The 72089-nt window shown below is 38.1% G+C and overlaps 2 protein-coding genes across 2 annotated transcripts; one reads left to right on the plus strand and one right to left on the minus strand.

Annotated features, from left to right (window-relative positions):
* Window positions 1-2163: 2163 nt before the first annotated feature.
* LOC139731994 (bridging integrator 3-like) lies at window positions 2164-13270 on the minus strand. Its single transcript, XM_071642867.1, has 7 exons — window positions 13151-13270; window positions 9951-10008; window positions 9561-9601; window positions 8544-8739; window positions 5427-5609; window positions 3882-4016; window positions 2164-3144 (listed from the first exon to the last, which is right to left on the minus strand). Exons 1-7 carry the CDS (start codon window positions 13156-13158, stop codon window positions 2992-2994), a joined length of 774 nt encoding a protein of 257 aa, XP_071498968.1. The 5' UTR covers window positions 13159-13270; the 3' UTR covers window positions 2164-2991.
* A 275-nt stretch (window positions 13271-13545) lies between these two features.
* LOC139731981 (2-aminoethanethiol dioxygenase-like) lies at window positions 13546-14367 on the plus strand. The gene has a single exon (XM_071642853.1). It carries the CDS (start codon window positions 13546-13548, stop codon window positions 14365-14367), a length of 822 nt encoding a protein of 273 aa, XP_071498954.1.
* The last annotated feature ends 57722 nt before the right edge of the window (window positions 14368-72089 follow it).

The following is a 72089-nucleotide window of genomic DNA, read 5'->3' on the forward strand; positions in this document are numbered from 1 at the left end:
AGTTGGCATCTCTGAATGCATGATATCTGACCATTTTGACACACACACACACACACACACACACACCCAAATCACATAACAAACACATCCAAACATGTGCACACACACACATACACTCTCTCTCGCTTTCCTTACACACACATTCTCTGTATTTCTGTCCTACATATCATTTTTTTCTTCTATCTGGCAAACTCACATGGGCACGCACACATGTGTGCACAAGGGCAAATTGTTGAGGTGTAGCTCTGCCGATTATCTGATCAATCGTCGCCTCGCAAATGTTTAGGTCCCGGCTCGGCATTCCCCCATCCTCCCTTTACCCCTTCCCTGATCAGCATCCCAGGCGAAGCTCGTTACACGTCAATTTGGAGCCTGTGACAGTGCAGCCCTCATCAGCACTGCAAACTGGAGCAGGGAATCTTCACAAGGGGTGAAGAACACTGCACTTTTTGAGGTAGACATACAAAAAAAAAAAAAAGATACACCTATCCCCTTTTGAATGGCAATAGTCAGTACTTGTCAGTATTAAGAAGAGCAAAATGTATGTTCAGTTTTCACCCATTTTCTGTGTGGAGGAGGGATACAGAGAATCTAGTGTTGTCAAAGGACATTAGTGGGCACCGTTTAACACACACACACACACACACACACAAAAATTGGGTAACGGTTGCACTCGCAAAGATATTGTAAAAGTGGAAATTTTCGCAGTGTTGAAATTTTTGTGCATTTCGCACAACCAGAAACTAGCGCGAAAATAAAAGCACGCGAATATTTTTGCATGCCATAAGTTCCAGTGGTTGCCGTCTTTGATTCCGCGGAATTAAATACACGCGAAATTCTTCTCACCCGGCCAAGCGCGAAAAATTAGTCGCGCGAAGATATCCACGTTTACAGTAATCTCTAGGAATACCAAACAGGCAGGATGGGCCAACTCATTCAGGTTAGTCAAGATAAATCGTCAGACGTGATTTTTACGCCATAAAATTGACAAGAGCGCGAGATGCACGTGGACTACAAATACTTCCTCTCCCTGTTAGTGTGTCAGTGTGCGCTCCCACTCTGCATGTAAGTGAATCTATCGAATCTATCTGGTATTTCAATCTATAAATCTTTAGATGTGATTTTTAAATTATAATAGATTAGAGGGCCAAATGTATGGGGATCATTCTTTGGCTCTCCCTGTCTGCATACCCTTCCACTCTGCATGAAGTTGAATCGATTGATGACAAGCAGCTCCAAAAGCGCACATGTCATATCTTCAAACTGCCATCCCAATTGAAACTGAGAAATCATTCCTTGATTAACTTTTCTCAGAGCAACAACCTCCCGAATGCTAGACAGGCATCGTATCCACTAGACTACTGGGTTCCATCTGATAACCAGTGATAGCTCTGATCCCTTGTAGCAGTGGGTTTTGCCTATTCATTGAAATGAATGATTCTTGCACTGAGTTACTGAAACACTGAATAACCTGTGTTTACTTATGTCCATGAAGGGCAAATTTGTCAGTCAGTTGCAATAGATCATAATCTTATGTAACACACTCAAACACTGCACAGGTTTGGATCTAACCAAATCATGCATTCATTATTTCCTTTCTACTTCATCATTTTAACTAGACTTTACTAAAACTGCAGCTATTGAAAACTATATGTGCCTAACATACCATACATATATAGATAACAGATATATTTTTTTACTCTAGCAAAGGTGGCGCTTTTCCGTCTATACTCAATTGCATAACTTTTCACATGGGGAGATACAACATTTGTTGGTTTCGTTAAAAAATATTCATGTTAGTCCCAAAGGAAAATTTCCAATGCATATCATACAGATGCATCTTGGAATGGCAAAGCACAGACTCGTATATACACACGTACACACACTCACACACACACACACACACACACACATACGCAACCACAGATGTATATAACATGCATCGTCATACAAACATAAATCTACTACAAACACACATTCATATTATCCTGAGGCTAATCTGCGGAAGGAAGGGCTTGGAAAAAGGGCAAAAATTCATTTCATCACAAGAACCAAACAAAGCATAACAAAACAAATGGAGTGAAACCTGCCTTAGCGGCCACCTGTCTATAGCAGCCACCTGCCCTATACGGCCATTAAAAACAACTCCCCTCAAGAGAAAAGCCATGTTAAAGAACCCCTTTGATAGTGGCCACTTGTCTATAACAGCCACTTTTTTTGTCTCCCTTTGGTGGACGCTATAGGCAGGTTTGATTCATTTTAATCATACCTACTCCAAAACAACCAATCAGCTTCTATGATATTCAGTTGTTGCCGCAACAGTTTCTATTACTACAATACTGCCACATGCTGTAAGCAAGAGGGCCCTGGTTGCTTCCCTGGAAAGTGCATCTGTGAAGTAGGCCCTTGCCAAATCTCTGTGGCATGACTACAGTGGACTCCCATTATAACAAACTCCTTGGGACCGGCAGTTTTCTTTCGCTATATTGAAATTTTGTTATAACCGAAAAAATAAACAACACAAAAGCACAGAGTGGATAATGTTGCGGCCAGAAGTTTTACTTCGTTTTAACCGGAATTTTGTTATAACCGTGTTTTTTATAACGGGAGTACACGGTACCACTAATTTGCTGTAAAATAATATATGTTGTAATTGATGCAGTATCAAGTACCAAGCGCCAAGCCACAATTCTACCACGAGTAATCACTTGCAATGACTTCATGGCCAGTTGATCATTTCAATAAGTCTTGGTATTGTCTAAACAGAAACTATTCAACTAGGAATGTGAATATTTTGCAAGGATTCTTAGAGCAAAATTGGCAACTGTTAAAATATGGTGACATCCACACACTGACCTCTGCAGTTTATCGCAATGACCTCTGTGATTTTACATCACTATGGCAGAATTGACAAGCCTCACAAACTCACTGAATCCACAAATGCAATAAATACTCAGACACAGACAAGCACAACCGAGGACATGCCTGCTCCTAATCATCGACCACGATGGAGAGGGCCCTGATGTCGTTCAGCTTGGCGTGGAGTTCCTCTTCGAAATCCTCGTCACTCTGGACCGTCTCCTTGTGCTCCAAGGCGGCGGCGATCTCCACATAAATCTTGAAGCATTCTGTGTAGTACTGGACCTGTCAAACAATGTGGAGAGAAGTCTACGTATCAGAACAAGACTCCACCTGATAGAGGCGAACTATTGTAAAAATCTTGATATTCGGGGATTGGTGCAGGTTCCCAGGGCAAAGCCCTCATAATTCAGGGTGTATGGGCCCTCGCATTCCAAACACCAATTTCCAAGAAGAAGATGAAAATGTGAAAACTAACTACGCAAGATAAACACTGGATGCCAGATGCCAGACAATCGTAATGGCTGATCTGAGCCATTCAGCTCAGGTGAGCTTTAGGTGAAAGTATTTTCTTTTTGGTAATCAGTGAATCTCATCTGTACTGCAGAGGTACTACATTAACTCACAAGTATGCATGAATATCCAGCATTCAGGAGAAAAAGTCATGTATAGGTTTTTGAAGAAAATCGATTAACATTATTTGAATTACATGGAAGGTATTACAGTTACTCATGTACTCACTTTCCTATAGTCGAAACCACAAACAACTAAACAGAATGGATCTAGAACTTGATATTTAGATTTTTCAGTTTCATGCTCCTCTAAATACTCATTTGCTAACATTTTTATCCTCTCATTCCCTCTTCCTTACACTGCATACCTTGTGCCATTCTATATAGACAAAGTCATAAACACACTTTTCATGTACTTCCATGAGTTCAGGGTTCAGGAGTTCACGGGTCAGAGGTTGAGGAGGTCGGGGGGGATGACGGGGTTGGGGGGGGGGGGGTCAGAAAACTCGCCTGCGATTTGATGAGGGCCTCAAAGCAGGGCTGGAAGTACTCGATGCGAGCCTCAAAGAAGTTTGGCATACCCTCCATCAGCTCCTGATGAACCTTCTCATACTCCTCCTTGGCCGCCTCCAACGTCTTCTTGCTCTGTGGAGACAACAGAAACCCAGAAATCAATGATGATGATGATGAGGAGGAGGATCACAAGTAAGAGGAGATGACTGTAACCATGGCAACACATTTCTCTTATCTCACCAGGCAGAGCAAAGTGTAGAACATTTTTGTTATATCATATCCGTACAATGCAATGATGAAAAAGTACACCACCTACCATCATTACCACCATCACCTCTGCCACTACTGCCACCATCACTACTACCACCACTTCCCCCATCACTACTATCTCCACCACACAAGCAGCATCTAAAATGTACATCACCACACACACCTCCATTGCACCATCAATACCACAAACCCTATCAACACCACAAACCCTACCACAACTACCATCTCTAACATACCATGACTACTGTCACCTCTGCCATCACCACCACTACCACCACCATATAACCATCATCATTTCCCCCATCACTACTACCTCCACCACACCATGCCACAGCACCTAAAATGTACATCACCACTCACACCTCCACTGCACCATCAACACCACCAACCCTACCACAACCACCATCTCTACTGCAACTACTGCCACCTCTACATCACCACCACTACCACTACTACCATCATTAACACCATCACCACTACCATTACCATTACTACCACCACTTCCCCCATCAATACTACCTCCACCACACCACCAGCACCTACACCACCACTAACATCTCAACTTTACCAACACAACCAACCCACCACAACTACTGTACCATCTCTAGCATGCTATGACTATTGACACCTCTACTGTCGCCACCACTACCACCACCATCATCATATTACCACCACCATCACTACTACCATTACTGCCACCATCACTACTATCTCTACCACACAAGCAGCATCTAAAATGTACATCACCACACACACCTCCACTGCACCATCAACACCACCAACCCTACCACCACTACCATCTCTAATACACCATGACTACTGCTGACTCTGCCATCACCACCACTACCACCAGTACCATATTATCACCATCACTACCATCACTAACACCATCACCACTACTTTAGTACCATTACCATTACTACCACTCCCCCCATCATTACTACCTCCACCACACCACCAGCACCTACACCACCACTAACACCTCAACTTTACCACCAACACAAACCAACCCACCACAACTACCATCTCCAGCATGCTATGAATACTGACACCTCTACCATCACCACCACCACCACCATCATATTACCACCATCATCACCACTACCACTATATTACCACCACCATCATCACCACCACCACCATATTACCACCATCGCCACCACTACCACCATCACAACTATCATCACCATCATCACCACTACCACCATCACTACCACCATCACTACCACCACCACCACCACCACCACCACCATCATCATCTGATGCACTTACTGCCTCCAGCTTGACCAGGTTTGGTCCTGTCCGCTCCTTGTCCTGGTACTTCTCCAGCTTGCCCTGGCACCGGCCATACTCCTGCAGGAGCTGCTCCCGCTTCTTCAGGGCCACATAGATCCCTGGGAAGATGCCGCTGAACTTCTTCATCGGCTCCACCATGGTCCTAGTGGCACTGGTGTTCTGGGTGGGGGAAGCAAAGCAATGCACAATTTTATGGAGGTTACCCCAAAATTAAAGGGGCTGTAATGCACTGGATGTGGTGAGGATTCAGCTTGTTACATTTTGCAAGATACATGTATTTAGAACCCACTCTATGAAATGTTAAAGAGCATACAATTCTAAGGGGACTCAAAAGTTTATTTGACAAAAATCGGTTTTGAAATGACCAAGATATCCAAAAACAAGGTAAAACAAAGTGATCCTTGTAAAAGTCATGGCCTGTCAATTTTATTAGGATCACTTTTTGGACATCTCAGCCATTTCAAGACCAATTTTCATCAAATGAACATTGAATCCTTCTTGGAATTACATGCTCTTTCATATTTCATAAACGGTTTCTCATTATCTCACCAAATATGTTAGAAACCTGATGTTAGGTCTCAACCAAAACTGTACAATCCCTATTAAATGCCAGACAGCAAACACATGATAAAGTGATAGCAGACCATTTGTAATATTCACCTACAGACAGTCCTTTCCTGAGCCTCATGTTCTCCCACACGAGAACATTTTCATGTATATACAAATGACAAATGAAGTGTGTTATGTGGTAACATTAAGGCACACAATGTGGGTACACACTAGCCACGGTCACACTCGCAAAACTTCCAAAAGTTTGCAAGTCCATTCATACTAGCAGCTAATATCCTCGAAGTTTTGGTTCTAAAAGTTTGGGTCACTGGTGCACATGCCCAACAAAGAGGAAAGCGAGTGTGCAATCTGACAGCTATTGATTGTTATAATATAATCATTGCACACATGTACATCAAAATGAGCGCCCATTTCAGAGGTACTACCGCAAGCAGGAAGTAGACTGGTCATAATTAATAATAATAATAATTGATATGATTTATATAGCGCCAAATCCACTCTGCAGAGTGCTCTAGGCGCGGAAGGAAGAGAAAGTGAAGGAGATAAAGGACATACAAATATCAAGTACATGTAATGAGTAGTCAAATTGAGGCTTCAACAAGTGAGTTTTTAGACTGCTTTTAAAGGAGTCTGATGAAGAACAATTTTTTACGGCTGAAGGTAAATTATTCCATAAGGTGGGAGCAGCATGGCCAAAGGCACGTGTGCCCCATATTGTAGTGAATCTTGGAATTATCAGAGAACCGGAGTTGGATGAGCGTAAAGATCTAGCAGGGATGTAATTATGGAGTAAGTCAATGTTATACTGAGGAGCAGCGCCCTGAATGCAATGAAAAGTCAAAAGTAAAATCTTAAAAATAATGCGATCTTTGACTGGTAACCAATAAAGTGATCTCAAAATAGGGGTGATGTGAGTGTGCTTCTTGGATAGTGTGATGATGCGTGCTGCCGCATTTTGAAGCCTCTGTAGCATGGAGAGCTGAGTTTGTGGTAAGTTAAATAAGACAGAGTTTCCAAAATCGAGCCTAGAGGATATCAAGGCATGGACTAATTTTTGCGGTTCAAATATTTTCTAATGAAGCCGATATTACGAAGTTGGTATCTTACAGATCTACAAATGCTAGAAACTTGATGAGACATAGTCATGTGTCATGTGACACACTTTCCGTTGTTTGAGTGGGAAGTTTCACAAGAAGTTTCCTGAACTTTTCTGGAAGTTTGCTGTCACAATATGGCAAAAGTCTGAGAACTTAAACTTTGCAAAGTCTTGCTAGTGTCACCGCAGCTACCGTGCATACAAGGAACAAAAGAAACTTGCGGAAGTTGCACAAAGTTGTACACAGCTAGCTAATTGTGGGCTTGTTTGTGATGCTGCCAAGATGGCTACCATGGACATTTGCATTGAAGGTAGAAGTTACTCTCTCTCAAGTACAAGAACTAACCCATACAATTTATGACTTCTAATGATAATTTTATGATGACTTTTACTGTTAGTTACATACAGAATGATCTAGCCTCAGGCCTTAAAAGATAGTTCTGAGAGATTATGACTCACTTGACCTTTATATTGTGACTAATAACTACCATAAATAGCATTTCAATCCCTTCAATATGGATTATTCTGTGTGTTCTATCTCTCGCCAGTCATCCGTTGTGGTAATTTTTTGTTACCTTCAATAAAGGGCCTTCCCATCTCTGCAAAATATCATCCTGCAGCAGAAAAACATCATCTGGCACACACACCTACATGAAGTACACACAGGCATACACAAAGGTTGCACAAAAGAAAAATGAGGCTACAGGAACAACAGACCATTCCATAGATCTCAACAACTGAGACAGTGTACAGTAAGACACATGACAAATATAACTATATACAGATACACATACTCCTATAAACAGACACACTGTCATGCAATCATATCAACCACTATGCACAGACTTCCCTCAGCATGCTCATGGATTTATATGTTTCTTTGATCACATGTGACCATATCAATATTGTAGTCGTATGCTGTGTTAGGGAAGAAAATACGTTTTCAAAAAATGGACATAAAAACATGAACACAGATACAGACCAAGACAAGCAAACCAACTCAAAAGCTCAGAGGTGAATTTGCAAATCCTGCTGAGGTGAACCAGTGTCAAAAAAAAAGAAAGAAAAGAAAACATGGTACACAGCGATCAGAAAAACATGATTACAAGTGGACAGACACACTTACAGAGATACCTTGGAATGGACTTGTATCTCCTTGCGAGTGGGTGGATAATTTCTTTTGATGAGGGTGATGTCAGAGGGAAGACACAGTACAGGTTTGTAAATGGGACAAACAGAAACGGACTAACACAAACACACCCATGCACAGAATCCATTCAAGTTCACACGTGAGCTCATCATTTCTACCAATGACGCAGCATGTGGGCTGAGAAGAAACACAGAAACAATCAAACAAACACCAAGAAACAGACATACACAAAACGCACAAAATCAGACCGGACACAAACCACGTCACGTATCCGTACCAGCTCGTGCGTGAGTTCGTCGATCTTGCTGATGGAGGCGCTGATGCCCTCCAACGTCTTCAGCTCCTGCTCGGTGTTGAGGATGGGGCTGGCAGCGAGGTTGTGGGCCACCCGACACTGGTGCTTGGACAGTGAGGTCATAGCCTCGATACACTTTCTCATGTCCTTGTAGAGCCTCTTTGTGGCTTCATCCAGCCTGTTCACACAGAACAAAAGACAGGCAAGGAGGTATCAACAAATTTTAAAGTCAATTTTTCTTCTTCAATATTTCAATTCAATTCGATGATTTATTTTTTTCCATCAATAACAAGAAACACAAAATAAAAGGTAATACAATTATTAATTCAACTTTTAACAATTTGGAAGGACAAATAATTGAATATAATGCATACTATTACATGTACGAATAGTATTATAGCGACTATGAAGAACAATGCACACTCTGTCATCATTTAATACTGTCATACTAAGTCCATGGTCAGATGGCCTACCTCAAATCATTTCTGAAAAGAATGCTAGATTATTTGTATTTTGTCACCACATGCCTTCTTGAGACAATACTCAGTACCCCAAAATTTCCTATTTAAGATTCTGACATGACAATACACTGAACAACACATTATAAAAATAAGCTTGAGCTAATGTCATCATTATAAGTTTTTCACCAAACCCCAACTCCTTTATACAAAGGTTCCCATATTGTTACTACCCATCTGAAAGGCTTTGTTGGTACGGTTTGATTGAATTTAAACTTCAGCAGCACATGAAAATTAAAAGCATATTAAAGGGAATACTCCTTGAGAATGTCCATTCCATAACAACTGATCTACACCAAATGTGTTGTCACTAAACATGTTTTTTATGGATTTGATTGCAATTTAAACATGGATATATAATAAGATTTAAAAATATATGGAAAGAGAGGGATATACATATCAAAATCATCTTTCAAATATGTCTTAAACCTTGCCCACAATTATTGGTACAATGTATTCCAAAACAAATACCAGTACTTACACTTCTATTTTGTTCACTTCAGTTTCAAAGTCCTTTTCTTCCTGCAGAAAAAGAGTTAAAGGGAATCATCAAACAAAGAAAGGATTATGAATCGACAGTGTTTCATTGATTGCAAGAGAATATGAAATCATGAGCATAGACTTATCTCGAACAGGTATTCATGCTGTTAGTGTAGGCACACAAAAGATGGTTGCGTGCATATCAATGAAACTTGTTCTTGTCATCTTTACAATAGGATGACATTATTCAAAAGTCAATTTTACTACTTGTTTTGTACAAATGTAGGATACCTTACCACGCTGCTAGGTAATGACCTATAGTTTTCAGAGAGTGCAGCGTGGTTGCTACTATACAAAAAATGCCAGTGAAAAGCATGCATTGCTGTCTTACCTCTCTTGTGAGCATTGACTTCTTGGGGGAAGCCCCTGTGAATCGACTGAAGAAGTGCCTGGCATTGTGGAAACAGAGTGAAAGCATTCTTTGTTTGATGTTCAACAAATGATGAGGAATATGAGTGAATCTCGAGATCAATTAAAAAAATTTAAAAAAAAATTGCATTTAAATGAATGAATAAACAGATAAATTCTAAATAAACAATTAAATCAATTACTTATAATGGAAAGAGGACTGCCTCCTTTCTTTTTTTTTTTGCAGAGGCAGGATGCTGAACATGCATTTTTCTTTTATGTGTAATTTTGCCTTAGGAAGGCTTTTCCTTATACTTGATAGGATAAAAACATCATCTCACAACTCTCCCATTTTTGTCCCATGTTTGTGTACAGAGCGGCGATTCAAGCGATCAAGGTTTTCAAACAATTTTCCAACACTTGTGAATACTAAAAGTGTTAAAACTTAATTTCTATTCGACTAGGCGACTTTGAAGACTCAGTAGATGCTAATATTTACTATGGACATGGTTACTGAATATTGAACTAGGGTGAGTTTGTGCATGTTTGGAGATCATTTGACAAACGGGTGCGAAAGTACACTAGCGCCCTGGGTACCATTTCATGAAAGTTGTCAGCGCTGACAAGTTGTCAGTCTCTACTCTGACAATCATCATGGTAACAGTCAGTGACCAGAGCATCTCAGCCAATCAAAACCAAGGATTTTGCTGAAATTGTCAGAGACTGACAACTTGTCAGCGCTGACTAAATTGATGAAACACCCCCCTGAACTTGAAATGACAAAGATGATAAACTAGTAATCCTTAGGAGCTAGTGTTAGTCCATGGGGAAAAAGCACACAATCCATGTAAATGACGAACACAAACACGAAACAGCGGATCAGCTTGTTGTTGTGTGTGGTTCAGCAGACGACATTCAACACCCGACTTGACCCGAGCCCAGCATGCAGCACCAGCAACCGTAAATAATTTATGTCATTTTGAGGTCAACCCCCCCCCCCCCCCCCCCCCCCAGGGCTGCCAACATTTGAAACTAGTTGAGAGTGAGACTCCCATATAGGCCAATGCTATAATTTAGGAGTCAAAATGAGTGAGATCATTAGAAATGCATGCAAATGAAATAAAGTTTTAGAGTGAGAAAGGACCAAACTGAGCAAGTCTCACTCTCATTGAGCGAGAGTTGGTAACCCTGCCCCCCCCCCCAACACTCACACCGACTGATTTCAAGTTCGCTTTTATCGCCAGTACGTGTTAGTGCTGAGATAGCACTAGCGCTGTTTGCAGTAGCACTGCCACTAGCTAACGTTAGCACCGAACTTGAAGAACTTGTCTGCAAGAATCTTCAGCCTATTGAAGGAGGCAGACTCAATCAGAAGAAGAAGAAATCACCCACTACACTTTTTACATGCATATCAGGAAACAACCGTGGAATACAAATAGTTTACCAAGAAATTTAACACATAGATGCACCCAGTGTCTTCAGTTTTGAAGTTAGTTTGGATAAGTTCTGGGACAATTATGAACCCATGGCATAAAATTTAAGTTCGACGCCACGCCACCTGGTCATGACCCAGCTCATCTCAAGGACTAAACCTGGAGCTGAATCAGTTCGGGAAACCCACTCACAAGGGGGGCCCCTCCTTATAAGTAACCCGTCCCCCTTATAAGTAACCCCGTCCCCCTTATAAGTAACCCCCGGGGCACCCCTTATAAGGAGTCTCCACGCTTTTTTGCAATGCAACGCGAAAATGAAAGGACTGCGGCAATTCGCTTGATTATGTCCATAAAGCTTCACAAGTTTCCTAGTTACTCACGAAATTTGAGCAAAATCGGTTTGAGGCATCATATCTAAAATCATGGATTTAAATGCGATGTCAAACGACCCATGCGAATGCTGAAATGCGAGCGATTACTGGCGTGAGTGTCGCCAGGCGCGGCGGCGCGGCAATGCTTGAGTGCAAACGTGGCGACTGAGTACGGTACTCAGTCGCCACGTCTGCACTCAAGCATTGCCGCGCCGCCGCGCCTGGCGACACTCACGCCAGTAATCGCTCGCATTTCAGCATTCGAATGGGTCGTTTGACATCGCATTTAAATCCATGATTTTAGATATGATGCCTCAAACCGATTTTGCTCAAATTTCGAGAGTAACTAGGAAACTTGTGAAGCTTTATGGACATAATCAAGCGAATTGCCGCAGTCCTTTCATTTTCGCGTTACGTTGCAAAAAAGCATGGAGACTCCTTATAAGGGGTGCCCCGGGGGTTACTTATAAGGGGGACGGGGTTACTTATAAGGGGGACGGGTTACTTATAAGGAGGGGCCCCCCTTGTGAGTGGGTTTCCCGAACTGGAATACAGAGGCTCAGCCTGCGTTCAGAATCTTCCATAGGTATCCATACTATTGAATAGTATAGGTATGGTAGCCCTACTACATATCGACCACCGTCATTTAAACCGACCGCGTATTCATTGGCGCACTAAATGCTTAGTACGCACTTCACTGCGCGCAAAGCACATAAAAATGGATTGGCTTTGAATGTTGATGAGGATGTTGTGAGAAAATGCGGAAATTCACTGTTCATTAACGGTTTTAATCAAGGACAAAATTTCGAATGAATATTTTCACCGAATCGTAATGACAGCACAATGTAATGTCTATGGAAGTTTCTAAAAAGCTTCGTAGACTTTTTCTACAACACGGTGTTCAATACAACTAGGTTTGCGTGCATTGTCAATGCAAAAACAGCGGTCGATCCTAATAACGCGATTTACCGCGGGGAGCTGAAACGAGGCCACGCAAGTTCGTCGGCGATATTTTTGCACGGAAACGTCGAATCGAAAAGGGAACAACAGCATTTGATAGAGCTGGATTTTTTCAATCACGTAGGTCAAGTTTTTTACGTGAATTTCAGTGTTAAATATTCTTATCAAGCATATAAACATTAGGCCGTCGATGAGTAGGACTGTAGTAGGTCCAACCCTATAGGTACAACACTACCGCCCGCGTACCATATTACCGCGACCGCCCGTTATGCTACCACGGCGACAGTTCATTTTCTACAGTCCCAGCTATTGAAATATATGTGTCGCTATACCGTTCAGACGTTATGACTGGAATTCACGGTACTTTAAAAGCGACGATGAGAGCAGAACCGCGGATAATATAGAGAATAACACCTTACCAACTCATCGCAAATCTTTTCGGCTAAACTTCTACAATGCAAAAAGCCAAATTCTAGCACGGCTTGGGTGGAAAATTAGCTGCCGATCAGTTGGCAGCGCAGCCCAGGAAACGCCTTCCGCTGGATCTAGATGAATGGAAATAGAATTACATTATGTCCGTTGGAAGCATTTCATAGAGTTTATATTCATTAATTCAATTTTTGTTAACAATTCATGTAGATTTTCATAAATCAAAAAACAAATACGAGAATTTTGGAAGGATTTTTAGATATTAATAATTAGCAATTAATAAGTGCTAAACCTTGTCTAGTAACAGGGTTAGTGGTGCGAGTCTGGTAAGGTGAAAAACAAAAACAACAAAATTGTATATTATTGTCACAGCATCAGTATCATAATGGCAGCTATTCAGAAACTGGCCAAACAAGCTTGGGATGTTTTCCGCGTAGCTTTCAGGGATAGATCTGCTCTCTCCGACAACTTGAAAAGTATCCAGGATGCCATGACAAAGATTCGAGCCTCTGATCTGTGTTTTGAGAGCGAGCAACAGGGTTCGTCCGAGAGTGGTTCGTCCCCTGCCCCTGCCCGTGGCACCATCGAAGGTCTCTCACAATCAGCGGCCGCTGGCGCCGGCGACGCAGCCCCGAGCGCGCCGGTAGGCTACATGCACCTCTTCGAGGACGGTGTTATGACAATGGGCGTGTTTATACTCCGTGAGGGAAGTCGGATACCCCTCCATAACCATCCCGGTATGCACGGCTTGCTCAAAGTTCTCTACGGAAAGATCAAAGTACGAACATTCAATGTCATTACAGATGACTGGACTAACGTGACCATCCCAAAATTCGAGGGTTTTCCTGAGAATGTACAGCCAAAGCCGCACACACTTGTCCCAACTCTGCTTGGCATCGATCAAGAAATCAGTGCTTCATCTGAAACCGTTCTGCTCACTCCAAGGACTGGAAACTATCACAGCCTTGAGCCTGTCGATGGTGCGGCTGCATTTCTAGACATTCTCTCCCCACCGTATGATCCGGTCATCGGTCGCGACTGCTATTATTTCCGAGAACTGCAGAACTCGCAACGATCTGCCCAGGAGGCTCATCTAAATTCACAAGGTAGTGACCCCAACATTCAGTGGCTGATGCAGATATCACAACCCTACGATTTTTGGTGCGATGAAGTCGAGTATGCGGGTCCAGAAGTCAAACTGAGCTAGCTTGACTTCTCTTCAACCTGTGACCGATAATGTCGATATGAGTGTCAGTAAACGGCTATAATGCTTCAGTGTGTTTAATGGTTGTTATAAGTCAGTGCTCCAGAGTGAGCAGATTCCTGGCTTTTCTGAAATATGTTTGGGCTCTGTATCTCTGGCTTCTTTGCAATCCATTCACATTTGAGCAAGTCTTGAAAAGTAGGTACACTATGTACAAGGTGTACATTAATTTATATATGAATTTGTTAAAGTGTCAGAAGGTTTTTGACGAACAGGCAAACCCTGTTACTAATGAACATGATACTACAAAATTTAATGAGTACAAGAGGATTGTAACAGTAAAACTGTCATTATTTACCATATTTTCTTGGTTGTTTTAAATGGGATTTCATTATAATGAGAAGATTCTTATGGTCCCAACTTTCTCATTATTGCTGGATTTGCCTATATACAGTAATCAATGTTTAGATTGTTGCCTGTTGGCAGATGTGTTCAAACTTATACTTTCTGGGGGGTGTTTGCTAAGTGACTGTGTGAAGTTTCAGTTTTAAATACAATGGGTGACTGGCGCTGTAATCTGTCTATTACTATTTGCCGAATTGCAGTGTACGTGTACTTCCATGTATGTGAATGAGCTCTTGCTATGAGCAACTTTCAAAGTGTGTGCCAAAACAAACTACATGTACAAAGTTTTCTGTTCAATGTTGCAATTTTTTCACAGTGCTTTGGTGTTGTACTGCCAGCCAATGAAGTGGCTCTCGTATTTGGAACTATAATGTTTGGTGATGACTATAAAGTAGTGCTTTAACTTGCATATCTAGGATATATCTGCTTTGCAAACCGTAATCTCTGTGCAAAGGACATGACCATTCCATTTCCAAAAGCAGGGATTCGGCTTACAATAATTACCCTCAGTATTTACTCTCTTTTTTTTTTATATAATTGCACTGGTTTGTTCCTTGCAATTCTAGGTTATGACTATTCTCACGACCTTTCATACCCAAGAAGTTACCCATTTATACACTGCAATGGACATTTTGCTGTATAGATACAAAGTGTTGTGGACATTGATGTACTGATTGCAACTCAGCAGTTTTCTGAAATTCTTTTATAGAATCATAACAGAGCCTACTACTGTGGGAAGTTGAAGGTGTGATGGGAAACATCTTTCAAAAACTATAGCTAGTTTGAAGAAATCACATTATTTCCTCAAAATAATCCAATGATCCCTTTTGAATACTGTAAATTCTTTCATAGAATCACAGCAAGAGCCTGCCACAGTGTGTGAAGTTGAAGGTGTGATGGGGAAACATCTTTCAAAAACTATCACTAGTGTGAAGAAATCACATTATTTTAAATTAGCATAATGTGGTCCAATTTTCTTTCCTTGGAAGTAGCAATTGAATTAAAAAGAGGAAAGAATCAAAAGATAATGAATGCTTTGAAAGATGCAGATTTTATACTGGTTTCTGCCATGATACAATTGTCTGAAAAAGTACTGCTGTCAGAGTGGCATTGCATTTAAAGTGGAGCTCTACTGAGATTTTTTTTTATCACATTCATGTTTTATTCTCATAAGACAATGAAAATATTCATGATTTTTTTCTGCCAGTCCAATGATCCCTTTTGAATATTCTCTTGCTCTTGTCACATACAGTGTAGGACTGCCTCACTAGATGAAGTTACAATGGCATCTTACAAATAAATGTATTTTACTGTGTAATGATCTCATCATTGTGACTTGTGAGTATGCAGAATGTGGAGATGTAACTGTACTATTACATGTCTGCTCAAATCAGGTACCTGTGTAGCTGCAATATAGGAGTCAGTCTCTAATTCCATGTCTGTTCATATTTCTTGGTTTTTAATCTGTTGGGTGATCATGTGAGAAAGTATTGTGCATTCAGCCTGCTGATTTTTATAATGTTGCATTGTGAATACAGAACGCTACTACAGTGTACAATATGTACCACAGCTTATACATTGTATATGTAATTCATTGACAATTCTGAATGGCGAATTAACCTGTTTGAATTGCTTGATTTTCTCTTGTTAGGTTGATATGGTGATGTCTTCGTTTGTTTGTTTGTTTGTTTTTTGGTGGTATGCAGTAGCGGCAATTTGATGTCGGGTGGATTATGTTGATATGTAGGAAATCATTTTCATAATCTTCTTGTATGATATAACAATCCTACTACTACTTCTAATACATGTACTACATGTACTATTACTTCTGCTAATAATAATACAATGTAGTAATACATGTAATAACCATGATGATAATGATAGTAATGATTATTTTTTTATCATTATTTTCATTGTCATTCTCATTGTTATTAACAAATTAATGATTATCACCCATCAATCACCATAAAATTGTAAAATGTCTTTTTACACACAAATATTCCTGCATGGAGCCATTTGAATGATTCAAAACAGATTAGGTGACATCATTATGCACAATGATAACTTTCTAAGACAATGACATCAAACATATCCTCCCAACTGATGGTGAAACCTTTTTTTTTAACCACTCTATGAACAGAAAATGTTGAATGAATAATTATAAAACAGAGGTGGAAATTACCCTGATTCTGGCTAAAGGCACTCTGAAACAGAAAGTACATGTACATGTACAGTGTTTCTCATCATTTCCACACACACAAATAAACTGAAGTCTCCCTGCTATACATACTAGAATCTCCCAAATGGTAAATATTGGTATGATGATAAAAATGATAATGATAATGATACTAATATATATTGATTGATTAGTCTAGTGTTTCTTTTTGCGTGTGTGATTTTTGTTTGTTCGTTTGTTTGTAGCCACTTCCCTGAGATATGAAAAATGGGACAGAGAGCCAAGTATTTGTTTTCATATATAAATACGATTATACAATCTTCAAACAGCATTGAATCACGCAAATTGATGGCAATGAAGACTTTTTTTCTATTTATATTTTTCCCACTGGGATATTTATTATTTTACTTTATTCATATAAGCACATAATACATCGTAATATTTCAAACAAAGCACTTTGACAAACTTGCAATGAAATATGACTCAGACCATCATAATCATACATAATTAAGAAAGCAGGTGTCTGAACAGTCACCATATTCTCTGAAGCACTTGCAGTTTATTATGATTATTTCTTGCAATGAATTTTTCCTTATTATAATCTTCCTTTATACCATCTTTACATGAATTAAAACGAGGTATCATAGCTTTTATTTTACAAACATAAATGTCATATCTCACCAGCATAGTAATGCAATCAAAAAATGTCGATTTGTTCATACCCGAAAACCAAACAATTAATTTTCCGTCGTAAATGTTATTTCTAAACCAGCATTAACATTAGTCCATCCTTTTACTTCAACCCACAATCTATCGAACAGCTGGACACTCATTTGAAAAAAAAAAAATGTATTAAGTGAAGACTTGGTTATTACCGTCTTGGTTAATAAACAAAAGATAAATGAATAAACATGATTATACAATATCTGGAAAGAGAGAGATGTTGGTACTTCGGAATAATCTAAAGTATAGATATAAAGCTGCCAAATTGCGGTCACTTATTATGCAGTGCTATACATCAAAATCACCTGTAAGTCGAATTTAATTCATGACATCCTTGGCGCGAAGGCGCGCTGTACAGCTTATCGCTTATCGGCAAGCAAAATTAAATATCGCCCCCTCGTTTCAAGACGAGACCCATGTGGGGGAAATACAATACCGCCGCCAGCGCCCACGTTGAATTGCTGATCTACAGAACTCGACCTTATTTAGGAACACGGTTTGGTTGTAACACGTTACAGTGTAGTGGAGTATTTTGTCAAGTATTACGAATGAAGATTGTTCCTCAATTGTATTATGCCCAGCAGCAGGAGTAGTATTATCACAGTCTCTTAACCCCAAAACAGTACGTTATGGCGAAACCAGATAACTGGGCATGTGCAGAGCAGTGTGAAAGTTTTAGAAAAAGAAAACTCCGCCACAAACTTTGAATTATTTTCTTTATCTGGCTATATACATACAGAATTTCAATGTGAAGTATTATGCGGATAAAAATGTGATAGCCGAGGAATTCCCAGAAGAACAGGATTGGGAATTGTTTTCATCTGAACATGCAGTATTGACTGAAGACGAGTCTAGGCTTGTAAGAAGATTATCACACTTACTATTCAAGCAAAAGGCATCGACACCAGTCTGGCAAAGGATTGTCGCCGGGGCAAATTCACATTCCATATCACAAATTGTAACAATGCATTTATTGTCGACAACAGACAACATGTGTGGCACATAATCTATAAGACTTTGTCTGGATTCAAAATGTGTACATTAAGTCGTCAGACCCGACTCTGACGCGACCTCAGATTCGAGCTTGCATGATTTGACAGTTTAATGCCCGTCCAGGCGTGAGATGTGAAATGTGAAATACCGTTGTTGGGTTTCTCAATAATGAATTAAAAGAAAAAAATATATAAAGCAGACCATACTGTTGTAACTTAGGTATTGTTTCTGCAAATTAAATGGGCTATCGGACCCAAGCATAAAATATTGTTAAAAGAACAGTGAAACAGTGACGTAGACAACACAACATTTAGATACTGATCACTGACTATTATGTCTAATATGATGAAGACTGGCCGTCACAACACTTAGCTTTAGATATTCCTGCCGTTGATAAAGTGAACAAACAGAACACAATAATATCTGCTTCTGGGTGAGCAGAGGAGAAAACAAATCAGTTTCCCAAACTGTGAAACTAAACGCAAAATACAATCCCACCAAGGAGGAACAAAATAAGGTTTGTGCCATTAAATTGGTCGTTCACAATAGCACATTTCTCGTCATAGACGACTGGACTGACAAACAGACGGTTCTCCCAGGCATGCCAAGAGAGGAGTTAGGGTAATAATCTCATTATTATCGAGCTAATTTATCTCGCCAACAATCGACACGGTCGATTTGTAGCTTCTTGGTCCGCTGGTCATATTTGAAGATTGCTTATTGACACTGGGCTGGCCCAGAAAAAGCACAGGAACCAGTCATAGAAATTTGCTAGCACGATCGACAAGCATTTCTACCTACTATGCATTATCCCGTTACTTTGGGGACAAAAGACAGGAAAAAACAAGCTCTGAACTTCAAGGATGTTTAATTAATATTGTTCGAATTCGGAAATGGATATATTCTTTTAAAAGACGGGGAAAATAGAGCAAATAGTTCACATTCCGGTACTTAATTGACAATTGATGAAGGTTGAGAATGTTTGCTCTGCTTATCCGCAAAACGCGTGAAGGAAAAAAACGAAAAAAAAAAAGCCGAAGCCATTAAAGGCAGCCGACGAATGAAGAGCATGAACGGCGTGTTGTACGATATAGTAATTAATGTTCATCAAACATGTATAGTAACTGAATACGCCGTGGGTGCGTTTATTTCACGGGTTCCCGATGGAGAACCAAAGTTGTGTGGGGAAAGGGTCAACACCCACCGTTTATGCCCAGTTGGGCATTATTGTGCCTTTCTTGTCTAGACTGTTTTCCCTTGTTGTACCTCCCACGCCACAATTTGTCAAACTCTGCTCAAATGCTTAATGATGTGTACACAGCAATGTGGGGAAAGATGTCGAATGTACCTCACAAGCTGGTAATCATGGGAAAGCCAAAAGAAATGATAATGGTGATGGCAACAATCACGTGACAGTTATGTTAAAAAAAATGATACTTGTTTCAAACAATATATTGACTGCTGTGTAATCATTGCACATGATTGGCACATGCAGTCGATAATGTGAACCATTCTTCCGGTGTGCAATCCTATCATAATCAGACACAACTTGTCGGCATTCAAATCTTTTGTTTCATTGTGATCGAAAGATTAGCCTGTTTATCACGTGAAATAATTGCAAAATTTAAAGCATTCTAATTAAAAGCTGCATCTGAATAATACGTATCATAGTCCGCCCGCTTTTATCATAATGGAAGAAAAATAAAGAAAGGGATGGAGAGAGGGGGAGGGGTGGGTGTAAGAGTTGGGAGAAGGGGAAGGAGGGGAAGGAGGGGAAGGAGAAGGGGTTGGGACAGGGTACAGAAGTAGCTACAGCTTGAAAAGTTGCACGGTCCTGCAAAAGTAAGTTTCTAAAAGAGGAGGCTCCTCCTCCTCCTCTTCTTCTTCTTCTTCTTCTTCCTCCTTCTCTTCTTCTTCTTCTTCTTCTTCTTCCTCCTCTTCCTCCTTCTAATTCTTCTTCTTCTTCTTCTTCTTCTTCTTCTTCTTCTTCTTCTTCTTCTTCTTCTTCTTCTTCTTCTTATGACACGAATAACCCTCAGATGCTGAACACACCATGATGATCTCGAAAGACTCAATCCAGCCCGAAATAAGACAAGGGTAAGCAAATCTAGGCAATACCATTTCGATTCGGGGTTGTGATTCGACGTTTTACGTTCCCGTCGATCCATACATATCTAGCCATGGTGGAGTAATAATAATGACAGGGCCCTCTCCATGGAAGAATAATGCTAACGTTAAAGTGGTTACCCTGCTGAAGGGTAAATAAGACTGTGTTTATACCCATAACTATATCAGTATTGTTATCATGCGTTGAACTGGTGTTATACGAACATTCATGAAATGTATCGAACTAGTTCCAACTAGTTCAAAATAGTTCGGTTTCACAAGTAAATAAACTACATCAGGAGATTGTCTCATCTATTACATTGTGACACAAACCTCCTTTGTCGTGTATCCATTCTCAATTTAAAAGGCTAACTCTTGTAGAAATCGGAACTGATGCAATGCAGAAATGAACAGGTATGGGAACTTCTCATCCTTGGTTATTGACGAAAGAATTATCACATCATATCTGGAAGATGAAGATGTTTCTGCAGCATTAGTTACCTTAACAATATTGTCGCGTGCGCCACTCACCCACTCGCCACGCATAAAGCTTGAACAAAACAACCCCTTGTAAACAGGTCTTAATGTTGATAAATCGAATACCCTGGGGTCCATGTCTGTTTGTCAGATGTGGGTTTGCTCTGTCTTCATTCGTCATCTCGTGTGGACAGCTAAAGAAAGCAAGAATCAAAAAACACTTTCCCTCAATCACTTTTCGTATAGATATAGCGTAGACGGAGATGTTGTGTATAATTGCGCCGTGGATATAATTATGGTTATCAAAGTGGTTAATCAATGCTAGTGACTGTTTGACCTTCTATATTGACCAAATAACACGCCAAATTGGACTGAAAAATGTGAAAATCAACCTCTTCATCGATATTCACAGCAATATCAGACAGAATATACGAACAAAAATGACATAATACCCTTTGCACACAAGCTAAACACCGTCCCTGCTATACGCAACCCACCGAGTGGGCGAGAATGTTCGGCACACGCCGAGTTATTATCATCGACTTCTCTCATGCTCTTCACCCCCACCCGCTCCTTCCTTTTCTATGAGTTAACTGGTATCATCAAACTATATTTACATGTATGATACCCGGAGGAGCCAAGCTGTAGGTGAAATAAAAATTCGGGGGCGGCTTACTAAATGGGAGCGTTTGAGGGGAATGGTGTGTGTGTGTGTGTGTGTGTGTGTGCAGAGACGAAAAGGGAAGAGGACGCGGGGGCGTCGGTCTGTCACATGTCGCAGTGGGGAGGGTGGGTGGATATTAGTGTTCTATCTAAGCCAGGGTTGCCGAGTTGTCGCCCAGGTGAATCGTCTGCTCCGGTGAAGACCCCTGGTATGCAGGCGAGACGCTAAATTTCAATAGTTTGAATGCCACTTTTTTTTTTTACATTTCCCTTTTCATCTCCTTTTGATACTCGTCTCCTGTCTCAGAAAGCACAAGAAGAAAATTGAAGGTTGATTTCCATTTTTCGTTGACTAACGACCTCATGATGCGACCACAATGTATTCTCGCTCTTTATTGGTAGATTTTTCTGTTTCTGCCAATCCTTCTATTTACCAGCGGGACGTCCCAAAGAGCCTTCCTGCTTTGACGACAGATATTTTGAAATACATTGTAATGATTATGATCATGAATTTATAGAAGACCTGCACCCCTTTTTAAAGGTTGTGTACAGTTCTGGTCGAGGTGAGGATTTAGCTTTTAACGTTTTGCGAGATGTTCAGGAACCACTCTATGAGATGTCAAAGAGCATGCAATTCTAAGGGATATCAAAAATTTAGTTGATGAAAATCGGTTTTGAAATGGCTGAGATATCCAAAAACAAGGTGAAACAAAGATATCCTAATAAAAGATGTGGCCTGTCGCCTTTTATTATTATCACTTTTTTGGATATCTCAGCCATTTGAAAACCAATTTTCATCAAATAAACGTTGAATCCTTCTAAGAATTACATGCTCTTTTCATATTTCATAAGAGGTTTCTCATTATCTCACTTAGGAATGTTCAAAACATGAATCCCCACCTCAATCAGTACTGTGCAGTCCCTTTTAGCTCGTAGTTGTAAATCAGAATTTTGTCTCTGCACTGTCCGAAAAAAAAGAACTGTTCGTGCTTCCTGCCGTGCCTGCGGAACATATTTGTCCCTGTTGCCCTCCACAATGACCTATGAGTAAATGTCCCTCAGTCCTCCTTTGGTGTGGGAGTCGTTATATGTTCCGATTCACCTTGTTAACAAATTTGTTTGTTTTAAATCCAGTCACTTTCCTTTGTTTTTGTCTATGTAAACGTCATACGCGACAACAATGCTCCTCATTTTTTTTTTTTTTTTTGTTCATTTCCAGTGCAGACCACAACAACAGTATTATGACTGTCTCAGCGGTTTCATCGTCGATGTAAAATGCATTCATTTCCGATAGGCATGTCTGTTATAATAATGACCGCGAAGGTAACTTTCGCGTCGATATGACATCATGAAAACATACTGTTGTCAGGTACGGGAAGGTTGGGCAGCACACACAGACTGGTCGCGTTCTGTTGTCGCATCGCGACGAGGTAAACTTTCTGTTGCCAAGCTTTGACGTCACCCTGCAGCCAGTCACCTGGGGAATTGCGGCCGAGTGTGATGGCGGAAAGCGGTAGGAACAGAGCGAGATGGAAACCCCTAAGTTAGCTACAGGGGGGGGGGGGGGGGTGAAAGTGAGAGTGAGAGAGAGAGGAAGAAAACTCGACTTTTTGTGACGTCACAGTGGAAGGTACACTTGAACCGTGTGTGCCGCGGCACGCCGTGGCCGCCCCTGTGCCTGACACGGACGTGCCATCAAGGTCGCGCGCGTCTTGAGTGGAAGCGCACGCGGTAGTCTTCGTCTGCCAGACACTCTGTAACAGAACTTTTCCAACAAGCCTCAAAGTCGGAAAAGAACAAGGCAGTCTCGATGAACGCCACGGATCTATGGTATTCTTTATACAGATAAGTGACGAACGCGCATCCCCTTGATTCGAGTCGTTACTGACATGATTATTGAGATGATTATTGCAGGAGCATGCAAGCAAACGAACTCGCATAACCACCGAATGACAAAACTTATCAACCTTCCATTTTTATCTTATCTGAAATAAAAATTGACCCTCAGACATGTTGTAAAGCATTTCATGTTGACCGCAAACAATATTTCCTGGAAATGAGGAAGTTATGATTTCGATGCTCCACTTTCTCGACGCGTCGCTAATCACTTGCACTAACTCGCAAGGTTTTAGCGGTCAGCCCCATCCGGCAGTTGGTGTGACGTCACTTATCACGTCATCATAGTGCTTCCTGACTACTTTGTTCGGAGAGGAGGTCACTTTCAGCATATCCTACATTGCTGTATCCAATGCAATCAAGACACAGGAACTTAAAACCTTTTTTCCGAGTCTCGAGAAGAGCTACCGTGTTCTCGAGTGTTATACAGCAGAGTAAAAACACTGCCATTTTTTTAATTAGTCTGATATCTGTATCATTATGCCGTCGCATGTCTTTCGTAGTAAAATATGATTAGAATACCAACAAGTATCGCGTCTCCATGAAATGTTTAGATCCATTTCAAACGCAGAGCTGGTGAAGGGGATAACGACATCAACTCACACCTCTCCTTTTGGTCTTTGATATGTACTATCACTCTTTTTAATCATCTGACGACTAAAGGAAAAAAAAAGTCCTCATTTTTGACTGGTATCGTAATGGGTTTTTTTTTAAATCAGAGAAATCTCTCTCATTATGCATACATACACAAGCACAATATAATTATAAATCACCATATCTGCAAGCCAATCTTTAAATTCACTGAATAAAAATATGGGGAAAAATAATGCAGAAATAGGAGTTTTCACCCATCTCCAATATTTTCCTATAAGCAGGCATTGGCAAAACTTCTCCTTTCCTAAGAAACAGGAATATTCCTATGTGGGAATAGTTGGCAGGTATCTATCTTATTATGTGTGCGTATGTACATTCCACTTACATAATGATTATGACATTACACATTTGCGTTCTCGGTGGCAACAAATAAGATACGATAATCGCGGCTACAATGACAACTCGGAACGATCAATCAATCGATTACTCTGTGGGTGCATGGCTTTCTGCAGCTGCTATAGATTTATGGTAACTTCCAACCAGTTAGTTTGCTGTAAGCGTACCTTCCGACAGAAACCCCTTAAAGGGGAAATCCAGTCCAAATATAAGTTAGTTTGATAAGAAAGAGTAAAATATTACGAGTTCAACGGTAAAATTTTGATCCAAATCGGATGAAAAATAAGGAAGTTATGACATTTTGAAGTTTCGCTAATTTTTGAGGAAACAGTTCTTGAATGGTCAATATGAATATTCAAATGGCAAAGTGAGCATGTCATCATCTCACAACTTGCCATATAGTTTGCACATAAAATTTTGAAATTTCCAGTTTTTCATTCAAACGCAATTATGCCCAAGGCTCAAATCCTGATGTATATAACTGATCACTATTCCGAAGTTATTCAACCAGGAATAACATCATGTTCCAGACTTCAATGACAGAAACATTGAATTTTTGTCATTTTTTGCATACGATCAATGGTAAACTGTGAGGGTATGACATGGTCAGCTCACTCATTTACATATTCATATCCACTGTACAAGAACTGCTTTGCTGAAATTAGCAAAAGTTCAAAATGTCATAACTTCCTTATTTTTCATCCGATTTCAGTCAAATTTTTACCATTTAACTCGTAAGATTTTACTCTTTTTTATCAGACTAACTTATATCTGGACTGGATTTCCCCTTCAAGCCTCTTGCGCTCACCTTAAAACTGGGGATTAGAGAATGCAAATGGGGTTGCCGATAATGATTAAGATGATTGTCTGTTTGTCTGTCTGTCTGTCTGTCTGTCGGTTTCGGACGAATGGATTGAGTCTGTCAGAAATATTCAACTTTGATTTTGAGTCTCTCGCTCTTCACAAGACACCATTCTGCCAATGAACCTTTAGCCATCTGATGTGCCGCACCCACACGATGGTCACTGAAGTGTGCAATATTTCACGCCATGTTCAAGTTGTTTTTTGATGAAGAGAGTAAAGTCAAGTGAACAAAATGGTTAAAATGTTTCATCAAAATCAGACATAAGATACGGAATCTTTCTGAAATTTAGCGCGATAGTTTTTACCAAATTGGTATAATATTGGTCACAAGAATGCAGTAATGCCCGTTGGCTGAGGTAAAGATGTCATAATATTCACACTTTTCTTTTTGTTTCTGTACGAATGTGTAATCCCATCATATATTCTGGTCAGTAAAATGACAACAATACAACCTTCTCCCCTTCCTCCCCCCCCCCCAAAAAAAGTTAGTCATCTCCTCTATAGCATCACGGTCTTCGGTACTACCAATATCAATATTTTTCACCAAAATCATACTCTTTAATATTCATGTTCTATCATGGGACGACATTTCATGAAGCCTCTAAAATTCTGTTTGATTTCACTCTTTATAAAAAGTCCACACGGACGTAGTCTGGAAATTCTACGAAAAAATGAAGGAAAACATCATCGAAGAAAAAAAGAATCAACTGCATGATGGCCTAATCAATTACACAATGTTCTAATCAACTTCATAACGTTCTAATTTGGCCACACCTCTATGTAAAAGCCGACACAGACATGGTCTAAAATTGCACTATGAACGAAAGCGCAACCTTTGAAGGTTCGCCGGAATTTCGGGGAAAGATGAAGGAAAACAACATGGAAGAAAAATATGGAAATAAACAGCATAATGTTCTCATTTGGCCACACCTCTGAAATAACCACTTCCGTGCCATGTACCCTGGGTTATTAACACTTATACAGATTGGAGCCATTCACATATCGACAGGAGCTCAAGAGTGGACCTACTCTGGCCTTGATCGAAAGCATCCTAGCCCAAGTTTTTGAGATCTGCAGGAGAGGTAAGAGATAATGTCCACCAGGGTCTTGAGATGTTAGACTACTAAACTCCTTCAAGTTGAACGATCCAGCAGCAGTGGGGCGGTAAGTTGTCAGACTCTAATATGACTCGGAAGTGTCATGTTGCTGTCAGCGCGTCCGGCTTGACACGACGAGTCCTTCCGCTCGCTGGCACCGTTGTCATGGGAGCGGACATCACCATCAGCTACCATGGCAGTTATTTGTTTTACACACTGAAATCGTATATGGCTTATCTTTCAAATCGCGGCGTTTCGAATGAGATTTTTGAAATCCTGTATAATCTGGAAGAAGTTGTCATGCACTGGGAAACCAGAGTTAGTAACAGTGAATTTTATACTGTGTATTCGGACTGATGCTTGGGTGTTGCAAGAGGAATTTTACAGCGTTAATCATAATTTATGTCGTGTGATAACTTTACATCCTTTAATAACGTCAAATTTCCATGAATTCCTACAAAGACATTATGTTGCAAGTTCACACTTCTTGTTTTTCACATGATTCCTCCTTTCTCCTCTTTCTCCTCTGGGTTCATCATCTTTCTCTTACTCATTCTCTTCTGCTATCAGTCTTCAAACTCCTCTTGCTATTGTTCTGCATCTTCTAAATCCTTCTTATTCTCTGTAAATTAATGGTGTCGTCATCATCATCATCATCATCATTCCCCCTCTTATAACTTCGGGGGCACTGTTGCATAGTGGGTAAGACTTCCAACTCCCGCCGAGCGATTCCCGCCCAGCGCTCACGTCCTTGGACAAGATGTTTTACCCACCATGTCCCTCTCGACCCAGGTGTATACCTGGAAACGCTATAGGGTAATAATAATGCCAGGGCCCTCTGGTAGAGCAGTGGCAACACTGAAGAGGCTACCCTGTGTAAATAAGACCTTATTATTATCATTATTATTATCATTATTATTAATTATTATTATCATCATCATTGTTATTATTATTATTATTATTATTATTATTGTTATCATCATCATCATCATCATTATCACCGTCATCATCGTCGTCACAATCAAAGTATATTTCAAAGTTTCATACTTCGTAAATTTTCGAACTTGTCACATTACGCTTCTGTGGTCTATGTCACCTCTTACTTCCCCCTTTTATATCTTCGTCTAGTCTTCTTACACCCTCTGGTCATCCTTCACTGCAAAAAGTCCGGTGTTAAATAGTGAACACCGAGCTGGTGTTAAATTTTCGGTGCTCATTTATGGTGTTAAATTAACACCTCCGGGTGTCATTTCCAAATTGTAAACTGTTTTTTGAAGAGTTTCTTAGTAACTGCACTTCTTATTGATTTTTAATTTAAACAAGACGATCAAGAATTTTACATTAAAATACTAGATTTTTGAAAAAATGCGAAAATAAATTTACACCAAGGTAACACCAGCTGGTGTGGTCTCTTATTGAAGCTGGACGGGTGTTAAACCATTGATATTAACACCAACAAATATCAAATCAACACCATGTGGTGTCATTTTTGAATTAACACCAGTACAGTGTCAAAACAACACCAGGTACAGTGTCAAATTAACACCACGAAGTGTCAGGTGAACACTTTTCAACACCATCACAGTGCATTTTTAACACCTGTGGGTGTGGTCCTTTATTGAAGTTTGATCGGTGTTAGATTTAACACCCGTGGTGTTAAATCTAACACCGATGTTTTTACAGTGTTCTACTCTGGGCAACGCCAAATGGCATCCCCTTTTCAAACTATGAAATATAAGTTATCCTGGCAGATAATGATCACTGGACAATAGACTTTACCGTTCGAATATGAATAATTTTCTAACAGTACACGTGCCTATTGTTTCACTGTATTCTCTTCGTCCTCAATATTTGTTGTTGTTTTTTCATCTTTTCATCTTTTCAGATAGGGACTATTTTATTCCAACCTAGCACAATGGATATATTAAGCAAAAAACAAACAAACAAACAAACAAGCTAAACAAAGCAAAAGAAGCACAAATGTAAAAATCAAATAGCTTATAAGAAGGACAACAACAAAGGGATTTACAGACAAACATCATGTTTCATTTCTCTGGATTAAAGGCAAAGATATTAGGCAAAATAATAAGGCCCACGAGTCAGACACTCATTACATCACGGGGCTTATTGTACGCATGGTGTCGGTCTCGTGGGCCTTTTTTGCCTTATAGTGTCGGACTCGTGGGCCTTTTTTGCCTTATAGTGTCGGACTCGTGGGTCTTGTTTGCCTATTGTCGGGCTCGTGCATGAGCCTTATATATTTGCCTAATGGTGTCGAGCTCGTGGGCTATAATATTGGGTGCTGTTCGTTATTCCGAAGGTTCGTTAATCCAAAACACACAAAATCCCTATACTTAGAGGTTCGTTAATCCGAAACACACAAAATCCCTATACCTAGAGGTTCGTTAATCCGAAAATGACAAAGGGTTCGTTAATCCGAACATTTGTGGCGTTATTCCGAAGGTTCGTTATTCCGAAGGTTCGTTAATCCAAAAAAGAAATAGGGTTCGCTTTTCCGAAGGCTCGTTAATCCGAAAATGAAAAAGGGTTCGTTATTCCGAACCTTCGTTAATCCGAAAATGAAATAGGGTCCGCTATTCCGAAGGTTCGTTGATCCGAAGTGATGCAGGGTCCGTAACGAACCTTCGGAATAACGAGCTTTGTTTCATTTTCGAATTAACAAACCTTCGGAATAACGAACCTTATTTCATTTTCGGATTAATGAACCTTCGGAATAACAAACTTCATCTCATTTTCCGATTAACGAACCTTCGGAATAACGAATCTTCGGAACAAAGAACCTTCGGAATAACGAACCTTCGGACTAAAGAACCGTCGGAATAACGAACCTCCGGAATAACGAGCTGTAACCATAATTATTACACTAGTTCTCTAAGGCTGTATGACTCATGGACCTTTTTTTTTCAATGTCGAGCTCGTGGGTTGTGGCTCGTGGGTGTCAGGCTTGTGGGATGATCCCGACCTACCGATGTGTCAATGACATATCGCACCTCTGTTTCAATAAAGTTGTACAAAAATACAGTGTCGCAATTATGATTTGTTAAATTCGTTTTCGGGTGATCAGTTTTGCATGTTGCTGTTTTGTCTGTGAGTCATTGATTTTTCATTTGAATGTTATCAATATGTTATGCATCAAAGGCAAACAAATGACAAGATTTTGCATTCTTGGACATGCATTAGAGCTGTCTTACATCAACAACAATTTCTTTGAAAAGCGATGGACATGACCACTTACAAGTTTGTCATCTGTATGCAATTTAAATATTTAGTTGTCATCAGAGAAAAAAAAAATTCAAAAATAACTTTAGAAAAAACAAAATAGCCTACCTTGTTCCATCCTTCATATTTGACGCACTTTTATTGTGAATCACTACTGCAATCACAAACAAATGTCAATTGACTCTGAATCATTGATCCGCGTAGAAAAATCAAATGTTTTTGAACAAAATGATAATGATGACAATAATAATAATACTACTAATAATAATCATCATTATTATTGTTGTTATTATCATTATCATTATTATTATTACTATTATTATCACTATTATTATTATTATTATTTTTATTATTATTTTATTATTATCATTATTACTATAACTATATGATACTATATAACACTTTATAAATCTTACGTTATCAAACATAGCTGAACAGGCTTTCCAACTTTATTTCTTTAACACATTATATACATCAAGCCTTGCACTTAATGCCAAACAACATTTCATGATATTAAATACCACAGCGATAAGACAATCAATGCTTGATAAGTACATTTGCCTTGTACATATATATATATATATATATATATATATATATACACATGAATGTTTTATTTTATATTATTGAAATCTATAAACTAGAAACATTTGTATTAATGCTCAATATTTGCATTATTGCAGTATTCTTTTCACTGTTATTAATATAGTGTTTACAATACTTTGAAATCTTTTGTAGAAATGTTGATTATCATAATGTTCTTTATTATTTTGATCTCCCATCACATGCTCATGATTCGAGGTTATGCAGCTCTAGAAAGCATAATGCCCAAGTTGTTGCTTTTTTTCTCTCTCTCTCTACTTAAGGGGCCTTTGTCAAGACCGATTTTGATGTGATGTATTAAAGTGATGAAATGTGATCCGATGAAATAAATCAAAGGAAAATGAATTATATTTCTAACTGCGTGACATGCGGAAAATTTTTCAGTGTTCATGACATATTGCATGACGCACCTATTGCTTGCTTTAAAGTGTATTGTACCTGTATCCACGTGACGTTTCTTATAAGAATGTCGTAGGATATGGCAGAAATATTGTTGCTGCATGGAAGCGTAATGACCCTGACTGAAGCAGTTCGCTGACCCACGATCTACCCCTCAATCTGTGATTCAGAGAGGGGGGAATGTACCCTTGAAGTGCTAAGCGTACCATTACGTCATGATCTGAAATTGGCTTCAACCCACGCGCTTTGCGTCTGCACAGTCGTGGATGTAACTTATTCACATCACACTCAGGGGGTGAGTACAAATAACACGATTGTGATGGCAGATATGTCGCTAGGGATGTATAATTTTATCTCTCTGTATTAAGATTTTATGATTTTAATTTCAGAGATGTCAATCTTACATTTAAACATACTTAACCGTTCGTCTCACGAAACAAAAAAAAAATAATTCATTAATATACACATGCGTATATTTATCTACCCCAAGGATCTATGAGATGTGACATCGAATCATTTGAGACTTGTAGACAGAGTTTGCCAAAGATTTGAGAAGATAAGCCGTGAATTTATTGAATAGATAACCTTGCCTTAGTGATAAATTCTGATACACTATTGATACACTATTACATCACTGTTGATGCAATAGTAATATTGATATACTATTACATCACTGCTGATGTATTATAGTAATGATTGATACACTATCACATCACTTTTACCAAAACTGATTGCAACAAAAGATTTTATACTTCCCCATAAGAGTCAGGTCGTCGTTAAGAAAAACGTTGCTGTTCTATTACTGTATTTAAATGACCGAAGATTCAAAGGGATTTTCTAAAATAAAGTGATTTGATTGATTTGATTTTAATTTTTTCCATTTTGTGTTCTCCAAAGCAAACAAACAAACACAACTTAGTAACAACGATAATTATTGTACAATAAAATTTTGTCTTATTTGCCGTAGAAAGATAATCGATAAATGCGCTCTAGTATCGTATACTTTTGTTACGAATGGTAATACGAAAGAGTCGTAAGACTCAAAGTAGGGACCTAAATTAAAAGCCCAGCTTGTATTACTTAGGCCCCGAAAATTAAAAACGTAACAAAATGAATAAAAACAAACAAACTAAAGCTGAAGTTCTGCTTTATGAGTTAGAGATAGGAAGGTAGAAGGATAAGAAATAGAGGGAATAAATTAAAGTGAGTAATCATAACAAAAGTGATGATATCACAGTCATCACGATTTATAACTCAGAAATGCCGAGATGAAATTATATTGAGCACTTCTTATAATATCATGATAGCGACCGAGACACTGAAAAAACACGACGCAAGTGAAAAACAACTTTCAAATCTAACAAACATCTTGAGGTGGCGCTGCTAATCCCCAACTTACTAAGATACAAAGAAGGGCATGAAAGAGAGAAAGATAGAGGAGAGAGGTACATATACAGAGACTACATAGACAGAGATGGCCGAATGAAGGGGTGACCCTAATAAAGTCGACCTACTTTAAAAAAAACTCCGTACTTTTTCCTCACACTAGATGCGCTATTGCTTTGACCCTACCACGATTTTCCGTACACCTCGGCGTATGTGTCACCTTGCAGTGCTCGGATTTCTCCAGTGCTATTTCTGTGAATTGGAACTGAAAGATGGCTGCGGTATAAAGAGAATAATCTCCTTCGATAGGTTTACTCAATTTGAACGTGTTAATGAGGGTTATACGGAGCACCAAAGTTTTTCATGGATTTGTCAAACTGGACTCAACAGCATTTTGCAGCTTTATAGAAACAGTAATAATGTCACGATGTGATCAATATTACATTGCTGAATTTCACCTATGTATTCTTATTGCTATATTCTTATGATATTCTTTTTCTTTTCCTGACTTCCTGTAATATTTGATGATGAGAAAATAGACAGTATATCCTTCCATCCAATGGATTTTGGTAGATTATAGGTAAACGCTTGACAATGATAGCTTTCAAGGGGGTGTAGACGCTGAATCATCAAGCAAATATACAATTTAACGATAGTAATAAGTACAAGCCAACAAAGAAATTGCGAGTGAATAACTTCGTTTGTCAGTTGTGTTTGTCACCGACCAAAAGGTCCTATCATTGTTTCATGGAATGATGAAATTGAAGATTTTCATAAAATCCGATTTTGAGGAGAAATCTATTCTGTCCTTGTGTTCTTGATTTCACCTTATCTAGCCATGTAGCAACATCGTAACGCAAGACTATTTCATATTATACATTTTTTACCCCACTGGTATGAGGTTGATCAACATTTTTCTTTCCTTCTTTCTTCCATTCCCTAATGATGCCGTTTAAAGGGGTGGTATGGTTTTGGTTGAGATGAGGCTACAGGTCTTATTATTTTGTTTTGTGAGAGAATGAGAAACATCTTATGAAATATGAAAGAGTTTCGAAACGGCTGAGATATCCAAAAACAAAGAGGCCCTAATAAAAGGTGAAACCTATCTTTTCTTAGGATCACTTTGTTTTACTTTGTTTGTTTGTTGTTGTTGTTGTTGTTTGGGGTATATCTCAGCCCATTCAAAACAGATTTCATCAAATAAACTTTGGATTCCTCTCACAATTGTTTGCTCCTTGATATTTCATAATTTTTCTGCAAAAAGTTAAAATCTGAATCCTCCATCTCAACAAATACTATACCATCCCTTTAGTGTGTTTGAGTCTGATATGTTGTTAAATCACAGTTTATCAAAATGGTTTTGAAACGTTTAATATTCAATAACAATGATCGCAAGGATAAAAAAAAAAACTGATCATGTGCTCGCCACGTCCTCCTCTGCATGTTATCATGGAGCTACTGCCCGATGATCTCATGCAGAGAGACAGTATAGACTGTGTCGAGTGTGTTTTCGAATGGATGTTGGCTGATGGTGTGTAGGCGTTCGGGGACGGGTGGGTGTGATTGTAGCGAGTCACGAAGCGCTACAATTTCACCTAGCTAGTATAGATGCAAACACAACCTCTGCGAAATTCATTCTAAAACCTCCTACTGCATTTTCGATTTATACAATTTGGGGTTGGTGAACAACTGAAATCCTCCACACCAGCATATATATATATATATATATATATATATATATATATATATATATATGAAAGAAAAAATTACATTTTCATATTGTAATTTTCTATTTTGGAAACATCGCTGCTTTTATTCTTCAGAGGAAATGTGATGACTTCCCACCATAACAGTTTTATTAATGGTTACGCTTAAATGAATATCATTACTGAAAAATTGACAGAAAAAAAAAATGCCCAGGATGAAATAAAGAAAGTGACCTATGTTATCAAGTTTATCCTGAGTTAGAGCCACGGTTTTTTCCCCCACAGTTCGAAGTACGGTCAATTGAAATGCGTGAACGGATTATGGACCGATTCTATTTACGGTGCAAAGTCAACAAACAAAGCGGGGTTGAAATACAGCTATGCGTACATGTCGTTCAAATCTATATTTTTGCTTTCCACCTAATGTTGCATCGCGGTTGAATCTAGTGACCTGCATTTGGGCGGCAAGTTGCGTGAAGATGGACAGTTCGCTGGATGGAGTGTTGAGTCTAGATAGGTAAACAGCTTGTTTTGGGATGTTGTTTTTTTTTTTCAGAGATCTGTGTTTTATTCAGTGTTTGTGTAGGCCCTGAAGAAACTCAAGACTTTCTGAGGATACTGATTCATGAGCGAATCCAACCTGTTAACCTGAAAACGGAGCTGCTTTGAAACCAACCAAACAAACAAATAAATCAACAAACAAATAAACAAGTTGACAACTATCTTTAAAAACACACAAAAAAGAAATGCCCAAACGACTTAATTATATATGTATTTGAACGTTTTCTCCTTGAAAATATGGAGTGAAAACGGGGCTCGCCATATACCAGCATAAGCTGCACTTTCAATGTATATGCAATATGAATTCGAACCCTGACAAAATATTTTGATCTTAGGACCCGATCCATGTTAGCTAACATACCTTAACTATATACATATACCAGGTCTTTGGGAGGAATGGGTGTGTTTTTTAAAGATGTCGGGAAGACGTTGAGATAGAGTGAAAGAAGTAAAGAGTGAAAGATATTGATTTCTAAATTTTGTGAAACTTGGCCAGAAAAAAAAAAAATGTTCTCGGGCTTTAAACTAAAGGGATAGATAGTATTGGTGAAAATGAGGATTGGGCTTTAAATTTTTGCGAGATACCAAAACCCACTTATGAAATAGTACAGAGCATGCCATTTTAAGAGGAATTCAAAGTTTAGTTGATGAAAATCAGTTTTGGAATGGCTAAGACATCCAAAAACGAAATAAAACAAAGCAATCGTTAAAAAAAAAGGTTGGTCCCACCTTTAATTAGGATCGCTCTGTTTTTGGATATCTCGCCCATTTCAAAACCAAGTTTCATCTAATAAACGTTGAATTCCTCTGGGAATTATACATACTCTTTCACATTTCATAAGAGATTTCTCATTAGCTCACAAAATGACATTTCAAAAACCTAAAGTTAGGTGTCAACCAAAACTATACGATCCCTTCAATATGGCCAACCCGCACCATGCGCGTTACCATGAATACTCGAGGTGTTGACAGCACAAAACAACAACAAGAAGAACGGCAAGAAGGAATCTATTTCGTAAGATGTAAGAAGAAAGCCGTTTCTTATAAAAGGAGCTGTTCTGGAGTGGATGAGCGGGTACAATCTGATGCATTTTACATGAAGGATTTTGTAAATTTAGTTCCAGCAAATAGGTACACCATGGCTTGTTCTGAATTAATCATACATTTGGGGACCTTGAAAGATCCACAGTCACGAAGATCACAATTAATGTGTATTTAACCTAGGATTTCGTGATTAACAGAGTATTATTGATAATATATATTTTGATTAGATATGATTTAGTTTCCCACGTCAGCTCTTATGTTTTTGAATTCCAGGATTCGATATAATCGCCATAAACCAGTATATATAACAAAATTATGAATCTCATTAATAGGTGATAATTATTCAAATCAAAACAAACCAAAGTTATACTATTAGATGGTTCCATTCAAAAGCAAACTTGCAGCCTAGTGTTTAAAAAATCAACATTCAAAATTAATATTATGGACGGAAGAAGAGAAGAAAAACAGAAGATTAAGGAAAAATGAGCATGGAAACAATAAACAATCAACGCTTATTATTACGATGTAGATACAGATAGTATACGGCCTAAATAGGCCTATTCTCATTTTTTAATCATTCCATCGCTGTCACTGTTCTCATTTTGTGCAATTAGAAAATTCATAGATTGTAATGATAAAATGATTGATTACAACTTTATCAATATCACTTTATCAATAAAGGTAAGTTTCATGAGAATAAGGCCAGAAGTGTTGTGAAAGGTATGTTTTATGTACATATCATATACATATAATCTTCATATGAGCATCATCATTATCGATATTATCGATTTCTGTCTCTCATAAAAGAAGGAAGAATTTGCGATGTTAAATATGAACTGTCACACTGTCAGGAAAAAGAGAGAGGGGGATATGGAGAGAAAAAAAGAGCACGTGGGCCTGGATACGTTAAAATCAGAAATGACATAATGCGACAGGCAAGAAAAACAATGCACCTCACCCTCATCAATTCGTAATTTATTCTGAAGTCGGCGAAGCCAGTCGAGGTACCACGCTCTGTTTCTACCTATCATTTTTTTTTCTCCTCCTAACAAGCCTCCGTGGGCTCAAGCAGAGGAATAACAATGAAAAAACAAAAACATAAAACAAAACCAGCCACACGAGCCGAGCACCGAGGGGAGAGAGAGAGCGCGTGGTCGGGTAAGGGGGCGGAGTGAACGTGAGTCAATCGGATCAGGTAAACCCTGCAATAGGAAATGATATTTTGTCCTTCTATACCACGTGGGCGATGTCAAGAACGGGGATGTCCCCTTCTGCCACGTGCCGAACGGCCCGCCAGCCAGCGACTTTGCCGCCGGCCAAGGGGGGATGCGATAAGGCAGCAGAAATCCATGACAAAATCAGCTGAAAATAGTCTGATGAAAGCAGCTATAAACATGAAATATCAGGAGTGATTATTGTTCGTATTCACAATGAGAATTTTGAACTTAGGTTTTCGGATAGATAGGAACTTAATATGTCACTACAAGAATTGGCCGACCTATCCAAAGAAGTGGCTCAGATCATTATCTGCTGTTTTGAATAGAAATTACGTGCATGCTCCTGGTCAGGTTGATTGAATGTCAGATGATTGTAGAATGAGGAATAACAAAATGTATATACCAGTCGAACCAAAACAATAAACGACAAATTGACATTGAACTTAACCATCACTCTAAAGATCATGCTTCGTCAACTGTTATTCAGCAGTCTTTCTTACTTTTGATTTTTTTTTCTCGGTCAAATCTTCGTCTGAAAATGTAACTATTGCCAATAAGGAAATTAATTTTTTGTTGCATAAACTGCACAGGGTTCGATGTAATAATACCCGATTTCTCCCTTCGTATTCTTTATTCGAATCTGATTGGTGATTCCATGTAGTTTTTAGAGAGAAAGTTATGGTCGATTTCATGGGGTGAATGAAAAGAAACTCGCTGCAAAAACAATGCTCTGATATGCAAGTACAATAGAATACGAAAAGGATTAAGTTCACCCATCTAACGATATTTGGTAATATTGAGGGTTCGTTGAATTATCATCTCGAATTCCCGGTCCAAATCGACGTGCCCGCGTGTGCATTCATCGTCCAGTAAAGGTCAATCAATATACCAAACTGCACCCAGACGACCTACTGTGTTCTTTGTTATTGTTGTTGTTGTTGTTGCTGCTGCTGCTGTTGATGTTGTTTTCATTCTCATGCAGGAAACATTCAGAGAAGGAAGCCAGGATGTCACATGACTTCTCAGGTAACAACACCGAAACAGCAGGTTTGTGGTCTCGGTAGCCTGAAAACTCACGATAAACACTCAGTAACCAGAAGCAGCCGCCCAACAACATCAGAACAGGAATGAGTTTCCTTTATTGAAGAACCGCTATAGAACATTCACAGCTATGGGACTTACATGTTGGGCTACTTGAAAGAGAAGCAGGCGAGGGGGGAAAAAATAAACCAAAAAATGCCCTACAGGAGAGACGCAGCATGCAAGTGGGGAACTAATTATAAACATTATGTCATCAGTAATGGATATTCTAGGTCTGTGGGGAAAATGTGCAAATGACAGTCATTGAAGTAGATATAATAGAGAAGCAAGTATGTAGGGTGTTTTGCAAATGATAGAACAGTTGCCTGCATCTATACCTTCACGCCTGTAGACCCCGCACTCCGAGCCCACGCATTATACCGTGGCGCTAAAACGAGCTCCCGTTATACTCCTACGACTGCTTCCCTTTTTGATCGCTGTGCGATCTCTTAAAGTTGTTATCTATCTACGATGTGTCAAACTGGAGAAAAAAAAACTGATCTCCGCGTTAATATATGCTGCAAGTATCCCTTAGGATTGGATGAATGGAGATATAAAAAAAAAATCAAAACCTGTGAGGAACCAGATTTCCCACATTAATCTCCCTCTCCTCTTCTATGAAATAATGTTTGAGTAAACTATTATAATACTGGCACAAGGCGGTCTGTTCAAAGGTGTCTTAAAAGTGCATAGGAAACATTAACTTTTAGAAAACCTTTCATTATTAGTTCTTTATTATGCAGTTCAGTCAGCAAAATATTTCATTATATTGTTTTTCATTGAGCTATATACCAAAACGTTAAAAATGTCCTTTTATTGTTTGAGTGATTTCATATCTGCATTTCTTTCTACAAAAATTTGTTGAATATAAAAATGTTTGAATACGATAGTGGAAACATGAAATTATTAATTGAAATGTAACATCATTCCATGACAATACTACATGAAGATAAACAGGTATCTTTTTATACATACTCGTATTCAATTTTATGAATTACTTGTAGGACCCTACCTGCGGTTCAAAAGACGACATCGTAGGCAACTCTAAATATAATAGGAGTGCATCATCTATAGGCAAATGCTTGACATAAGGATAATGGCCTCAGAAATATTTGCCATACAGTACGACAACTGAACGGAATGCTTGAGTCATCACTCGCTGACTGAGTCTAAAACAAAATATGAGAAAAATACACTTATAACAGTGCAAGTGAAGAGGTTTAATGCGGCAATGATCGAGTTGTGCGCAAAACTAATAAATGTGTCTTTTGTGTTAATGTTTATTGTGTTCTGTTGAAAGTGTAATCTTCATGTTTAAAGTTTGTAACAACATTTTCCTGAAGTATTTCACGATCAATTCATTCTAAATTGTTACATTCATAATCACAACACTAGAAATGCTCAAATTAATATTCACACACCGTGAAAACTGTTTTCAAAAACTCAATCTTCCATGTATTCCATACTTCCAATGGTCCTTTGTTTAGAATACCCCATTCCCATTAATCGAGAATAGTAAGACCTTAAGTCAATTTAAAAGACTTTAAAAGAATTTAAAAGATTTTTAATGAAATGCACCTGAAACTATATGCATAAGTATCTTTCACCTATGTTTTATCATCTGAATTTGTTTGATTATTGCTCAGTTGATTGTAATGATTGTTTGTAGGGGATAATTTCAAACAAGCTTCTTGTGTGCTTTTTATGATTCCTCCATTCAAAATGTGTAAATTGTAGCAAGGTAATCGTACTTTAAATTTTGTAAATGTTATGTTTTGAAATGGAAATGAATGAATGTTAAGTGTAAGTGTAGGCATAAGTTAAGTGTACATGAAGGTTTTTTTTTCAAATGATGAGAGTGAATAGAGCAAGAGAAACATATTTAGTGACATGCTCTACTTGTCAGACTCGTACTGATTTAACATTATTATTTCATTATCTTTAAGCTGTTTTCGAATAAGTGAATAGAAGTCGATTTACATCGCGAAAGGTTGTCGGATAAAATATTCCACACATCGGGGCCATGAATTTTAAAGATTTTTGTGCTAAGACAATTCTTGGGTTTCCAAACGATAGTCATACAAACAGCAAGTTGGGTTAGAATGAATGTTGAAATTAGAGATTGGAACGCCATTGAGCACTACAGGGAGTTGGTTGAAAGTGTATTACTTGTGCATAAAGATTGCTGTTTGAAAAGTGTGAATGTCATTGAGTTGTAGTTGAGAAAGCAATGGGTCGGAGGGAGATATGTGGTGGGAGTTCGTGATCAACCGCACGGCTCGTTTTAGTGAAAGTGATATTGAGTTTGGTTGAGTTGAACCACTATTATCCCTCCCCCTCCCACACACACACACACATACACACACACACACACACACACACACACACACACACACAGAAACAATGTGACAATGGTAATGCACGGTATAATATATCATCAGGCTTTGTATATACCGTAATGCGGGCTTGATAGTGTACTTCTTCATTCTCAGCAGAACATTGCACAATCGGTATAATGGTGATATTTGCACGCTACGGCAACTGGGTGAGCAAAAAATTGGGTATAACATTAAACATTGATTTTAAAGGGGTTTTTTTTTTTTCAACGAAGCAGTTATGTCAATTGCCATCATGCACACTTATACAAGGCGAATTTGGTAAGGCAGTAATGTCATCAACTCACAGTTTATAAAGACTCTATGTTGTGGCTGATGATTAAGGTGATTATCCTTTCCATTCGTCCCTACATCGTTGTCTAATAATTGTTTAATCTAACCCATTTCCTTTGTCTATTGTTAGAATTTGCCTTTAAATACTCTTTCACACAATCATTTCTAGTTCAGCTGAAATAACATAGATGCCTACGCATTTCCAATATGCAAGTTCTTTTTGTCGTCATATAATATCGTTGCTCTCTTAATCTGACAACAACAAAAAGGTACTTATGAAGCGATTCCATTCGTGCTATTCATACAAGGATAATATATGTCACGATCAATGTAATAAGGAAGTGCAATCTTATTATAATGCACATCATAATAGTGCACGTGCATGTGACAGTTCTGTTTGGCCAAGTATAAAGATTTAGGTAACAACAAGAATTTTTGATGTGTCTTTCGATGTTAGATCTTTCGTAAAAAGTTTCCAGCTAGTCAAGATACAGAATGGTGCATCAATTCAATTCAATTCCATTCAAACTTTAGTTTCACTTTTTCTTTCCAACAGAATGTACAAGAAACAGTATTATGAGTTTGACATGGGAGTAACAATATATACATAACCAGACAGGATTAACAACATGTTCATGTCTACATGATCAGTGCAAAAAAGATACATACATTCTATATACACTCTGCGAAAAAAAAAAAAGTGGAGGTACCCACTCAAAAGACCAGGCTTGTATCACATGGGTACCTCTGGGAAAGGGGAAATGTTTAAGATGTTTAAAAAGTATATGTTTAAAAAGTATATTTAGTACATATTGTGTGTGTACATATATATATATATATATATATATATATATATATATATATATATATATATATATATATAATACAGTATATACCTGTATATTTCGTATACATGTGTGTGTGAGTGCATAATACTATTAATCTTTATGGATAAAGTGGATTAAGTGCAGTTGCGCTGGTCATGCTACATACAACGAGTATGGTGATATTGCTCATTTACGTGACAATTCAGTTTCAACAAACGGCATGGCAGGTTTTTTTAATAACATTGTCGAGAGTTTCTAATCCATCTATTCGAAGTTGCTCTAAATTTGAATTGTATTTTTCCCTTATCTTATATTCACTTTTTATTTGCTGCATGTATACATGATATGATATATTTATTTCAATATGCTTACATGCATTGATATGAATGTATCAACTTCAATATGTATGTATAAACATAATTTATAATACAAAAATACATATGTTTCTGAGAAATTATTATCTCGAACTGTTTCCGTGCAATGTACAATGTATCTATAGTGTAACGTAAGTAAGGGCACAGCGAATAAAAAGCCATGACGATTGCATGGTAGTTACATTCAAATACAATTTGTCTGGCTGTTATTATTGTTCAATTTCCTACCACTTTTTATCTCTGACAAGTCTACTTCCGACGTTTTTAACCTCTGAAGTTTTGCCTCGCTCATATTTTTTTTAATACCTGGCACTATGTCAGCATATTACGACAGGCGGTCTATCAGAGTGGTTTCAGATGCGTCGTGTATTTTGTCAGCCTGTTTCTGGTCCTCAACTGACTAAAAGTTTTATTGTTTTTAACATTGATGTTTAGTGTGAAGATTTATTTGTCCTATAATGATCTACGACAACTGAATGTTCCTCGAAACTACCTTTACAAACACCTGAAAATGAAATCAATTGTGTGCTCCGAGGGTTGCAAGTCACGTTGACTGCCATCCGTTACGTGCTCCATTTGGTCTCGACTTGTTTTTTTGTGAAATTTTGTTTGCTCAATTCAACGAATCAATAGACGCAGGGATATAATATGCAATTTTGTTGACACTGCTCACGGAGCATGATCACTGCAATTATGACACGAAAATTTCGATGGTTTTAGTTGGGGTTTTTTTTTGTCACTTACTCGGCATTCTATTGCTGTGTTCAGCAGTATACTACGATGAACAAACACTCAATGATTATGGAATACTGTACGCTGTTAATTAGACAATTGTTAGAGGCTTCCAGATCTTGAATAGCATGGAATTTTAAAGCGATGTCACTTCATATTTTCCTCATTTGTTATAAAAATTATATCTACACATAGTGTGCATTAAAATCAAGCCTTATGTATTCATTGAGTGCATATCTGCAACAAATGTGTTTGTGTTGTGTGTGTGTGCGTGTGTGTGTGTGCGTGTGCGTGTGTGTATGTGTGTATGTGTGTGTGTGTGTGTGTGTGTGTGTGTGTGTGTGTGTGTGTGTGTGTGTGTTTGTGTGTTCGCTGCCGCTGATACCGCTGTGTCCATGGAGCTGATAGTGCCCCATGGTGTGTCATAACTAAACTATAGTATATGCACCAATGGTATGTGGGATGTTTGTTGGGACTCAAAGTTTTTTTCTTTTTCTTTTTCTTTTTAAACATCAAATATTTACTTTTACGCCCTGCAATCAGCATTAATTTGGGACATGCGGGTTGATACATTTCTATAGACATAGACATATTCTATTTTTCAGAGTTCTCTTTGTAAACATCTTTTGGCGTGCAACGTTCAATTCGAAAGGAAAAAAATCAAAAGAAAAGACCATTTTACAGTTCGTATGATATGATTTGCAGTGCGTGTCTTTGTGACGCTGACAAAAATATGATAAAATCTGAACAGCAAATAACAAGCCCATAGATCTCGACCGTGACCTGACACTGACCTGGCGTAGCAGCGCACCTCAGTGGATTATCTGTATAATGTTTGTGAGTATGTACGTGTGTATTATGTGGGGTGTATAGAGGGAAATTGGGGCGACGTGGACCAAAGAGTTAGAAGGGAGTCTCGCTCTATGATGACAGTGTTGTGCATAGGTCTACACCGTATATTATATCCACGAGCAAGTACATTTTATAGTTCATCTGAAGAACACGGCCAGCTAAAATACGAGGGTCCATTGATAAAAATAATTTAGTGCCATCTCCTCCATGAACACTCATTAGATTGATTTGTTGGTGACACTCTTTATAATCACTTGAAGTTAACACAACTTTAACAGCAAAATCGGCATTACTGGATTAGGGAGCTGACTGAGAAATGACTGGAAAACGCTGCGCCTGCGTGATTACAGTTGTAATTGTTAATGAAATTACTAACCTAATCATGATATCCCCCCTACCACGATAGTGTTCTTGTGCTACTGAAAGTTTTTAAGCTATTTAGAATGAAGTTGATTCGTACTCAATTCCACTCAATATTCTTTCCATCTCCCTGATATGTGGATCTGCATACAATAATCATTTCCCTGATTCATTTAATTGGTTATCATGGCTGAGAGCATCATCTTTCCCCCACACACCGTTAGAAGGCATCCCCATCCTCATCCCCCCCCCCCACCACCCCTGCTAAGAAAGACTTGCACATGCCCGTTGTAAGTGCAATGAATCCATGTACGCTGTGTAGTAGACTAGAGAAGGGCAGTCAAACTTTGTACCATTGACTTCTACTTTTAACAGGAGTGCATGACTGTTCAGCTGCATAGGAAAAAGGGGGGGGAAGGGAAAAGATATAATCGTTGACACGAAAAACACGAAGTAACGCTCGCAAAGTCTTGATTTCAGTAAACCCAGGGACGGTTTTCGTCTCACCTCCCTGGTAAACCTCAATGCTATATAATAGATTAATGTGCTAAATACTTACCGTACTACCTGAGAATCTCGATTCACTTCCACAGATAGACCCATTTCCATGACAACCGGAGTGTCGTCACACCCTCAAAAGATGGTTCTAGAAGTTGAGGAGACCACTCACCGGCAGGCTGTCCATTGATTGTTGATTTCCTTTTCCCTCTTTATAGGGCACGGTTCGTGAGACAGTGTTATCTATGAAAATATTAGCTGGTTATTTTTTTGGTGCTACGTTGTGTTTCCGTCGCCTTGGAGATGAATAGAAGGTGGAATATTTGTTGTACAATACAAGTGCACCTCCAGGACACCTTTATTACTGAATTTTTTTATTCCATTGTATCTTATCCATTCGACGCAGTCAATGAATCATTTTCTTGAAGTTTCCACATAATTATATTAACGTATTCATCTGCAATGTATAGCTTATAGCAGGGAGGTGGTATATTTCATAATATATCGTTCAAAATGTTCATTTCGTTCATGTAGTATTCTTAACACTCTTTTGTTGGTGTATGGGACGTGTCTGTGAAACAAAAAACAATGGAAACAAAAAATAGAAGAAGAAAGAAATTCAAACATAAGTACTGTATGTTTCCCCCAAGTTTCCTTGTAGGATATATCATGGACCAATTTTGAAAGGACATTTTGTAGAGAGTTGGTAATAACTTCCCCAACGACGTAAAGATAACTTTTTTCATCTGTGCAGATGTCCTATAAGCTGGTTAATTAATGATCCAAAGTATTTTTATCCCCCCCCCCTCTCTCTCTCTGTATGTGTCTGTGGATGTGTGTCTGTGTCTGTGTCTGTCTGTGTGTTCAGCGGAGGTTTTAGCCGAGGAGGTGCTACATAGGCGCCTAGTAGTAGGCCTACCTCCTTGTTTTAGGGTACAGGGTGAGACTTGCGTGCACAAAGGGACACAATAGTATCTTCTCCCGCCTTCCCACGTCTTTGAACGCAAAAAGCGGGCCGCTTTCATTTTCTTGGAAATTCTTTGATAATCACGTTTCCAGATGATTAGTGTTGCCAGTGATGGATGAGTTCATCGAAGCCGTATTTCATTGCTGCAACCTCTCCTGCGTAGGCCGTATTTCCATATCATGTGGGACGTGAGAGAGAGCGCGCAAGGCGTTCGAGTCCGTCCTTGGAAACATTAGCCCTATTTACGAGACCAGTCTGTCGCCCTCATGTGCGACTCTGGGCCATTCATGGCTTGGGTTGAATGTTGAGATAGGAAAGTACAGTGTATAACTTTTGCTTTGTAGCCTGCTATATAGTGAAAACAGTGGGGAAGCAGTTTGGTTAAGTTGCGTTTCTTTCCAATTGAAACCAAACGAAATGATAGCAAAATTTGTGATTACATTTTTTTTTTAACAGAGTGCAGTCGTCGTGAAATGAAACGAATCTGCAGATTTTTTTTTTGATTTTTTTTTATTTTTTTTTTATTTTTTTTTTTTGGGGGGGGGAAGGGTGGGTGGGCAGGAGGCTAGTCAACTTTTAAGTTTAGTCTTACCATGAAGCTAGTAGCTTCATGGTCTTACAGTGTTGGTTGCATTGGTCGATAGTGAAAGTGATGTATTATCATCGAAACCTTGTTTTGCATTGAAATGATAATCTGTATGAGCTTGATCTCCAAAATAATGAATAGGAAATCTAAATCACCTCGTCAACTATCCGACTGATTTATACACAGTAAAGTCACCATGTTGGCTTATTGCAAACCCGTTCTATTCATCTAATGCGAATGATACAAACCGTTCATTCTATTTCATTGAAGTAAGGAAAGTCAATGGAGATTTGTGTCTCTTTCACTACGAAATAAGTTTGTGCATGACATATACATAGTTATCTAATGCCATTTTCAGAAGTGGTTAATAAATATCACTGCTTTTTTGGTAGAAACCTGTGGAAGTGGGAAGTTCTTCAAAAATACTTTCTCTGCTAGTGTACAGTATTTGTCCAATTCTCATGATATTCTGCTGTTCTATGTGTTCGACTTTAATCTGCTTATCACCGTCAATTACATATACAAATAAATGAATATATGTGTATATGTACATATGTATATATTCTATTATATAGGATTATAAACACTATTTATAACAATAACGATAATAATGATAATAATAATAATAATAATAATAATAATAATAATAATAATGATAATAATAATGATAATAATAGAAATAATAATAATTGTATTGTGCCAAATCCAATCAGCAGAGTGTTATATAGATATAATATATAAAGAGAGAGAGAGAGAGAGGTATTGTAATGTAGACTTCAGTTCAGTTCTTCAGTTCGGTCTATTTCATTCATCATAAAAATACATAAAAATACAAGGACATATACAACTATACAAACTTCGAGAATTTCATTTCATGTGAATGGGGATCAACAAAAAGAACTTTAAAGTCATATGATACGTTAACCCAAGAGATATAGAATATTACATCAAGAAGGACACAAAACACAAACACAAACGGACAATCATAACAAAGTAGATAACGATTAGTAGACGATTGTAGTAGTTGACGATTGATGATGAGGGGTCAGAAGGATTGTGCAAGAAAGATGGAAGAGTATCTAAAATGAAGAGAGCTAATATGCGATAACGAGAATGCCTGAGGGTTCTCGTTTACGGGATTCATCCAATCATTTATCTTGAGGCAACCTCTCCTCTACATGGCTCGTCCGGCAACCTCGGCCAACACCTTACTGGATAGCGGCGATTTAACAAAAACGCGCCCCTCAGATTAAATTCAAACCCTTCCTTACCTCGCCCTCTATACGATTACATCCCGGATTTAAATCCGAATTTTCTAAAATCCATCTCCTTTTTCATTCCTCTATCTCTCCTCTATTCCTATCGTTCATTAAACGAAGTTTACACATTATCGTACAGCACTCAGAAAAATATTGGAGGCCACCCCTACGACATGAGTTGATTTTAAACATATTTCTATGATTCATCTGCCATTCCTTCATTACAAGCACACATGGCGTTAATCAGGCTTGCACGCCTATAACGCCTAATGATATCTGTTCTCTGGTTGAAATGTACCGCGATAATGTTCCGCAGTCTGAGTAAGTGCTGTCGCGATCATAACGTCTCTGTCATTTTGGGATGAATACAGATCATTTCGATAGCAAGACGGGAGATATCGAATGATCCAGTTAATGGGCGTTAGGTTTCCTGGCTCCTAACACTTATAGTTTGTAACAAAACTATCTACACCTCGCTTATCCCCAGGAAAATCTGTGCGGAACACACATTGTCTAATGTCATTTATCCAATGCATAAAAGTAAGATTTGAGAGAAAATTGATTGTAGACATATTATTCATATTTTGCAACTTGTATACCACTCTGAATAATGTCCTGTCCGATTCCATTCCTCTGACATTGGTTGGTACATTGGTACTGTAAAGTATTCCAATGCAACTTTCTACGCTCGTTATCAACAATCCTTCAAGCAATATAATTCTTGTAATACATATAGTAGTTTAGTATGAATGAAGCTGTTTTATTGTGAATAATTTAATTGTGAATTCGGTTATTCAATGATTTTCAGTCGTGCATGCATACATTCTTTGAATATATGTTCGTGCTTCATTACTGAAAAGCTCCCATGGCATGGCCCTTAATGGACGAGAGTAAAGACTTCCGGATGATATTTAGGCTTTTGCAATTGAACATCTATAGATGATATTGGTTACACTGGGTATACAGGGTTTCAAAATGTATAGTGTTTGGGATGAGGAATAGGAATGCTTTCAAAACTGATAACAAATCACGATGAACGAGGATGATGACATAGCAGCTTCATATAATAATGCATGGTTGGGTGCTCAAGGAAACATAGGAAAAGAAGAAAGCATGCATAAATTCTACTCAGGTGGACGTATTGAGAAAGTGGTATTCTAATAGAATTACATCGCTGCATGATTGGAAAAATATAAGCCTCTAATATGTCATCATCGTTGCTCAGTGTATTATGTTTTGGGTTTTTGTAGAGTAACGGTTTATCTGCTCAAGGACCACAATGAATTCCATAAATCTATACATGACACTATCTATTTATGTACTACATAATGTAAAATAATTTATATAAATCGTCCGGAATGACCCCTTTAAAGTTGGGCACGATCGTAGACAACCGAAAGGTGCGCGAAGTGAACAAACACGTGCTAACCACGAAGGTCATGTTTTGTTGGTATATTTCCCAACTTCCGCACATAACGTGAAGTAGAGTGAAGCCACGGTGGGGGGGGGGGGGGGGGTGGGAATGTAAAACGAATTATGACAGCACTTTTTTTATTAGGAGGACCTATACGAAAAAAGAAAATCGGCTTGTGTCGTCATTTCATTTCATTTCATTACATTGTCTAATTTCCTTTTTATTTTAGTTGGTGTTTACAGGAACAGGTTCGTGACTGGAAGTAGATGACTAGACACTGGTTGTTGGGGATACAATAGTGTCCCAAATTCAAGGCCAAGCGGAAGGTAAAGTTCGTGGACCCCGGGGCGCGAACACGGGATATTCAAAGGAAAAGCGGAACGGTAGCTACCCATTTCATTTCCTTCCCCAATGCATGGTTTCCAACCAAACGCAACCTGCTGCACCTCTTTTTGTTTAGTTTTGTTTTTGTTTTGTATTTGTTTTGTTGTGAGTTTGTTTGTCTTTTTTTTTCTACCAAGCTAGGCGGTCGAGACCGTGCCCGCCTGCCAATATCATCAAGGGCAAGGTTGGTGTCGGTCGGTGTTCACCAGGAGCGCTCGAGGTGCGATGCTGTTTCACTTTCAGGCCCAATCGAGATAATCGCAACGTGAGGGTCTACCGGGCTAAAATCACTCCTCTCCCCGTCACTCCCAAAAAATCCCTCAGACCCCTCTAATCTCTGAAGATGACGAGAGACATCGGAACAAACCAGACAACAAACCGTGTTCAATTGCCGCAATATCCAGGCGCATTGCAATCTGATTGGATAATGACAACTTTAAAAATACTTAGAATGTCCTTGGGTATCAATAGCTCTTCACAATAGGAAGCCGTCTTTTGCATTTGCATCGCCTTCACATTCTTGAGCTGTAGACCTGGATTTTTTTTTTTTTTTTTTTTGGTTGAGTATATAGTATTAAAGGGACTGTACAGTACTGATTGAGGTGGGGATTCATGTTTTGAATATTCTTAAGTGAGATAATGAGAAACCTTTTACGAAATATGAAAGAGCATGTAATTTTAAGAAGTATTCAACGTTTATTTGATGAAAATTGGTTTTCAAATGGCTGAGATATCCAATAATAAAAGGCGACATGCCACAACTTTATTAGGATCTCTTTGTTTCACCTTGTTTTTGGATATCTCAGCCATTTCAAAACCGATTTTCATCAAACAATATTTTGATACCCCTTAGAATTGCATGCTCTTTGGCATCTCATAGAGTGGTTTTTTAATATCTCGCAAAACATTAAAAGCTAAATCCTCACCTTGACCAGAACTGTACACACCCTTTAATTGTGTCAATTGTTACAGGAAGTTAATCACGCGTGGTGTACTAGTAAATAGAAGGAGTACTGGCAATATATTGATATTTTATTTTTATTGTTCTCTGTGGTAACCGCATCCACTTACTTGGAGAAAAAGCAAGTCAGTACATTCCTGTGGGATATATCAATATGTTGCAATGGCGTAACGGGTAGCGTTACTTTGATAATAATGATACATACTCCAGTTTTTGTAGTAGAAGTAGGCCTTATGATATAATGGACCTGCTGATAGTAAGAATAACAATATGATGATGTTCATGATAATAACAAAGATAAGAACAATAATAGTAATAATGATGATAATAATGATAGTAAGAAAAAGAAGAAAAAGGAGAAGAAGAAGAAAGAAAGAAAGAAGAAGAAGAAGAAAAGGGGAGGAGGAGGAGGAGGAGGAGGAAGAAGAAGAAGAATTGATACACTGAATTGGCTTACTGTCTTAACATATTCTCTTAAGCCTACACCGTCTTTCAAAAGGGATGTGCCACCACACGCCAATAGTACACCATCACGCACTTTGGTACAGAGTGACGGGGCGAATAAAACCAAGGAGTTATCACAGCTCCTTGGTATAAACACGCAACATTCAAGGATGTGTTCAGAATCATGTTACAGTTATAATTATTATTCGGGCCATTCATCCTACTCAGAGACTATCAAATGTTATTTATTTGCGATATGCATTTTTTCATTGTTTTTAAACGGAAGCAAGCCATACCTACCATTTGCCGGGTAAAGAAATCATATACAGGATCTCCGGTACACGAGTCTCGAACCGAAGTGTGCTTCATTATACATTCTCCACAGGGATTTAATGTAGATGCATCAATGAGAAGGAAAGTTTCTTGTATATCTACAGAAGAGTTTGTGCGTGTGCATTTGCTCATGTGTATACACCGGGACTAGATCATGTGGGTTGAGACTACTAGTAAATGGCTATTAGACGAAGTGTGAGTAGACCAAGTGATTGATAACCACACCTGTGCGTGTACGCGTGTGTGCGTGTGTATTCGCGTGTGTCTGTGCGTGGGTGTTTGTGTGCCGAGACTGGCTGTATGGGAATCCGTGTTATAGGGGGTGGGGATCTAATCTGCATAACTATGTTTGTTGATTTAGTGTCACCTATCCGTGTCATGAATTGTTTATCTTATGACTTGTATGGGGTTTTACTGTAAATTATGTTTTCATCTTTTGCACTGATTCATACATTAGTGATATTCCTTTTTTGTACTAAAACTTAATGTTTGTGTTTTGATTACTGTATGTCACGGAGATGGATGAGTAGAACAAAGTGAAACTGAAAGTAAATTGATAACAAAAAAATCACAATATAGGCTCCTACGTGGGGAGAAAAGGTTTTTCAAGAATCTCGTTATTTTACTTTACTTGAATGAGTAAACATTTTGCCTTCTACATTTTGTATTTTGGCATTTTGCTTTATTTTTTCTTCTTCTTTTACATTCTGCTGTACGACTACGGGAGAAAATGTTTTCATTCTTCTATCTATACATGATTTTTATACGTTCTTCAAGATTAATTTGTGGTATAGATTTGTCGCCACAAACTTCTAGTGCTCTCATATGTGATAGTGGTATTGAAGTGTTCATTACACTGTGTCGTTGTTATTATGCTGATGCTAATGACACAGTCTTCTAGTTACAAATAAAATACAATTAAAATGAATGTGCGCTAGATGCAATTAATGTTACACCTTAGTAACATAAACAAGACAAAGGCCTTCTTCTTTTTTTTACTAGAAGAAAAGTAAGAAAATTTAGACATTTTATATTCGATGGAGAACATACAGAGGTTGTCGATGAACATACTGTGGTACAGTTTGTACTTACAATGATAAATTCAGGAGAACTCAAACGGTACAAATTACAGAACTAAGAAGAGCCATGCACAGTCTTCTTGTAAATCGAAAACAAAAAAAGAAGTAGAAATAAGTCTCCCTGTTGACAGCCGATATATGATTTGTGGTCGTGATATTTTGAGGTTTCGAAAATGCTAAACAAACCAAAACTTTACATGTCTGTATGCAATTATGCAAATAATTGACAAGATTGAGAAAGAACACTACAAATTGCATGATGTTGGGTGAATTGGAAAGGGCAGAAATATCAATATTATTTTGTAAAGGAAAAGATGTCTAACTTTAGGTTGAGAAACAATCACAAGGAAAGAAAATTAATTATCACCATCAGTGTGCAATGTATGACATTATTAAACATTTGTTGATTGGCATGGAGTTCACACCTCACCGTGAGTGAGATTTCTCAGCAGATTCGCTTAACGCAATTGGAATGACCACTATTTCGCTTGATTACCAAAGTGAGAGTAAATCTTGGAATATGAAGCAGCGACTCGATGACCCGTTTTCACAGAATTGGCAAAGCATAATCAATGAAAGTTCCCAACGCATACGCATGAACAGAAGACTTGTCAAGAGTAGCCTACTCATGGCGGAGTATGTGGCCAAATTACCATTAAATCATAGAGCATGATATTGACGAAATTTCGTTCTGGTAATCATCAGTTACCACTATAGTAACAGGAAGGCATTGGGGCATTGAAAGAATATGATTTTCTCCAAGCTTTCAATTACAATCCCTAGTTGAGAGCATTTTATTTATTTTTTATTCTGAGAGAAAGAATTTTTCTTTCAAACACAATTCCAAGAAAGGCCAGTTCCAATTCTATTATAGAATTAGAATATTCTATCTTGACATCGCTAGAATAGCGATGTCAAGCTAGTCGATTTAACAAAACTCTGCAAACCAATCATCCTTCACGTCAACTGATTTTGTTATCAATGTACGTTAAGTATATACAGGCTTCTTTGAATTGAATTTGAATTTATTTCCACCTCATGGGGTGGAACACACTGATAAGCAGAGCTTGTTTCCATAGGGGTCCACATACACCCATAAATAACAGTGAATGATGTATATATATATATATATATATATATATATATATATATGTAGTCTATACAGCTAAAATATAAACAAATGTTATATCATGCTTCTTTGTATAATGTCTTATGAGAATTGTTTATTCATTTATCTTAAAGCCGTTATCTTTTAATGATTTTTTTTCTCAAACAGTATGATTATGTTTTCTTTTGATTACTAAGTTATGATTCTGATGTCATTGCCTCTATTCGATTTTGCTTTTAATTCTAATCTAAATATGTTTTCTATAATTTTGATTTATAAGATGTCATATTTTTTGGTGGATATCATAAACAGGCTACTTGTACTAAATTATACATTTGATTACTTGATTCCTGATTGAGGTTTAATGTATGTAAATGTAAACCAGGGTAATATAACAAGACAAAAACCTGCAGATTTCATTGTTATTATCGTTGTCATGTTCGCGCTATCAGAGTTTCCAGTCCTAGGTGGTCCAGGCGAGAGAATCTTCAGATGCTTAGGGTTGGAGTCTTGTGCTACCTACTTGGAATCCATTGTGCTAGTAATAGGATGTTCGGCAATGACATACTCAGTAGCTCAAATGCATTCACATCGCAATTAAGTGGGTGCATTTTTAACGAAACATTTAAGTGTATGTGTTGACATAGGCCTATATTTGTCATGGGACGTATATAGTCCATGGGCCAAGACCCGAAAAATGGGTTGTTGGTACCATCTGAGGTGGCACAACCTTTTTGGTGTCATTTTGTTTGTCGGGCATAGATATGCTTATCAAGCTATGATAGCATTTCCAAATGAGTAGCTTAGTCATAATAAATGAATTTTTAACCAATTTGGTCTCGTATTTATATCCCTATACTTCTGATTCGAAACTAAACCGCTATACAAAGAAGAGCACTGCCTTCTGTATGTCCACAGGTGTTCTGTTGTAAACGTGGTGCGCTTAGTCTTTATTCAAGGCAGCGAAGGGAATATCCAAAGGGTTATGATGTCCACAGCTGTCACGCGGTGCGCTTAGTTCTTTATCTAGACCAATGTACCGTTATCATATCTAAAGTTCCTCATAAAAGGGATTATCTATACTGTTTTTATACTACCCTATCAACAAATACATCAGTTTTAAACAAAAATCACTCTGTTCATTTACAATATCATTCATTATAATGTATCGTAGTGTACCGGTACATTGTTTTTGCATTATCTTATATTGTTGGAGGGAAATAAAGCGACATTGGCGTGGTATCAGCATTTGTAGCGTTTTCACAGGAAAATGATAAATGATTGAAAAATACGGTAAAATTCACTAGGAATTGCTTTTGTTGTTGTTGTTGTTTTTAGATAAAAGGATATACACTGTATCATACGCTTTGGATATTCCCTTCGCCGTCTAGAATAAGGACTAAGCGCTGTGGACATCATAACCTTTGGATATTCCCTTCGCTGCCTTGAATAAAGACTAAGCGCACAGCGTTTACAACAGAACACCTGTGAACATACCATAGAGCTGCATTTTACAGCTCTATGGAACATACAGAAGACTGTGCTCTTCTTTGTATGGCGGTTAGTTTCGATTCAGAAGTATAGGGATATAACAACGAAACCAAATTGGTTAAAAATTCATTTACTATGACTAAGCTACTCATTTGGAAATGCTATCATAGCTTGATAAGCATATCTATGCCCGACAAACAAAATGACACCAAAAAGGTTTTGCCACCTCAGATGGTACCAATATCTGGCCTGGCCCATGGACTAATATTCATAGGAACCTGCCGACCTTTTCGAGTCTACGCCACGGGACCACCAGGGCAAACGGTTTCAATTCAACAAGACAAAGACCTGTAAAGAAGCACATTACCAAAGGGCGGTGAAATGGCTCAGTCGGCAGTGCGTCGGCCTCCAGATCCAAGGGATCTTGGTTCGATTCCTGAGTCTCTGTTCCACGGATAGGACATAAAGTGGAGGTCCCGCGTGTGAGATACACTATTCATGCGCGTAAAAGATCCTGCTTCACTCATTCATCGTAAAGAGCAGGGTGGATAACCCTGTTGAGTGGTCCCGCCTCACATCTAACTGGGCCTCATTGAAGATCAACTACAGTGCAGGTGAATATGGGCTATCCAGCCATTTTCTCAGAAGGAAAAATTAAAGGAAAAAAAAACCAGAAACAAACAAACAAACAAACATCCTTTGCGTCATATAGGACCAGGACCCTGTTGCATTAAAAAAGAAAATGCAATCAAACATAGGTCAGAAAATCAAACATTTTTATAGGTCAGGTATCAGCCAATCAGAATTCAGAATATACAGACTTATGTTTGATTTTCTGACTTGTGTTTCATCTCAGGTTTTAGGCAACACAGAGCACAGGTCCCGCATTTCATTGGGACTAATTGAAGCTAAAGCACCATACTTAGATATTCACAACTGATTACTTGTCTCCTAAGTGTCAAGTAAACTTATAATCATTGCTCGCAGCGAGGTTCCATGGTTGCAAAGCCACTTACGAGACGGGACCAAGACGATAATTTGCAATTTGAAACCGAATACACGCAATAATGCACCCTGTTATTATTTTGTTTTGATCACATCTTATGTTTTGGCACATACTCACGTAAATACATACACATACACAAACATAATTAAATTTGCTAACTTAGATACAGTCATACAGATTAACTGCAATCACAAAAAGCTCTTTACAAACGGGGACCGAAATGATGATGTTTGATTCCACTCCACGCAGTAGACGGTGTGATTATTTTGGTTGCACATTATTTTACATTATTGGCACATACACACACATAGTACATGCATGCATACATAATACTTGAGTATATGGTTATATGAAACTTAAACAAAATCACATAATTATAAACTCAACCATAAGCTGCATGCTAACTTAAGCGCATATTCAGCTCATGTTAGTTCACGTTTACATTTCTAAAAAATGAAGATAGATTAAATCAACAAATATGATACATCTGAAGAGTATTACTTAGCATAATTACAATGGACGAAATGGACAAAATGGACAAAAATTCCAATATCATTATCATGAATATATGCATAATCACATACACAATAACGCACAGACATATGCGATCTCTTCCGTAATCGAAATACGAGCCCACGCGGAGCGCAAGAAACTTCGTTAATGTTCAACTTCTCTCATCTCTTACTTTATGAAATATGTGTAATAACTATGATATGATGTTGAGAGTTCATCTACAGAAGAAGAAAATGGTCTGCTTTTAATGATTTTCCCTCTTTGCTTCATTCTTTTCACTCACCTGAACATAGCGTGCACTGGAGTTCGTTCCTACTTTGATACTATGTGCATCTTTTTTTTCTTTGTATACTTTTAGTATTCTACATTCCATCATTCAAATTAAAATAAACTTTTTTTCTTTTTTTGAACAAACTCGTCATAATATTTCTATGTATGCGTTGAATTTCATGTTCTGTTTTCACACTTCGTTGTTGAGTCACGTCTAGAAAACTTCAAATAAGGAAAACATAGAATAGCAAAAAAAAAAAAGTTCTTGGGTCTTTTTTTCCCCAAGTCAATTACCTTTTTTCTTGTAAGCCAAAAGTGTGGGGGCTGCTGCCTCCCCCCCCCCCCCCCCCCACCCCTTTCCAAGGCCCCTGTGGAAAATATCAAAACACTAGAACAGAAATAATTATGGTCTTCATCCCTATAGATTTGATTCTCCACACGTTTGACATTCTTTTGAACTCGATTTCGATTTGTTTATCTGTTTATTGACTTCTTTTCTCGTCGACTATATCGAATTTGCAAATCATTGCCACGGATTATCTTGACCCTGGATTTTGCAAGTGCAATATTTTCCGACAAAGTTTGAACAAAGTCATCTTTGCAGATGAGAACGAGAATACCAAACTACTTTGAAAACTTTTGTTTTTGTAATCTAATATCAGTGTTTGATTCATCTTCGTCAGTTTTACTTGTTCACATGTTCCTCCATTTCTCTTTATTCATCATATCTTTAAAGCTTTCAAGCTTCATTTATTTCGTTATCCTGTAAGGTTTCTTTTTTTTTCTTGCAATTTTTCATTTAGATTAGCATATGACAAGAATTCAGTGGAATTTATCCTCGTCTTGAATTTCCTTTCAACAATGGCTTTCTACGGATAATCATATGTCGGTTTGATGTAGCAACTATAAAGCTTGTCTTGAAATATTTACAGATTTTCAAGCGAATTTGACTCTCGCTTATTACAGGAGGATTAAAACCAGGGAACTCCTTGAAAGATTTCTATCATCAGCGCACGGTAATTGTTGAAACCTCGGGAGACTTTGGGGGAAAAAAATCATGAACGCTGGGACAAGAGTTGTGAAAGTGGGTCACTGTGGTGACCCTTTGCATAGGGAACACCAAACGATCTGAAACGCACTTTTTAACCCCCCCCCCCCCTTTGCGGGGAAAGGATTACTCTACCTTAAGCGTCTGATGTTAAAGGTGCACCTCCCTTTAAAAATTCCATGACAAATTTAATGGACAGCGTGAAGCAGTAAAAGTTTCATCAATATTTCATTTACATCCATATCCAAATAATACAAAATTATTACAAAGTGTACATTATACAAGCAGGTGAAATGACATTTGGGATAGTACAAACGAGTAAATACAATGCATACATTAGATAGATACAAATCTCAAACAATCGTATGATGATATGTATGAATAAATGTACTGATACACCTCATACATGTACATTATATACACATATGCAAATATTTTGATCATCATTAAATCAATGCAAATTGAAGTACGTGTATATCAGGCCAACAAAGAAATAAGGAAGTTATTGATATTATTTTGAAGTTTAAAGGTTTCAGAAAACAGTGATATCGGTCATTAAAAGCATTCAAATTGGAAGAGACAATGACGTCATCGATCACAACACTCCCATTTGCTTGTACGTGACTATTATATAACAAAACCATTGTATTTCTATCATTATTATCTTTATCATCTTTATCAAAATCTTTAAAAAGTGGTAAGGCAAACTCTGCAACTTATATCAAATGTTAACATCAACTTGTGTCTATCACACAGTTTATCAAAACTGATTCTTTTTTACATTTGTAACAGGTTTATCTGGGGGTTTTTTCTCAGAATTTATTAGATCATGAAAGTTAAAAAGTCGACCGCTCTTTCAAGCCATCAAAAGCTTTACTGAGTATATAGGATCTTAATAAGTCACGATCAAAAGTATGACTGAAGCAAGAGAAAAAGGGAATGGTGATATAGTAAATTGCCACATTATAATCCATGATTGTATTTCCTGACACTATGCTTTTCCTAATAAGGAATGAGCTGTATTGATCTCGTGTAACATCTGTCACATCTATGTGCAAATATATAAATATATATATATGCAAATGTTATCCCGGAATTATACTTTGTGTGAAATGAAATAAATGAAATGAAGAACCGGGTTACTTTGACCACACCGTGTCTGTCCTCAGGGATTGCTTGGAAAGATGAGAAAGCCGTGGGTAGAATAACCCCGACCAAGCCCTCTATTGCAGGCAAGGAGTACCCAAAGGAACTGGGACATGGTGCATGTAAGTGTTTGATCCGGAAAAAAACAAATGCACAAAAAATGATATTTAAAGCCAAGAAGAAGGACGCCATATTCGCCGATGCAGATGATGGTATAATGTCCAATCATTTACCTAAAAATTTCATCAATATTTTCTTTGTTTTCCTGTAAACAGGTGCATACAAGGGATTGGTATACCTGCGTTTGGTATATTGAAGCACTTTGTTTTATGAGCTCGTGTGAGCCGATCATCTCGCTCGTGAAGACACCCTGAAAGTAATATTGACTGTTTCATTGACTCTAATGATTGTTTAAGAATTATGGTGTCAGTAGGATACCTGACCTTCAAATCTACGACGAGACACCGGAAAAATCATAATCATATATTTTATTTTTTTTTTTACATGTCCTTCTGATGGATTGATAATGCAGAGTAATGCGGTTTGTCTGGGCGGCTTTCTGGTCACCTCACGGACAAGACAGGGGTCAAGATGTTCTTTCTCAGCTCTCCACAACTTTGCTGATCCAGTCTACCGGCGTGCGCTGGCTAGACAACTCATCGGCGACTCGCTGATAGCGACTAGACAGAAATACCATGCTTCTCACGTATCGGTCCTGTATGTTTCTCTCAAGAACTTTAGATCGTCCTAGACGGGGAAAGTTGAAAAAGAGAAAGATGCAACAGAATGTCTGGATGAAAAAAGAGAGGGGTGTTCAGCGGAGTCTCGTCTGAACGACAAATTGTATTACGGTCTGCGCAGGGCGTTGATTTGTAGACGATTCAGGCAGCGGCGAGAGCCTCGCCGCATCCCCTGTGATCCAGGGGGGCTCGCGACACGTACATGCACAGAAGATGACCCCCGCGGGAAGGGGGCATCTGCTACCTACGGGTTCCGCAGAGTGGAACGCGCCGAGATCCAACGGGGGCAATAGATGATGGTGAGATATCATTGGTGGAAGTTCCCGGTTGGACGCATGGCAATAAGAGGTTGTTAAAGGCATTATTTACCATTTGCAGATAAAACAAAAACAAAGCTTTATTGCTTCAAAATAGTTCTAGAATGTGAGTTAGGGATAGAAACAACCAGTGCAAAAATGTTAATCAGAATAATCAATGTCAAGTATTGTTAAATATACAGAATATTAACAACAATTATTACAAAATCGTTTCTAGAATAAACCGTCTACAGTAATGTTTTATTGGGAAAAATTGTGATATCTCCGTATATTTTAAGCTTTATTGCGAAATGTTTATAATTTATGTTATAGGATGTTTTGTGATACAACTGACCTACACATTTGCATAAAATGTGACATTACTCGAACATTTTTTTTTTAAATCACTGCTCCAAATGGTAAACAGCCTTTACGGGCCATAAAGTGTGTCGCTCATTAATGAGGTCAATGTGTTTCAGAGAGTGCACAGGAGCACAAAAAGACAGACAGAAAAAAAAATAGAAAGAGAGAGGGGTGGAGAGAATGGGGTGTGAGGAGTAGCGAGAAAGGCAAGAGATCGAACTGAAAGGGCAATCCTATTTTTTTTTCACTTTTTTCATATTCGACCGAAATTGGCATTCATTAACGGAGTAAAATCAAATCAACAGAATGCTTAAGATTTCATCACAATCAGACCCTAAATTATTATGAGAATTACGGAAGTTTAAGGTTTCAATGGTCTCCACAAATCTCTTATCTGGATTGGAAATAGGCCTATAAAATATATGAAATAGATTACATAAAGTTACACCGATAGCAATGTCCTCATGTTTCTATGCAAATTAGTTGAAGTGACTATCTCATACTGACACTCACACGGATCTTCACTAAGATTCACTCTTGTTTACACGAATGGAAGGTAAAGAACTTGTACGTTTTGTATCAATTTCTGTTTATTGTTTTTCTGTGGTGCAATTACCTTGCCGATAACTTTCGGGGAAAGGAGTTTTAGTCGCTATATCTTCGACGATTTCATGATATTACGACTTCATGGTATCACGATTTCATATGTATACATAATTTATTTCTGTTAGCTTGCTGACCATCGTTTATCCTTCGCAGTTTGTAATGTGTATATGCTTATGATGGATTTTCTAATTTACCTTGTGTTATGTTGTGTTGGAAGAAAAATGAGAATGAAATGAATGAAAAAAAAAGAAGATATATGTTTGTACACACAAAATTAGAGTTGTCAGTTGGTGCCGTCGTTCCCAGCAGCGTTTACATGGATCCGTGGTTACAACCAATATTTAACAATTGTTAAACTTCAAAATGCCGGCTTTCTCAGTGTCATATCCAATTTTAGTGAGACTTGTACCATTCTATCCACCTTAATTATTTACTTTAAATAAAGTCTAAAACTAAATAAAATAAAAAAATCTAAGTCTAAAATCAATTGAATTTCAATCCATCTTGTGCGAGTCCAATCCATTTTCAAGTTGAAATTCATAGAGTGATATCATCGAAGTATTTGATGCTATACTAACCTTTCACTTTGATTTTCAGGAGGGTTGTAGTTGTTAAGCATAAGCTACAGAACATGCATGTTATGTGTAATTAAGTGATGTTTGTTATTCCGAAGGTTCGTTAATCCGAAAATGAAAAGAAGGTGCGTACTAATGAACCTTCTGAAATGCGACTTTATTTCGCTTCGGGATTTTTTTTTATGAACCTTTGAAGTAACGAACCTTTTTTCTCTCTCTCTTTCTTTTTTCTTTTTGAGTTGACGAACCTGAGGAATAACGAACCTAACCGAAAATGAAATAAGGTTCGTTATCCCGAAGGGTCGTTAATACGAATGACGAACCATTTTCGGAATTACGAAACTTCAGAATAATGAGCTTTCGGAATATTGAACCTTTGGAATATGGAAACTCATTTCAATTTCAGATAAACGAACCTTCGGAATAATGAGCTGTAACCATGTAATTGATATTTTGAGCTATGACTTAATTTCGCTTTGTAAGCATATGCTATTGTTATCAACATCATTGCCAGTGAAATCCTATAAAACTGCAAAATTCAATTTACTCATTTCCTGTTAGAGTGTCACAATTCTACTTACATCCTGTTTGCTTGATTTGAATTGGACAAATCAATTTTACCACGGAGCGGCTTTTGATTTAAACCAGTCGAGATTATACGACCAGTGAGTTCGCTCAGTCGGTAGCGCGTCTATACCTCACAATCGCGCGGCCCGGGTTCGAACCCTAGTCTGGACTGAGCAATGTTGTGTGTAAGCATACCGTCCCCTCTATCAAGAGGCAAAACACTCTGTCCCTCGGATAGGACATAAAATGGAAGTCCCGTGTATGAGAGAGTAACAACTCATGCACGTAAAAGATCCCGCTTCATTCATTCATCGCAAAACAGAGCAGGGTGTTTAACCCGGTGAAGTGGTCCCACCTCACATTCAACTGGACCCCATGGAAGACCAGCTTAGCTTAGCTGAATATGGGCTATCCAGCCATCTTCTCAGATGGAAATGAACAAACAAAACAAACAAACAAAGTGTAAAATATTTACATTTGATTTATTACTCTGTGGCACAATCACATTAAAACTGGTTCAGAAATGATATAAATTTTCTACTTGTCACTCGTATCAAATTTTATACAATGATTTATGTAATGTTTATGTTTCCTTCCGCTCATATGCTGAATATGACTTGTAAAAGACAAAGCTGCCATAAAACTACAATTCAAATGAAGAGTTTCATCGCAAAATGGGCTAAGCGCCATTTTAAAGATTTTAAAGGAACTCCATCATCAGATAGAGCAAAGTAAAAACCTTTCCCGTGATATCTCACCTGTAAAATAATAAGAAATATCTTTAAAGCTATGGACTGAAAATATCCCATATTTTCTCATTAATGTCATTGATTTTCAGCATCTTTAATGACAAATACATCAATTTAACTGGAATGGAATTATTTTGCAATACAACTCTTCAAATGATATATATTAGAAAGCAAATATAGATATCAGCAGATTTTACCCTCGAGGTGATGATAATATTGCTGTCCACAAACAATGTCTTTGACTCCATACGCATTAGAATTCTTACATGATTATCTCTTATTTTTCAAGCTGTTTTTCTCATACAGTTATTGTATTATCAAGACACTGAACTGAAAAAACAACAACGAAAAATAAACTTCTTGTAAGACAGCATCAAGTATCTCCTGAGACGTTGTACCACCCACTCGAAAAGTCCCCTGAATAATTACGCAAAGTTCAAGTAAGATGCTGTTTACATTATGACACTGCTGCAGATAGAGAGAAAAAAGAACCCATATGAAATGTAGGTCATCTCGGGATCTGGTCCACCTCAAGGTTAAAGTGGAGCTATTTTTAGTCCCACTTTCTCGGCCTGACCGCTCCTATACACGTCAAGAAATCAATGCCTGAGTCTAACTGAAGGCAAGAGTATACCTGACCTACTAACGGACAGGTCTGTTATGCGGGACAAACGCTACGGGCTTACTTCCAGATAGAAATAAGCAAATATCTTGAGTAACTTTACCCCATCGAATCCAAGAAACCGCATGTTTGTTTATTTTGTAAGTTTTACCTTTCATTGTTAGAGTTATAAAATGGAATACAAAATTATATTAAAACTGTATTTTGGGCCCTATATGTTCTTCATAAGTCCTTGTTTCAGTTGCACAAGTTAGCAGAAAAATTCCTGTCTCTCACTCAAATTTGATTTTTTTTTAAAACATTCTCTGTGATTTTGTGTAGATTTCATAAACATAACCAGTTCTCTCCTTTTTCCAAACAGGTGAGATATGCAGTGAAATTCAGCATAGCCAATTTAGTGATGATAAGAGAATCATAAGTGCAGCAAGATTTCCTCAGGACTTGATTGATTGATTGATTGATTGATTGATTGATTGATTGATTGATTGATTGATTGATTGATTGATTGATTGATTGGTTGATTGATTGATTGATTGATTGATTGATTGATTGATTGATTAATTGATTGAATGGATGATTGATTGATTGATAAATCGATCAATTGATTGATTGAGTGAGTGAGTGAGTGAGTGAGTGATGACTGATTAATCACTTTTTTGATTCCTTGATTAATTGATTGAAAGAAAGAGTTGATGCCATCACGGAGAATGGCTCCACTGTGATGGCACACCAAAAGTCATCATATCGTCGACGAGATGAGGTGAAACATACAGTCAAACCTGTGTATAGCGGCCATCCAAGAGAGTGGCCATTATTGACAGGTAGCCGCTAATAGATAGAGTCTTTAACGTGGCTTTTCTCTCGGGGAGGGAAGATTCTTCATTGTCCATGAACGGCAGGAGGTATAGGAAGCCGCTAAGGCAGGTTTGACTACTCATAAATATAGCATTATATACGTTGACTGGATTCCAACAGGCCTGCCAGAGCAGTCTCTGAATAATGTTCCTCTAATAGCTCATATTATACCGTGTTCCGTTGAACACTGTACTGTGCATAGGAGCAAGTCATCAACCCGGTGAACCTGACCGACTTACAATAGTGCCGCCCACTTTGTTCTAACTTTTAACAACATGCAAAATGAGGGGAGGGGGATAGGCAAGTTCACCCTCTTTCGCACTTCCATTGCCCCCTCCCATTCTATGTAAGATCCTTCCATGCATTGATATATACAGAGATGACGACCGGGCCCCGTTTCATCAAACTAGTAATCAATAACAAGTTACAATAGTTGTTATAAGCTACTGAAAACACTGCATCTGACTGGCTGAGAGCAATTTTGTCATCGAAATGTGGCAGTTATTGTTACTGATAACAATTTGTGAAACGGTACCCCGATCTTTATAGTATGATAATTCCTTAGATTTAGTCAAGCCCATTCCGTATCCTTCGTTATGTTTAGAATTCAATTTTATACTGTAAATCATACGTGTGTAAACATTTTCCTCATATATGAATATTACAAAATGAACGTGTCTTAATTCGTTGGTTCCAACACACCCAATGCCGCAAAAGCACTAGGGCACCCATTTCATAAAAGATGTAAGGATAACAACTCTTCCTGGAATGACAACTTCCGATATAGCGACAGCCAATCAGGAAGCTGGATTCTTGTCGTTACCATGACAATTGTCATTCCGGCAAAAGTTGCTATCATATCCATTTTTTCTTTTCAATGAAATGTGGTCCACGTCTGTGAAATGTTGAGTAAGCATTGGACGGCTGATGAACAAATCATGGTCATTTTAATGTTGGTTAGTCGTCTAACAAGGTGTATACTACGGAAGCCACAAATGACTGGGAGCCATCGTAGTCACGTGATTTTGACGTCCTTTTTTTTCTCAGAATTTTATATTTTGTCTCTTACGATGTTATAATAATATGTTATATAAGATTTGTCGACATAATGTCCAAATTTCAAACAGATCATGAAGAAGATTATGATGTCCCTGATCTATCTGGAGCAGATCGGGGAAGACATATGTGGTGAAAATAAAGAGAGACTTTTCATGCCCGATGAGAGGTTTCATCAGCAAACGATGTCAAAGTCCTCTGATACATAACGATCTGTCAGACTTCCGGTGAGTGTGTGTGTGTGTGTGTGTGTGTGTGTCTTTGTTAAAGGGAGAGAGAGAGAGAGAGAGAAAGAAAGTGGGAGGGGTAGAGCGTTTGGCTTAACTCTCTGACATTGCAATTCCTGTTACTTTATTTTTTACTTTTATGTTGATATTAGGTTGCTATTGTTTAAACGTGCCTTAAGTTTCACCTGGGTTTCTTTGCCCTGCAATAGAGTAAGTCACTGAGAAAGAGCACAGGGAGGGGGGGGGGGGGGAGAAGGAGTAAAGAGAAATATTAATTTTATTCTACTGATCATTAACGGTTCATGCACGACGCAGCATAACACAGACCGACAGGAGACTTGCTTTAAATAATCGGCATAATTCTGCATATTAAGAAGTATCCGCATGACTGCCAGTGGAACACCTCTCACCATGCCCTTTGGCCTTGACTCACTTTCCTACGTAATCATTCTTACTCTAAATTAGCGTTCTGAATTTCTGCACACCGCACATTAGCTGAGATATCTGCGTGGTTGGAAATAACCGAAGCCGTATTCGATTTCCGCTTGTTCGAGTTGATACGTGAACATGGCCATGAAGGCTATAATTTGCGTAATTGGAGCTATGTGACATTTTAGTCATAGAATGTGAACGGGAATAGCATAACACGGTTTCAGCATGCGTTATTATACGTTGCATGTAATCATTAACGTGACGGTTATTTAAAAAAAAAGGATTATGAAAAGACAACCGGAAACTATTAATGGGATATCTTCATCACAAACTAATGAGTATACGTGGAAAATGCTCCAGAAGTTAAGAAAAACAAGAATTTAAAGTCAATACTAATCTGCATAATCTGCTAACAAAGTTATCGCTGGTGAGAATTTTTATCTCTCTTGTGTCGTATTATAACGGTGGTCATACTCAATGCAAGTGTGTCTTGTCCTTGCGCAAGCAAACGTTAAATGGTTCGACGTGGAAGTTGAGAACTTGCCCTGTCAAAGTCAGCTATCATACCATCTGATTCGTCAAAACAGGGCTACTTTGGCGAGATTTACGGCGATTCTGAAAATAGCTCTAGATTGAGATATATATTCTCGCAATCTCGTGATCTCAAGTAATTTTTGGTCACCTCTAATTAATACCGAGAACATCTCAACATGCTTATCTACATACCATCTCAAAATTATTTCTCGTGATCCCCTGAAACTTGTCTCTGACAGCATTATAGAAGAAAGTGATGAACAGATGTGACCTTGACATTACCCGAGATGGTATACAGACTTACAGCATTCTCAATCAATTAGGATACTATCCCTATGTACATAGGCCCTACATATTGTTGAGATCTTTCCTTGCACACCAATCCACATTTAGAGTATGGAGTAACTTATCAGACTAATGTCAATCACTAGCTCATTGCACTAAGAATATTACCTCTGAAGGTTCATTGATTCAGCTCGCATATTTTTCCTATAATTATGATAATGGTGAACATTCGAGACAAGTGGTATTGCCATATTCTTCCTTATCACTGGCTCTCTTTAATTGTGTGTTTTGACATCTGTCCTACCATGTTATTCGTCCCTTTATCAATGTGATCAGAACGAGTTTATAATGTTACTTTGATTTCCAAAAGTTTGAATACTGAAGAGTACGATATTCAAAACTGATATATTTTGCGTTCATGAATATGTACTATAAAAAACATGCATCACGACATCAAGATATTAACCTATAATGATTAAAACAATTTAAGAATATAAAAAGAAATAATCTCATTTGCTCGAAGAATTATTTCAGATATGCAAATTCAAATCCTTCCACTCTATCGGAATTTTTCCGACATTAATTCAGTATAGCTTACAAACCATTCAGACGGATTTTACACGTGTTTTCAAAAATTATTTAGTGATATTATTAGATGTGAGCAGTAATTGCACGGTGTTTATTGAATTGATTTCGGGGAAAGAAAATATTTCATTTTTTTTTTTTTACAAAGATCGCTTTTAACATTAAACATGTGAATTCAAGTGAAATCTATTGTACATTTGTAGGGAATCAATATTCTATCAATATCTTTAAGTCATTAGTGAAATCATAGTGATCAAAGTATGTAAATAGCTCTAAAAGATGAATTTACAATGGATTACGACTGCTGTTCACTACAGAGAAATCCATTTCACCTGCACCATAGAAACGAACTATTTGCAACTTGTCCAAAAGTTTGTCTACTTTCACAGATTTTGTGCAGTTCACCAACAATTTTGGCGATGAGCTGCGTTGATTTTTTGTAGTTTTATTGGTGCCTATCTTCACCTGTTAAGATACATCAGTCCACCTCTATAAACCACTTCATTAACAAATTTTTCTCTGAGCTCTGTACAATGTAAGAATATCATCAATGAGGCCTGAAATTATTAGAAAATGAAATAGAAACTGATACTCAAATTGCTCTTAAACATTACCTTGTCTAAGTAATAGCTTTAGAATTGTAATTTCAGAAATTTAATGACAAAAACAGTTCTTGGGGGGTCACTCTTACTAATGTTTGTTTGTTTGTTTGTTTGTTTGTTTGTTTGTTTGTTTGTTTGTTTGTTTGTTTGTTTGTTTTTGAAGGAATCTTGAATATCGCCTGAAGTAATCACAGTAAATGCAAAATGAGAAATAGTCATCATGAATTTAACTTTCCTGTTACTCAAAAATATGAACCAATGAATGGGAAATATTCCACTAAACTGATTTTTAAAGAATTCTGCACAGTAAAACACAATCAAGAAGGACTAATTCGTAAAGCCATGTATTGAACATTTAATATAAATTATGTGTGTACTAAGTAAGCACTATGTGTGGTTTAATTGTACTTCGCAAAGTGGGTATACAGCAGAATTGGTGTCTACGGTCCAGACTTGATTGAAGTGATTCCTAAAAATAATTTCATCTCGTGAAATCGATACTGACACGTCTTCGCGACTGATTTCTCCCCAATCTCTCCCCGCAAAGCCAAACGCGTCGCGATGAGGAGACGACATCAGGCCGGGGAGAGACTGACGGGCCCCGGCCACCACGCCCCTTTTCCCCGTCAGCCGCGGCTCGTGTGTCTTGTCACAACCCATGATTACAAGATTTCCTGCAATGCCCTTGCGAATAATTCGAGAAATATACAGATACATTGGATAAAAAGAAAATATATATATACATGTGAGGGAAAAAAAATCATTTTTCCTGCTCTATCTTCTTTTTTTCTTGACTTTTGGTTAGGTCAAGACTTTGGGAAATTTTACATCAGAAAATTATTATCAGAAGGTTGTTCCCCGCCTGTTTTTTATTTAATCACATGGAAGTTTCACTAGAAGAACCGTAAATTGTCAGTGTAGAAGGTTCATTACGGGTGAGAGAAGAATACCAGACAGTCTTGATGTTGTCTCAACCAATGATTCGTGCCAGATAAAGAGGATAGACGAATGAGTAGGATTGAGAAGAAGATAGCAAGTTTTTGCGACCTGATTATGACGGCAAATCAAGGGAATGGTCATCTTACGGATAGTGGAGTCAATATAACATTTATATTAACCCAACATTATGACTTCTTTTTTACTGTAAGTACACTGAATTTGACCTTGGTTTGATTATCTAATCCAATAAAACGGATTCATTCATTCATGACTATCTGTTTACATAACTATGTCGCTTCCAACCGAGTCAATGGCTTGAACTTATATATTCTTGGGTGGTTTTAAATTCTTTTACTCCTGTCATTTACTACTTCATTTTCCTCTTCTTTATTTTTCCTTCCAATAACTGTTCTTTGTTTTGAGTAATTTTTAAACAGAAACAAAGACACTCACGCTCACTTCGTTTTTCACAATCGCCGAGTAAGCCTTCTTAATTGTGCATGCATAGTCATGACTTAATTTTACTGCATTCATAACATTGAAACCGATGTAATACGAGAAATTTGTTTGTTGAAATGTAGAACAATGTCCTAAAGGCAAAATCAAATCAACCCTTAATGTCAAAGATATATCACGGAATTCTTGATGTTTTCAACATGGCGCTGCCAGGAGATTATTCCACTTTTGGAAGAAAAAAAAAAGTAGTGTGACTGATTATACGGCCAATAGAATTTGATTTGTTTCTGGTGATATGTTTGTTTCGATCTACGCCTCGATATGTATTGGCAGCTGATATTCTGAGAGGATTAGGTTCTGGTGAATTCAAGATGTTAACTTTATTCTTCAGGGGCACCCGCGAGTGAAGACTTTCTCTGGGTCTTATATCAGGTCGGAAAATGATTTACATCTGGCAATTAAATCACAAATTTTCTGCTTTTATGAGGAGAAGCAGAGTGTCCGTCTTCAATCCTAATTCATTGAAATGATTCCTGATCAAGTTAATCTCGAGCCTGTCTCTCGGAGATGCCGTCCAATAAACCAGTCGCAATACTTGACATTTTCGGGAAGAGAGCCTGGCCTCCCCAAGGATTAAAGGTCCTACTCCTTCACCCCCCCCCCTTTCTCCCTCCCTCTCTCCCTCTCTCTCTCTCTCTCAATCTCTCTCTATCTCTCTCTCTCTCTCTCTTCCTCCCATTTATCTCTCTTTTTTCCATTTATTATAGTCTATTCGTCTCTTTTCTCCGTCTCCTGCGTCTACCTGTTCTCCTATCATTATATTTTCCTTCATCTTTCAAGTCCTTTTTCCTCCCCGTGGTCACCGCCTTTCATCTCCCCTTTCTCTCTTTCTCATTCTCTTCCATTCTCTGCTTTTCCTTCTTTATTTTTTTTTTTGTTGTTGCTACATTTCATCCATCCATCTCATCGAGTTTCTGCTTTTCTTCCTTTCCTATTTACTTCTGGTCTCCGATCTTCCCTTTTCCTCTTCTAGGGGAAGAAGAGAACACACTTTGACCGAAAAGGGGATGAGTTTTTTTTCCCTCTCTGTCTCTCGTCTTCTCTTAACATCTGAATATTAGTCGAATCCTAAGCACATCCACGCGCAGGAAATCTCGCCTCTAAACCCGATTAGTTCTCCATGATATCTCCTGACAGTGCCGACAACTCGACCGCGACCCGTGTCGTGTGTTTACAAACCCTCCCTGCGACCTATCCCCGTTCACATTCAAGGTCGGACCGAGCCAGCACTGCGAGAAAGAGAAAAAAATATATAAGAAAGAACAAGCAAAAAAGCAGAAGACTAGAACGTGAAGAGGAAAAATCGTCTGGGAATTTCATAATTACATTTCGGTTTGTCCTTCCGACTTGTGATCTTCTACTCGCTATTAGTTAATGTCGTTGGCTTTTTTTCTCTCTCTCTCTTTCTCTCTCTTTCACTTGAAATGGACAAAATCCTTCTCTTCAAATTTGTCAAGGGATTTAACATGCCCTCAAGTTTCGAATTACAGAAAGAAAAAGGAAACCATCAATATAAATGTTTCAAATACAGCGCTTCGTTAGAAATTTCGTGAGTACTTTGGTATTTGTGCTTAAAGTGCATGATTATTCTATTTCTGATAAATGTCTGACTTTTTAATTAAACTAAATCAATTCAAATTGACAATTTACTTTCTTGCGACTTTATTGTCGTATATCCAAACTGCAATATGCCCATGTTGTGTCATGCTACTTGCGAAAAGTGGAAGTACATTTGGTATACTTGGACTGTGTGCGCGTGTGTGAGTGGTTATAATGTGAGCGTATAACTCTTGTGTGTATGACTTATGTGTGCGCGCGCGTGTGTCTGAAGGCCAAGAATGATCAATTATGATAAACCAGCAAGAAGTGGCAATATCTATTGATATCTCAATTTAAACTAGCTTTCCACGAGTACATCTTTTTAAATCTAAAAAAACCCAAAAAACTCAAACAAACTAATAAACAACAACAGCAATAACAACAACAATAGTTTAGCAGGCTGAATAAGTCTCTGTCTTACCGAATTATCATACAATTATTCTATCGATTTTATTGCTGCACTTTCAACCAGAAAATAATGTAGTATAAAAGATGAGAAAGCACACCTTTTGGAGGGCATGCGCTTTATAATCAAACTGACGGTAAAACTTGTATCAAAACCGGACAATTTTTTTTTCAAGTTCATGGAGTCTTAAAAAATGAACATGCAATTGGGAAACAGCATTATTCGTCAAAGTTATGTTCTCAAATTTAACAAAGTCATGTGGTATATCAGTTTACAACTTCTATAATGCTTTGTACAAGAAAATATAATTTCTTTTGATAAATCAGCATCTCTACTTTCTCCACCATTCATAAAGCCACTGCTGAATGGTTACAACTCTAAAGTAATTTGACGAGAAATGTTAATTTGTTTCTTCTTAAGCTGATATTAAAGGAAGGATTCTGTGACGTGAATCTGTGCAAATGACTAGGAGCCGAGTAACGGCACGACAGCGTTCTATACTCCATTAAAATGGGAGTGATCGATATCGCTATTTCATAAAAACATGTCAAGCATAAACGTTCTCATCTCTTATCCTATTTTAGTGACACTATTACTGGTCTGTTTCCTTAAATTTACTCTTTCAATCGACATCAACTTTAGCATAGGTGGATTTTTTCAATTCAAAAATTAAAAAAAAAGAAGATAAATCGAGTGAAGTCTAATAAATCAAGTGATGCTTGATAGACGGGAGATCTGGCGGTTCCACTCTCTGTGTTGCAGAGAAGTATAAGTATATATCCTGAACATTCTTTGAAATACGTGTACTTCTCTATGTGGACTCTGTCTGTCTGTGTTCCAGCCGTAGATTTGAATTGGATGTGGCGGAGCCCACGATCAGCAGCCAAAAAGGAGAAATCGTCTTTTCAGGAGGAATTATTCTCAAAACAAACACGTGATTCGAACCCCAGTCCAGATGGTTATCTGCTAATTTCTAAAATGTTCCGACAAATAGAGCCAGATGTATCGGGTAGAGCAAAAGTTCCTCACCAAAGAGTGAAATTTTTACTTGTTTTCACAATTGTGATTGCTTTCGTCATCAGAGGCCCCTATCAAAATCAAGCTTCCGCTCAAGATGGCCGTTTCCTGCATCAATTTGATTTCATAATGAATTATTTTTCAACTGTATGATTAATGCAGTGTATTGTGTATAGTGTAATGTTTAATTACTTTTCGACAACTTTT

The sequence above is a fragment of the Diadema antillarum genome, unplaced genomic scaffold (genome assembly GCF_040938485.1).
Source record: "Diadema antillarum isolate AM-2024a unplaced genomic scaffold, OU_Dant_1.0 seq00000392_RagTag, whole genome shotgun sequence".
NCBI classification, from domain to species: Eukaryota; Metazoa; Echinodermata; class Echinoidea; order Diadematoida; family Diadematidae; genus Diadema; species Diadema antillarum.

Excerpts from the sequence above, each read along its gene's own strand:
- LOC139731994 (XM_071642867.1), bottom strand. Across the intron at positions 5,610-8,543 it reads ACGAACTCACGCACGAGCTG|AACACCAGTGCCACTAGGAC; the intron begins GTACGGATACGT and ends TCCCCCACCCAG. Across the intron at positions 4,017-5,426 it reads ACCTGGTCAAGCTGGAGGCA|AGCAAGAAGACGTTGGAGGC; the intron begins GTAAGTGCATCA and ends TTGTCTCCACAG.
- LOC139731981 (XM_071642853.1), top strand. The coding sequence starts at position 13,546 with ATGGCAGCTATTCAGAAACTGGCCAAACAAGCTTGGGATGTTTTCCGC.